This window comes from Camelina sativa, chromosome 20, assembly GCF_030686135.1.
Source record: "Camelina sativa cultivar CO46 ecotype springtype chromosome 20, ASM3068613v1".
In the NCBI taxonomy this organism is placed as follows: Eukaryota; Viridiplantae; Streptophyta; class Magnoliopsida; order Brassicales; family Brassicaceae; genus Camelina; species Camelina sativa.
The window spans coordinates 26587969-26660057 of NC_141899.1; the positions used below are offsets into that span (position 1 = coordinate 26587969).

Here is a 72089-nt window from a genome sequence, read left to right on the forward strand (position 1 = left end):
TGGTGTTAATTTGTTTAGTATGTAGAATAGACTTCATTTCTGGCCAAAGTCTTGGTGGGTAATCCCTTGCTTGTTCTTCAGAAATATTCTTAGCCATCTGATAGTAAAGCATAAAATAAATCAGCCATAACATATGGCAAACGCAAGGCATATAATAACTCCGCCATAATATATAACTCAGTCGTAAAGCATAAGATAACTCAGTCCAAACTCAGCCATCCAAGACGGCGACAATCACCCGTAACTCAAAAATAAATAGGAAGACACATACCGGAACTCGAAGACGAGACGGCTTAGACGGAAACGAACAAGACTAGCGAGACAAAGAGAAAAAAGAGCAAATGAGGATATCGAGCGAGGACGGCGAGAGATGACGGCGGGAGAGTAGAAAAAGACAGATTATCGCCGGCGGAATTAGGGTTAGATTTCGCCGACGATAAGGACAGAGAATTTTTTTTTTCCGCGGTTTAAAAACCGTTCACTTTCCCTCTCATTGTAACTGTCGATGCTGGAAAGATAACTCAGCAGTCATAAACGGTATCTCAGCCAACCCTCAAATTAGAATGATTAAATAACCGACTAAACCGAACCGAACCGAAAAAATAATTTTTCCCAATTTGGTATTTTTGTATTGGTATGTTTGCCTAGTTTTCTTATATTCGGCTTATTTCGGTTATATTATGCTAATCTACCTAATTACAATATATTTTGGGTTATTTATTGTTAGATATTCATCTAACCAACCCATAACCGGAAATAACCAAAAATTAATTTCAAAATTTTAAAAAAATTTTTAAAAAATTAATTTCAAAATGGTAATCATATTAGTATATCCATATTACCACCTTAATCCAAACACATTATATCCAAAACCAAACTATTATATTAAAAACAAATAATGTTACCTCATCTAACCCTAAACCCTAAACCCTAACCCAAACCCTAACCCCTAAACAACATGTTTTGGTATGTTTGACTCATTTTGATCAGAATGTGTAAAAATCACTTTTTTGTCTATAATTATAATTTTTATTGGTTATAATAATAGTAATATTCATTTTGCCATTCTAAATTTTAATTTTGAGTTATAATAACCTTATTTTACAAATATCTCATAACTCAGCCGTTTAAGTCAATAACCCAGCCACTACTTAGTCAAATTACTGGCCCCTTCTTTAATAATAAATAAAAATACATAATAAATTTGAATTTATTTTTAATAATAAATCGTTTAAAATATTTTTATTAAGCGTATGGATGATAACAAGAAACATAATTATTGTTTGCGTCTCCCCAACAACCCTTTTTGCATTCCCAAGCGGGTATATAATAAATTAATAAGGTGGCTGTCGGATAACTCAGCCGTAACACCATTATTATGGCCGTTGCATAAGTCAGCCATAACAAAGTTGTTAATTTAACTGACTATCCTAAGTCAGTCGTGTAAAGAACACAACTCAGCCTTCAAGTATATTACTGTCAAACGACGTTGTTCGATATATTGTTTTAGTATAAATTAAGGGATTTGTTGTGATTTATTGCTTCAGTAATCGAGATCGAGTCAAGATGATGGCAAATAGAGATATCTACGGCGGCAACTCCAGGGCTGATGAGAAAACTGCTTCTGAAGCACTAGCTGAGGTAGATCTCTGGACTATCTGAAATCTCAAAGCATTATCTTAATATTGTGGTGCGTTCCAATCGGGTGTAATTGCGGTGCGGTGCTTCTCGTTGCCACTTCTAATGATCCTACCACGAGAGGAGAACGTTATTTCAGTTGTCCGTATGACATCACAGATGTAAAGATTTTTGTACTCTTATTTTTGAGTTTTGTGTTCTGTTTCTGACTTTTTTTTTAGTCTAATATGAATTATGTACTATTTGTAAGGGTCCCGGTCAAGGCTGCGGTTTCAGGAAGTGGTGGACTGATGCAGTGCGCGAAGAGTTTAGGGTTATTCAGGAGGAGAAGAATGAGATGAAGCAGGACTTGGATGCATCCAAGAAGCGCATCGAGATTCAAGAAAAAATGATCTTGTATTTGGAAAAGAAATATGACGCGCGGGAGAAGAAGTTTGAGAGCTTGAACAAGTATCTGTGAGATTAGTCAAGCTCCTTTGTTTTTTTTTTTTTTGGAATTGATATGAACTTTCTATGTTGTGGTGTTTTATCAATCTATTTTAATAACTCAGTCATGATTAATTATAACTCAGCCGTCATAAACGATATCTCAGCCAACCCTCAAATTAGAATGACTAAATAACCGACTAAACCGAACCGACCGATAAAATAAAATTTCCAATTTGATATTTTTGAATTGGTATGTTTAATTAACTAAACCGAACTGACCGATAAAATAAAACCCCTTCGACGACTCAGGGTCCTAGATGAGAAAAAGAAAAAACCGTCCGAATTCAAAGTCCGGAACGGTCGGGGTTTCACCATCACCGTCTGGGTTGGTCCTGCAGACGAAGTGGAGGCCGTGAACCTGATAGATCGTCTGCTAGCGGTTCCTCCACCGTTACCTTGTCAAGTTCGGTTCGCCAGAACTGACGAGCTTGCCTTAGGGTCTCCAGTCTCTCCCTCGGAACTTCGACGCCTCTTGACGCCAAGTCTTATAAAAAGGAACACGGGCCCTCGACCAAGTGCCTCTCACGGAAAATTGGGCCGGCCGACTCCAGGAAATTGGCGTACCGCCTTAATCTCTCTATGGAAGCCCGGTAGGACTAGATATCCACAGTAAACGGGTGCGCGGTATCTTCGAGAGGTTGATAGTCGGCCTTAAAAAGGACAGGCACCTCCATACTCGCCACCAGCTCTTGGCACGCTGCATGCGCGGTGAGCAGCCCGGTCATACGCCACTTCTCCAAGAAGAAACCTTTGGCGATTATTTTGTTCAGGACCCGAATAGTCCCGTCCAAACGATAAAGCCGACAGACTTTGGCCAATCTACAGCGTCTCGCCATAAGGTGAGCCCCCAGCCTATAGCGGCGAGCTCAATACCTTCGGAGTTCCTGACATACGAGGCTCCCTTCTGCACCCGTCATATCGACATGCGGAACAGGTGCGCAAACGCGGAACGTTTCCACGCCCTCTTGGGCGGAGGGATTATTCGACGTTTCAGTTCGGCTGGAACCGCTCGCCAAAGCGGCTATCCTTTCCCGAGCCCGTCTCAGCCATGCAGATTGAGTAGTCACCATCTCTTTTTCTCTATATCTTGGAAAGTTGTGGAGGTTGGAATATTTCAATCTCTCAGGCTCTCAAACCTATTTATACGGGATTATGGGAAGTAACCACCGCTGAATCCACCAATCAGAGTGCAGCTGAGATGTTCGCTGCGTCCCGAGAATCTCGCTGATTAATTATAACTCAGCCGTCAGTAGACGATATCTTAGCCAACCCTCAAATTAGAATGACTAAATAACCGACTAAACCGAACCGACCGATAAAATAAATTTTCCAATTTGATATTTTTGAATTGGTATGTTTGGTTTATTTCGGATATATTCGGCTTAATTTCGGTTATATTAGGCTAATCTACTTAATTACAATATATTTTGGGTTATTTATTGTTAGATATTAAAATAACCGACCCATAACCGGAAATAACCAATTTTTTTTTTGATTTTTTGATTTTTTAAAAAATATTCAAATGGTAATAATATTATTATATCCATATTACCACCTTAAACCATACACATTAAAACACATTAGAACCAAATCCAAAAATCAAATAATCTGAACCCTACATCTCAAACCCTAAACCCCAACCCTAACCCTAACCCTAACCCTAACCATAACCCCTAAATGTCATGTGTTGTATGTTTTACACATCCTTGGTGAGAATGTGTAAAAATCAATCTTTCTCTATAATTATTACTTTTTATTGGTTATAATAATTGTAATATTTATAATTCAATTTTACATTTAAATGTTGAGTTATAATAATGTAAATTTACGAATATTTTATAAGTCAGCCGTGTAAGTCAATAACTCAGCCATCACTTAGTCACTTTGTCGGAATTTTAAGATTTTTTATTCGAATTTTGAGTTCAATTTTTTAATTATTTTGTATAATATATTGTGAGAAAGCTAACTTTATAAATTGATTACGCGTGTGGATCTGAGCAGGCACAGAATTATTGTTTGGGGTTCCCCAACAACACTTTTAGTAATATCGAGGCACGGCAAGAAAGACTAAACGAAGCCGTACCAAATACATAACTCAGCCATAACTCACTCATCCGTACGAAGTAGATAACTCAGCCGTTCGAAATATATAACTCAGCCATAACATATATGTTTATTTAATATTTAATTATAACTCAGCCGTGTGAAGTACATAACTCAGCCGTAACATTGAAAAGATACTAAACAAAGGAATTTCTTATCCAAGTACAATTCCTACCAAAAGAAATCATAATTTTTCCAATATCCAATTACAATTCCTACCAAAAGAAATCCAAATTTTTCCAATATCCAAGTACAATTCCTACCAAAAGAAATCCAAATGTTTTTTTACATATCCAAGTACAAGTCCTACCTACCAAAAGAAATACAAATGTTTTTTACGTGAACTGATTTATAAAATCAGGTGACTCATCGTAGATTTCTGCTGCCATTTTAACACGTATACCCTGGATGTTTTGATCACAGATTCCATCGAAAGACACACCAAGCGCTAGACATTCTATAAACTTTAAAGCGTACACGCCACAGTCACCAATCTGTACGTTTTGCGGGACCTTGGAGACTGTCCTCCTCCTGAAGGTAAACTGTTTGAAAGTAGGTTTAAAAATTTCGTGAGGAACGTTCGCGTTCATCATTGCTGGAATCATCCGCGTAAACGCCTTACAAGCATTCAGCATTATAAGCTCACTGTCATTGGTTACTTGTCCCACGATGCTATCATAGCAATCAATATGCCTTCTGTTGAGATCCACGTGCAGCGCCACCCAGTGATCGCCTCCAGTTTGTGGAGCAATATACAGGTGATCCACATCTTCTATCCACTTCAAATTAGTTTGTTCATCTGATGGAATCAAACCTTTAACTAATTCTTCATAACAATTGCCAGTAATTGTAAAAAACTTGGGTCCGGACTTGAACATCGGATAATGACGGTGAACTATTTCACTGGTGAACCACGGGTCTATAAACACAATGCGTTTGTTGTGGAATGGGAAGGGATCTTGTTTGTACCTACACCTAAGAACTCTCATAAACGCGCCCAAGTGCTGTACAACAGAAAACTGAGTAGTAAACGACAACGCAGCCATAATGTAATATAAGCCAGACAATGACAACAATAACTAAGACATTACGATAAACTTACTTCATCAGTAAGCCACCCATATTTACCATATTCTTCTGGCCTCACTGGCCAGTCCTTTCGTTCGGTGATTAGCACCCTATAGAATTCAATTTCCATTCCGCCTTTGCCTAACGGGATATTCCTAACAAACAAATAAACACAAGTTAATATAATGTTAACAAGATGTTATTAACTTGTTAAGCAAAAGGGTCTAAAGGGTCATACTCGGCTTTCTTTAGGTACTCCAAAAGTTTCTGCAACTTGACCGGATCAACAGGTGCCAAAGGATCATATATTCCAGGTCCAGGTGAACAGTTCTTCCTCATGCACGTCAGTCCGTTGTCTCCAATATTAGGGAAAATCCAGCTTGGATGATCTTGTTGTGTATTCAATGCACTCCCATCCGCTGACAGCTTAACACTCTCCAGCCTTAAAGCTTTAATTCTATCAAGCCTAATCTTTTCCTCCTCATCATCCTCAGATTCAGGTTCAAGTGAGTTGGCTTCAGCAAAATACTCGTTTGTAATATCTTCTGCACCAGCTTCTGCACCAGCTTCTGAACCAGCTTCTCCAGGTAGTACAAATTTCAACGGCTTAACACCAGCAGCAACAACAGCAGCAGTAGGATTTTTAGGTGCCCTACCTCTACCTCTACCTCTACCTCTACCTTTACCTCTACCTCTACCTCCACCTCTACCTCCAGCCGCAGCTACTTCTTTGGCCTGCTTTGCCGCAGCTACTTCTTTGGGCTTCTTTAACGCAGCTACTTCTTTGGCCTTCTCTGCCGCCTCTAACTCTTTGGCCTTCTCTGCCGCCTCTAACTCTTTAACATTTCTCCTCGTGGAAGGCCGTGTTTTCGTATCAGGTGGTCTCTTAGTAGCTGGAGACTTCTTAGCATCTGGAGAAGTCAAATAGTTCTTTTCCTGTATATTAAAATTATAATAACTCAGCCTAAACATTCTGAAAAATCAGCCATAAAACAAAGATAAATCATACATTATGATAACTCAGCCTAAACATTCTAAAAAATCAGCCATAAAACAAAGATAAATCAGACATTACCTTCTCTGCCGCCTCTAACTCTTTGGCCTTCTCTGACGCCTCTAACTCTTTGGCATTTCTCCTCGTGGAAGGCCCTGTTTTCGTATCAGCTGGTTTCTTAGCAGCTGGAGACTTCTTAACATCTGGAGACTTCTTAGGAGAAGTCAAAGAGTTCTTTTCCTGTTTATCATAGTGAAGACAATTAAAATTATAATAACTCAGCCTAACCATTCTGAAAAATCAGCCATAAAACAAATATAAATCAGACATTACCGGAACTTTTGGTGGATCTTTTGATGTCTGAAGTTCCTGTCCATGTCCCAGGTTATTTAGTTTCTGTCCCAAAATTAAAGTCTGGTCACTCGTGCTCTTTGGAAGCACGAGCTCTTTCATCTGTTTGAGGTCCGTCACAAAAGATCCAAGCCTGGTTTCAATCCTTTCATCCATCTTCTTCTCCAGATTCGCCGATACATTTTCAATGTTCCTATCAATGGTGTCAAACCTTGTGTATAACTTAGAGATCAATTCGTAGATAGTACTAACCGACTCATCTTCGATAGTTCTAACCGACCCATCTTCCCAAACATCTTCCTCCTCACTTACCTTTTTTCCTTTCTTCTTCCTCCCCTGTGCAACTCCTTCACTAGTTTCCTGACTGTTGGAAACTTTCATCTTCTGGACTTTCCGCTTCTTTGCGGGAGGAGATTCAGACTCAACAACTGCTTCAGCTTTCTTTTTCTTTTTCTTCTTATCACTCCCCTTAACATCCCAAAAACCTTTAACAAACGTATTCATATGTATGTCTTCGATCATGCGATCGATTGCTGGGTTGTCTTCTTGTTCTGGCCACGAATGAAATAGCTCGCAGCCATTTTCCTTCATAATCATATTAATCACACGCAGCTGTAACATAAGAGATTATGAAACCCATCAGTAAGTTTTAACTCAGTCATTACTAATGAAAGCAAAAATCAGTCATTACTAAAACATAACTCAGCCAACACTAAAGCATAAATCAGCCATTACTAAAACATAACTCAGCCGTTACTAAACAATAACTCAGCCATAACTAAATCATAACTCATCCATTACTAAACAATCACTCAACCAGATATAAACCTTACCTCACCAAGCGCTTTGATCTCTTCAGCTATTGCGGTTTCCAGCGATGAACGTGTACGGTTTCCACCCTATTGAAGCATCGGTATGCCACCATCTTCAGCTGATGCATTCCCAAACCGTTCTCCAAAGCATTTGTTGGACTCATACGCCCAAACCTGTAACACGGGTGTAAACCCACTGAGGGTGTACGACTTTCCCGTATGGTACAACATCTTTATGGAATCAACAAGAGCTTCAAATGCTGACCGACCCCACGGATACGTCTTCATTGCTTCATCATCAAAAACTCTTTTGGCACTTTCATATGGAATTCTAGAGTTATGATGCAAACCATAAAGTACAATGTGTTGAAGAAGCAACAGCCCCAACCATTTACGATGATCAAGGTTAACCCATCCCCGGCACACTCTTAATGCTTCCCTGAGTTCAAGTAGCGTTGGACCTGGCCCACCAGGCACTTTCAAAAGTCTGAAGAAATCTTTGTGTTCCTCTTCAAGTTCAAACCATTCAGTAGGCATTGGGTCTATGTTTAACCCCGTCAGATAATGAAACTCATTCAACCCAAACCTGATAGGTTGACCGCCGACCACAAACCAAATCTTCTTCTTATGTACCCTTAACTGGTTACATAGTAGGAAATGAACAACCTTACCAGACCAGACGAATTGGCTATCAACTAGCTTAGAGATTATTCCAATAAGTACTTTCTTCGTTTCTTCCCACGCATCCAGTCCTATTGATTCCCTAATATGAGGGAATTCTTTCATCCTGAAATTTGTGATTATATCTCTAGACTCTATTTTAGCGTATAGTCTTGGGGGGTAATCCCTTGCTTGTTCTTCAGAAGAAATAATCACCATCGACATCTGTTATAGTTCATAAGCAAATCATAAAATAAATCAGCCATAACATAAAACAAACTCATACACAAAGCATAACATAACTCAGCCACAAACACATAACTCAGATCTAAAGCACACAATATCTCAGTCACAACTCATCCGTCCGCAAAATAAAACAAACAGTAAATCAGCCATCAAATCGAATAAATCTAACAAATCAGCCACAAACCCTAAAATAACTGAGCCGCAACGTAAAAAAAAAACTAAACCAGCCATCGAATCGAATAGATCTAACAAATCAGCCGTCATTAACAACGGCGACTCCAGCCGTAAATCATCGAAAAAACCCACATTCAGCCGAAAAACTCAAAACTAAACAGTCGACACATACCGGATAGATGAAGACGAAGAAGACGAAGAGAAAGAGAGAGCGACGACGAAGAAAGAGAGTGCGACGACGAAGATAGAGAGAACGAGTAAAGACGGTGAGAGATAACAGCGAGAGATGACGGCGGGAGATTGACGGCAAGAGAGTAGACAACAACAGAGTATCGCCAGCGACAAGAGACGACGAGAGTTTCGATATTTTTTTTTTCTGCGGTTTCTGAACAGTTAAAACCTATTCACTTTCCCTCTCTTTGATATAAACAAGAAAACAAAACTGTGGATCTAAAAAAAAACTGCGATCTAAAAAAAAATTGCTTAATGACTGTTAAATCATATCTGATGTGTATTTTAATTTGCTAATGTGTATTTTTTTTTTTTTTTTTTTTACTCAAATTCGAGAAATAAAATCCAAGTGGTAAATTGTAATTACACCCAGGGCACTAAACATTCTAGTAATTTTCAAAAGATTTATAGATCTAAACCAACTTTTGGATAACATTTGAGTAATTCTTTCTACATTATATAGTAGAAAGAACCATATATAGAAGATAGAATTGTTTAAGAACTCCATACAAGGGCATTCTCTAGAATCAAAAGCAATAAAAATACAAAGATAGATAGTGATATCGATACTAGGGACTTGAGAGCTATGAACCAATTGCTAGCTAGAATTTTGGACCCTGTGAGATCAAGGAGTAACAATGCATCTTCCACGGGCATTGCCATGGATAAGAAGATGACCACTGTCTTGAAATGAAGACGAAACGGCATTGAAAATGACAAAGCTGAGGATCTCAGCGAAATGAGAGTGCCTACATTAGGTAGAGCTTTGCCAAGGATTCGAGCATGGTTGAGAGTGCTCTGTTTTTCAGTAGATAGCAAGGTTAATTCGGTTCTAGGGTTAGATAAGATTTGCTTGAAGAGGTTGCGGTAACCATCACTCCATGGAGTTGAGGTTATAATGCCAATATTCTTCAAGGTTTTAGGAGGGAACTTCATAAAGTTGATGTTTTGCAAAGTATAAGGCTCGGTACACAGGGGAGGTGACAAAAAGAGGTTGTTGGAACATCGGTAACCACCGATCCATAGGGACGGGATCATAATGCCGAGTTCCTTCAAGCTATCGTCTTTGAGAGTAATATCCCTAAATGATTCTAATAACCGAGTTTTCAGATAACTCTTAAAACAACCTAGTAATATTGGTGACTTAAGATCCAAATGAAGTCTTCGAACAAATGAAACCATTAAGTTACACAACAATTGACTAGCATGGGGAAGAGATGAGTTCACATACCTCATAATAGTGTTTGTTAATTTGATGTTTTTTACCGACTTTAAAATATTTATGTTAAGAAAAATTAAATAGTAGTAGAGTTCATATAGTAGTTTTAGGTACAATTCAAAGTTGTATCTATAAAACAGAAACAAGGATGAATTAGCCATTTTCCCTAATTTTCCCTTATAATACTATTTGTATGTATGGGTCTTTAATTTCTACTTATGAACATGTGATCACATATATATATATGTGTATATATATAGTATATTTAGTTACCAGAATACCAAATAAATAAATGTTTGGAAGTACATTTGTTTATATTTTTAGTTTAAGAGTTGGTAAATTTGCTTATGTTTTAGATTTGAGTTTTTTGGCTTTGTTTTTCATATCTTCTGTTTTTTCAATTAGGACCTATATTCCAAAAAATACTCTTTTTCTGCAGACTATAACTCCAGAGATATTTGTATCATCTGCCAGCTTAAGTTTTTCTTTTTTGGGCTTTGTATTTCACCCTTAGTACTATATAGGAAAAAAGATAGTCAGCTACCTCAAGTATCACGGAATGCATGGCCACACATGCGAACTATGGTAAAGGACATCCAATTACACGACCTATATGTAATACATGGCCACATGTCTGAAATATATGACATTATGTGCGGAACACCATACACATCAAATCTCGACAAAACGGACGATTTGCATCGGTGTTGACTCATAGTTGACTCATCGGAACCATTTTAAAACCCGATCGGACTTACTGACCAGAACCCGAGAACCTGACCCGGTTGAGTTTTTGGGTAGATGTTATTGGACCGACTTAAAGGAGAAGTCGAGAGAGCTCACAGCCAATCTCACAAAAATTGACCTCCTTTGCCCTTAATGAAAATTGCCCTTTAAAAATTTTCGAACAAGCTTTTCTCACCTATTTAGGTTGCTGAAACGCACCACATTCATCCTCATACTTAAGATTACTAATTTGCCATTAATGAGATTCAAAATTGGACCTTTTTACCCTTTTCTAAGTTTTTAAATAAAAATAAATAAATAAATGAAAATTAAAAAAAATATAAAAACGAAAATTGATTTACAAAATCGGGAATCTAATATATTTATATGCAATATCTCTCTTTCGAAAAATGGAAGATAAATATTAAAATATATTATGAATATTCGTTTAAAGAAAATTACTGTTTTTTGAAATATTAAAATGGTAAAGATAATTATGACGGTTTTCCTTCTAAGCTATATATATATAGAGGCTCAGCCAAAACAGTAGAAGTTGGATTCATTAAGCTAAACATATATAGTTTTGAGTGTATATATATATATTTTTTATATTGTCCTGTTTCTAATGAATCAATATTTTTTTGATTTTTTGTTTATGTTGATGTAGTATCGATATGTTTTTGGTGTTTGCATAAATTAAATTTTATGCTGCTCTAATTTTTTTTTGTTATGTTGAAATATATCGAAAAATTTACTGATTTTGTGTTGTTTGATTGTGTTTTAGGTCTACCTGTGACTAATCCTGGATGCTTTTTTTGTAGATCAAAAACAAGATTGGACAAAGAAATCGATGAGGCAAGCAAAAAAAATCAAATCGGTGAACTACAAATCTTTTATCATTCCAAAACAAGAAAAAACCCTAATCTATTATCATGTTCTCAAAATTATATAGATTTTTTTTTTTTCTCAAAATAATATTTGTATTATAATTTTGGTGCTTTATTTGATTGCACCGGATTTTGATTTTTAGTTTCTTATGTAGTGGTTGTTTGTTTATATCACATAATTATTGTTGTTGCTTTTTCTTTCTATTAAGGTGCTAATGATTTTGTGATTTAGTTTTCAATAACCTTTGATTCGATTATAGAAGTTTACCTTGGGATTTTGGAACTACAAATCATGGTGGTTTTTGAAGTGTTTGAGAAGATGTCTACATACAAAGAGAAGAAAACATCGGAACTCGATGATGGAGAGATAAAACTAAATTAAAAAGGTATCATTTGGTTTAATTTTTTTGTTCCTTATGTTCTTTTTTCCCTTTTTCCTTTTTGGAATTTTATTTGGATTCAAAATTCACAAGTACTCTAGTATTTGAGGTGCATGGTTGATAGGACTATATTTTTGATATTGAACTGATATTTGAATCTTTCAGACGAAAAATCCTAATTTTTAATTTTTTTATCAGTTAGCTTTCTCTCTTTCAATAAGGTTTTCCTGAACCCTAACAATCCATCTTCGAGCCGATTTGTGACTCACATGTGATGGTAAAAAGTACGCTATTAAACAGTTATCTATTACGCTTGCAACTCCTTTTTCAATTATCTAACCAACCCTTTCCATCAATCGACTTTTAATAAAGATGCTTATGTTGTGACTCCGCCTTCGATCTCTAGACTTCACCAACCCCCTCCATCGTTCCTTAGCTTCTCTCAAGGTCAGTTCTTCAAGTCTCTTATCCTAATTCAGTTGCACATTCTCTCATATAATAATCTCTCAGTGGTGTCCCTTTTTCCTCAGCCGCACACAGATGACCTCCACATAGAGGTGGCCTCAAATCTCCAAAGCATGACTCATCCTGTCTTCTGGCTCTAATCTCCGCCTGTTACTTTGTTGACCAATATAGTCCTTGCTTCCTGGCTGCCTGTTCAGAGCCCCATCTACTCAAGGCCAAGGAATAGCTGAAAGAGTTTTTAATTGCAACCAAGAAATAAACTTCAGAACCGAATCAAAGTCGCTTCTGAAGGGAAAGTCGCTTTTATTTTCTTCTTCTTCTTTTCGGGAGAGCCGAAAACGCAAGACATCTCAAGTCGGCCATCAAGGAAGATAATGAACATTGGACATCCTCTTTGAAAACTGCAGGTGGTGATGGACTATGTTGAAGTAGTTCAACGCTTTCTCCATCTCGCCTCCTTCTACTCAAGCTTCCCTTAGTCTTTTTCCTTTCTTATGACTAATCCATCCCAAACAGTCGCTATCTTCGTCATTTTAGCTCGATTTATTGCTGGGATGTGCATTTATAAGGATCCAAATCTCGCTCGATTTATTAAGATTCAAAATTTTCATAGATATTAATGGTGTTTAATTAGGATCCAGTCCCGTCTCATTAATATTATTGACCCGTACAAAACTATAAATAATTTAATTTCACAAGTATATAAAAAAATTATTTTTAAAAGTATCTCAAGTTATGTACAAATTTATCAAAAATAAAGTAGGTAGACATTATGCCTTTGCACCCTAAGCATGTGTTTAAAGCCGACACCTGTATGTGTGGAATAATCACGTCACTAAAGCATGCAAATTTGGATATTACAAGAAAGATATACATCTAAAATAAGTATTAAAATATATCTGAACCTAACAAAATTATTTTCATAAACCTTTAATAATATTCCGTATACATCTAGAGGAAATGAAAAATTTGATAAGGATGAAGATAAATATATATTAAAAAATATAGAAGGTTAAATGGATAATGATGAAAATAAGTGTTGTTACGTTATTAACATAAAGATGGAGATAAAATGAGTGTTATTTTAGGCTGATTTTTTTTTGTTTCAAAATAAGTGTCATTTTAGATTTTCAATGTAATATTAAACATAAATTTCCAACTTTAACCTCATATTCATTGAAGAATATCAAGAGTCAATGTCAATTTTAAGGATATAAATGATATTTTAATATATTTTCTTAATTTGTGTGTAAAGTATCAAAATGACATTTATTATGAAACGGAGGAAGTATAAGTTATTAGTATTCATATCCGTCAACTACTAAAAATGTGTTGTGAAAGTGGTTCGTTTAGCTAAACATATTGTTTTGAGAGTATAATACTGATTATATTATTTTATTTTATACGTATATACACAAATATTATAAGAAAGCTGACTTTCTATATTCATTATATTATTTGGTTAAAATAATATAATCTTTGTGTCTAATATATTATTTACCCCTCTTGAATAATTTTGTCCCATCGGTACGTTCATGTTCTTGATTTTATGAGCTTTTCATCGTCTTTTTTTTTCAGTGTTCTTTGATTGGTTTTCTGCTGATTTGTGTGGATCTGTTTGATTTTTGTTTACAGATTATTAACGATCGTGAGACTGGAAGATAAGGGGAATCGGATTCGTCACCTTCAAGGACGAGAAATCCATGAGAGATGCTATTGAAGAGATGAACGGGAAAGAGCTTAATGGCCGTACCATCATTGTGAATGAGGCTCAATCCAGAGGAAGCGGCGGTGGTAGAGGAGGCCGTGGTGGCGGCAGTGGTGGTTACCGTAGCGGTGGTGGTTACGAGAGATGTAGCGGTGGTTACGGATCTGGTGGAGGCGGCAGTGGCCGAGGTGGATACGGTGGTTGCCGTGAAGGCAGTAACGGTTACGGAGGAGGTGATGGTGGCTACGGAGGAAGCGGTGATGGTGGCAAAGGCTGGTAATTGAAGATATTGTGGTTTGGTGCTGCTCAGTATTTGGTTTAGATTTGGTTTGTTGGTTTATAATTGAGTTTCCAGAGTCACAACGTTTAAGTCATGACGTTTTGGTTTGTGACGTTTCATCCAAGAGTCACAAGTTCTAAGAGACACAAATCATTATGATGTAATGTCTGTTTGTTTTCTATATAAAACAGTTTTGTTGTTGATGTATGTAACAAGTTTTAGTTGATCGAAGTTTATATTTGTTCTTATCTTATAAAATAGACAAAGGTCTCTTAGTCTGTTTTGTTATTCTCTTCTCTCAAAATTATAACATGGTATCAGAGCTTATGTTGGTCTTGGAGCCTGTCCAAGCAAAACAAAAATAGAAGAATTCCGCTGCACGAAGAAGAAAATGATGGAGACAACAAACCAAGGGTGAGAAGAAGAAGAAAAGAAGATCGAAATAGGAAAAGATGGTGGTGACAAGAGAGAGTACTATTTCACAAACGTTCACAAACAACACCATTATTTTCACAAGTAGTACGTGAAGCTCCAAAGGGATGAAGGAGATAGAAAATCTTCTCAAGAAGGCAATGGATACCATATATGTGGAGATGAAATTGTGAATGGAGAGTTCTAAAACTTTGTTCAACAATGTCTTGGTATGTCACAAGGATGCAAAGAAGAAATCACTCGATGAAGTTGAGAATCAGAAGATTTCTTCAACGGAACCGGATGGAGAAGCCACTGTTTAAAGAAACAGATTATGACGAATTAGCAAAAAGTGGTGTTGAGTTTGAAAGAAAGACGTCAACATGGAGAAGCTGCCTGTTGGATGAACAGAGCAAGACCACTCAGCAGAGAAGACGTGATGGTGTTCAAAGAGTGATACCAAACAATAAAGGAGGATGCTTACCTCAGAAAAAAAAATGGAGCACTTTATGCTGATCAAAAGGAGACACCAAACACTAAAGGAGGATGCTTACTTCAGAGAAAAATGGAGCATTTTATGGTGATCAATGGAAGATACCAAGCACAAGCACAAAATGAGGATAATTACCTCAGAGAAAAATGGAGCATAAACCGGTTGATAAGATAACCGAAGAAGATATGAAAACGTTTGACGCACGAGACGTCACAGATACGTGAATGTGATGGTGATCAAAGAAAGTCATCAAGAAAGAAAGGAGCTGCTTACGTAAGAGAGAAAAGGGAGAAGCAGCCAGTTGCTAAAGGCAATAAGAAAAGAGTTCACTTAGAGAAAAAGGAGTGGAAGAAGGTTGCAAGATCAGCCGATGAAGATCACGGAAAACACGTGACGAAACTCACATGGTGAAAGTTTGAATGATACTTGGAAAAGGTTTGCAGGTACCAAATAAAAAGTGAAAAAAAAAAAACCAAGGGTTCAAATGTGAGAAGTCGTCTATTTGTACCGAAACAGAAGAAGGCTTCTTAGCAAAAAAGGTGTGATGTTTTTGAGAAAGAAAGTCACACGGTGCAACAGCCTGTTTGAAAGAAAAAGAGTCAGCTCTAACCAGAGGGAGAAGAAAAATCATTAATTACCTGGAAACAGAGAAGTTCATTAAGCACAACAAGGTTTAAAGAACGTTAAAGCAAGATTGGAGTTAGCGGGAAACTCAATTAAGGGGGAGTGTTGGTTGATAATTGAGTTTCAGAGTCGCAACGTTTAAGTCGTGACGTTTTGGTTTGTGACGTTTCATCCAAGAGTCACAAGTTCTAAGAGACACAACTCATTATGATGTAGTGTCTGTTTGTTTTCTATCTAAAACAGATTTGTTGTTGATGTATGTAACAATTCAGTTGATCGAAGTTTAAATTTGTTCTTATCTTCTAAAAGAGAAAAAGATCTTTTACTCTGTTTTGTTATTCTCTTCTCTCAAAATTATAACATGGTTTTGTGTCACCCCTTTGGCTTGGTTTAAGAAGTCGTCTTTGTCTAGAACGAAATGTTAATTTGCGTGTTGTTCACTAAAATTATAAGTTTCCCCCTAAACCAGACTTGACGTTTTTCTTTTCCGATCAAAAATAATTTACTTGGTTGACTTATAATTAAGTTGACCGTATAGCATATCATCTTCATACCCATGTTTCGTAAATATTTTTAAAAATCAGTAATAAGTAAAGTACGTAACCAAACTAAAATATGGAACTATCAACCAATCAAGCTTTATATAATTGATCAGAAAACGTTGGCTAAGTTGCACGATTTCAACCCTACACATTATATACTTTTCTACATTTCCAAAGTGGAAAGCGATGATTAATTACATCCCAAGGAAATTTTCAAATGTCTCTATTAACAAATGTGTGGAGGCTTATCGAACATTGTTAACTCAAATGTCCAGTTGGGAAGAAAGCAGATCAGAAAATTGTAGAACTATCGAGGCCTTTGGTTGCCAAATTTCATATTAACTCAAGAAGCCGAAATATTCATATCCCATTTAAATTTTTTTAAAAATAGAAAATAAATATTAGAATATATTGTTTCGAGAACAGTTTCTATTTTTGAAAATATTAAATTTCTATAGATAATTATGAAAGTTTGATTTCGATAGAAGGAAATAAAAAATCTCAAGAGGATATACTACAAATATCTATTTAAGTTGAAGATATGGCACAATTTTCTATAACCCTGAAAAAATCTCATTAGGTTGCTACAAGTCTCCGGTAAAAAACAATGTTTTTTCGGCAAGATACTCCATCACTAAAAGGATGAGCAAAGACTCTAAATAAGATAGAAGATCCTGACGATTATAATTAGTAGGAGGATCAAAGAAAACAAATTAGAATAAAACTATTGAAAATAAACATGAATTATTTTTTAAAAAACAAAATTGAAAATCAAATATTCATATCCCATTTACCATTTTAAAAAAATGAAAAATAAATACTATAATCTATTATAAATATTTGTTTCGAGAAAATTTCTATTTTTAAAATTGTTATCAATATAGAGGCGCTCCGTCACAACATTCGATTCTAATGAATCGGATTTACTATCATGTGATTTTGATTGCTTATCTATGGTGAGATGCTATTGATATGCTTTACTGTTTTTATGAATTGAATTTCTAACTGTAGTTATAATTTTAAAATATTAATATTTTTTAAGCTGATTTTAGCATGAATTTTAACCTATTTTTATTGCAGTCATACCCCAATATAATGTCCACGAATGGTAAGTTATCAGATGCTAACCTACAAATATTTTAAATTATTTTTGTTAATTACATTTGGTCACGAATGCTCGCGGGTAACTCCCCTAACTATATTACTTTATGTTTATATTAGAATACTTATTTACATTTTTATTATTGAAGATTAAATCATAGTGTCTTTTTTGGTCAATTCTTTTCCATTTACATTTTTGTTGGAATTCTTTTTACTCTTATAATTAATTTAATTTTTGGTTTGTTAAATTAGTTGAACTATTTTGTGAAAATATATTACCCCCAAAAACGTATAAAAGAATTTAATTAGTAATGTATTTTACCACAAAAACAAAAATTAGATAACAATTATTTTTATAAAGTTTTTGCCTGAACAAGTGTGCGGGAAATTCCCTAGTTTATTTTATATTCTTTGCTAAATTTTATTTTATTTTAAAAACTCTAAACTCGCACATCGGGCGGGTCATAATCTAGTAAAAATATAAAAGACATTAGGCCATATTTAGAAATTTCAAAATTTAGATGTTTTGTAAATTAACTAAAATAAATAAGTAAATACTTACATAGTATTCAAAATATATAATATTTTACTAGTCTCTTTATATGAACAAATGGTAAGTTCTCAATGCACAAGACACCATCACACATCACACTAGGGATCGAGTCCCTCTTCCTACGAATGTAGAGATTTGGCTAATGGGCCGGCCTGTTGTGGCCCAATGTTTGACAAAAAATATATATATATTATAGCCACAAAAAAATTTGAAAGAAACTAACAATAACTATCATAATAGTATCATCTTGGGAAATTCTCATAAATACCACTAAAATGAGTTTTTTCAAAAATACCACTTTTTCCTCCAAAAATACCACTAAAATGTATTTTTATTAAAAAAATACCACAAAACTGAACTTAATTTATTATAATAAAAGCTTATCCCTAAATCTTAAACACTAAACCCTAGTCCCTAAAAACTATACCCTAAATCTAAAATTTTCAACCCAAACCTAAAAAAGGAAATTCTACCCAATGAAAAATCAATTTTTTGTGTTTATTGTATTTTGGAAAATAAAACTTTTGTGGTATTTTTGAAAAAATAAAAATTAAATGTGAGATTTTGGAAAGAAAAAACAGAAATTATGGCATTTTGAGGAATTTCTGTATCATTTATGCATATAGTAAAATAATATTTTTATGCTTATAATCGATCCAAATATGTGTATTTTTTTGTATGAATCTGATTTCGTTGGATCCATGAATTTACTCTTTGGATCTGGATTCACAATTTCACATACCTCCTTGTCTTAGAGCAAACTAGATTTGCTCTTAAATATTTTGGCCATCTAGAAATAGTACCAAGACTCTACTAATTAAATAATTATCAAGAAAAATTATTTCTTCTTTTATAGCACTTGAAGTATCGAACAGAGGATGTTGTGCAACAGGATTACTAGAAGTACTTTTTCTTTTGTGCAACTAAATCAATCGTTATACATGCAAAAATTTATTTTCGTATATTTTCTGGGACAATTACCATTCAACAAAAAAAGCTTACCAATTTATGGTTGATAAGTTGTTAGGAAAATACATTACGCAGCTAGTCTAATTCTAGGTATGTTTACAATATACCGAGTAAATAAAGTGCTTTACACAACTACACTACGTAAAAAACTTAAGAAACATTTGTGATACAAAAAAAATTAAGAATAATATTAGCAAATACCACACTACAATTATGGATAGAAATGACTAAAATAGCATAAAAATAGAAAAATACCAATGCGTTCATTGTGGAGTGAAAATACATAATTACCCTCTTTTGTTTTGATGTTAGATTAGAAAGAGTGAATGATTCATGAGATTTTTTAAAATAACATGTAACAGTTATATTTCATATGTTATATTGAACTAAATAACATGTAATATATAAAAATAGCGTGTTACATAAAAATATTTTAATGTTATATTGAACTAAATAACGTTTATTATATAAAAATAACATGTTATATAAAACAGTAGCATGTTAAAAAGAGAAATTAACTAAAATTGCATGTAATTCGAAGAAATAACATGTTTCAAAAAATAATAGCATAAGTTCCAACGTGAGTGGAAATGTGAGAAGAAAGAGAGTAAGAGAGAAAGAAAGAGAGAAAAAAATGACAAATGTTTCAACGTTAGTGAATATGAGGGAAGAGAACAGAGATAAAAAGTAATAGAGAGAGCAGAAAGAGAGAGAGGGTGCATGAGGGGAGAGAAAGTGCATGAGAGGAGAGAGAGTTTTCTATTTATGTAAAAAAAATGACAAGATATTTAATAAAAGGGAGATTGGCACTATCGCACACTTTTAAAAGAAACTTAAGCAATTGACACGCTTTTGGTCTATAAAGCACTTTTGTTCTGTGAGAAGACACACATACCCCTTAACTAGAGCTTTCCATTGTAATCAGATAGTGAAGAGACATCGTTTTTGTTTTAGAGGAGTTAAAGAAAATTTTTGCCTTTTGACTGATTAAGTTTTTTGACCATGAAGTAAAAAGTGGTTTATCAGCTTTCGTCACTTTGGAAAACCTAGATCCGCCGCCGTCGATTTTTTGGGAAAGCCTTCCCATGGAGTCTGCAATTATATCTACCGGTCTCTCTTGTTCTTTCCGTTTTCTGTGCTTCGTCAGAGGTCGTGCATCTCTTTCGATGACATGTAATCACCATATAACTAGGTTTTTCAAACCTCCATCAATTGAAAAACCGTCGTCACCAACCAAAACTATTGTAGAAACGGCGGAGAAGAGTAACTCGGAGTGGGATATTCTTCTTCCCCCACGTTTATTTGCCACCGACCGCTACCCAAATGCGAGGCTAAACATCTACTCAAAACCCGACACTCTCAATGTAATAAGAGATGTGGTGAAAGGGACATCTGAAATGGAAAGGATTTTGGATTCACCATTGGGATTTTTATTCAATTTACGGGTTAGCGAGTGTCCCATATCTTGCAAGTTACTTCACGCTCTACAATGTAGACAGGTAATATCGAAATAAAAGTATGAGATGTGGATAGTGTTCGGTGGACAGCCACTTAGGTTTTCATTGGTTAAGTTTGGTGCTGTGACTTGTTTGGATTGTCGTGAGTTCCCTAAAGAATACGAACCCGATTACGACCCTATTCCTGAACGTAGGGATACATTTTTCTGGGATGAGTTGATTGGCGAAGATCGGAAACTAACATTGGCGGATGTTAGTAAAGTCCTCGAAGACCCATTACTCAATGATGGGATGAAGAAACTTCAGCTTGCACTGCTTCTAATTGTTGATGGTGTCCTAATAGCCAAAACCCAGACACATCGTCTAACTTTCAAGTATGTGGAGATGCTTGAAGACGTAGATGCATTCCTCGCTTTTCCTTGGGGGCGAAAATCTTTCTTGAAGACTAGGCCTGGGCATTCGGGTACTCGTTCGGGTTCGGATCGGTTTCAGGTTTTCGGATTTAGATGTATAGGACCCGTTCGGGTATTTCTAGAATTCGGGTTCGGATCGGGTTTGGTTCGGGTATTTCGGGTTCGGATTCGGAGTACCCAAAGTTCACAAAACTCAAAATTTTAGTATCTAATTTAGTCTAAATTATTCAATAATACGCAGTATATCGGAAAATTTAGAGTATTTTTAACCCAAGTTTACTAATAAACAGTTTAAATACTTCAAATTATCGAAAATATCTAAAAATCTGAATATTTTGGACACTTTTATTATTAAAATTATAAATATTACTAATATATTACTACTAAATATTAATAATATGGATATATTCGGATACCCCTTCGGATTTCGGTTCAGATCGGGTTCGGGTTCGGGTTTTTGGATTTAGAGATTTAGAACCCGTTTGGGTATTTTACAATTTCGGATACGGGTTCGGATCGGGTTTTTTTGATTGGGTTCGGATCGGATCTTCGGATCCGGGTATTTTGCCCAGGCCTATTGAAGACAATAGCGTCGATGAGGCCAGATAATAGGTTGCAAATCACACATGTTAACAAGGAAGTGAGAGTTCAGGGTAAATGCAAGGACGCTCTTTCAACATTCACCGAGAAATTGCAGCAGAAGACTATTTGTTTGTCCGGTTTTCCCTTGTCACTACAGTTACTTGCGTATGACAACATATCGGGGCTTCTGGAGAAGATATCTGGTGCTAATGACACGAGGACCATATTGGAATGGGATTCATTATTGTTTGCCAAAAACAACCTTAATTTGAGAGACATTCATGTGACGGAAAGAGCTGACAAATGTAATTGTCTTGATTTGTCTAGTTTTTTTTTTTTTTTGACAATGATTTGTCTAGTTTTTTTGAAACCGTGATTAGTTAATTTCTAATAAGTGACCACATGGATAGTAGAATGACTAACCTATTGGTAGTTATTCCGTATCGTGTTGTTGATCCACCCGAATATGGCTGGAGAGAGTGGGATGATGAAGTTAAAGATAGGAAGATAATATATATGGTGTCGCAGATAGAGAGAGGTCACATTGTCTGTCGCCGAGGATCTAAGTCGCAAAGACTTGGCTTTAAACGAGGGAGTTTGAAAATAAACAAACGTCCTACAATGGTGGCTGACGTTGAAGTTAATGCGGTATCTGAACTTAAGTGTTGGTTTGAGGAGCAATTAGTTGATCTTAGGTCTGAATATGAATTGAAGTTCAAAAAGTTAGAGGGGCAGAACAAGAAAATTGAATGGAGATTAAAAGCGCTTAGAAAGAGAAGATTGTTGAAAAGTAAATTTCGACAAGTATCTCGGATCAATAGGAAAAGTTTTAAGTGACTCCAGACAAAAGCAAAGTGAAAGTGTTTCTGCTAGCGAGGATATCTCATTGAAGGGGATACAACTTGAAGGCGTTGGTGTTGATAATGTGGCTTATTTAACGTCGCCAATAAAAGATGGGGCAGAGGATGTTATCACTGCTGAGGTTGACCCAAGTGGGGAGGGTATTATGGAAGGTGGTCACAATTGACGTTAATATGTTGCTGATTTTCCGGCTGGGGTTAGTAACTATTTTTTATACTTTGTAATATCTGATTTAATTAGCTTTTAAACTTCTTGTTTATTTCATTTTGTTAGAATGAATGTCAGGAAAAGCTTGACGGAAAAGCTTGACGGAAAAGTTTCTCCTGTATTAACGGTAAAGGGAATTGAGGTTTGGAAATAGTTATCCCAATTTTTTTTTTTTGGATTAGACGGACCGTAATGTCTCTTACATAATTTAGTGTCAAAGCAGAGTGGAAGTCATTTGCAAAAGTGTTCGGCATCGAAGGTGGATGTGAATGATGAGATTGATTTCCGAGACATTGAGAATGAGGTTAGAGACACTTTTTAATTTTTTTTTGTCGTATGTTTTCATATGCATAAATCAACTAGGTAGATAGATGACCTAGATCTGTAATCGCAGGTTGAGAGCCATTGTGACTTTACAAATAGCAACTGTGGAGCAGAGACACGTGTAGAATACAGTGACGGTGAGAAGAAAGAAGAGTTTCAGGTGGGCTACATAGGATTTTTCCTTTAAATTGTTACATTGCTTGAATGCTTAATTTTTTTTTGATTAATTTTATGGCTCTTATGGATTGAACAGGGAGACATGGTTCGTGTTGATATGAAGGATGTCTTAAGGACTCCTTCGCCAGAAAGGGTAAGTGGTTTGTATAAATTTCAAACTTTATTCAAATTCCAATCGATGTATATTTATCCATCTGGTTGAAATACTTACATACAGATAGAGTCAAGTAGCATGAAGAGGTTTTGTCCAGTTGACAATCCAATATATGACACTGAAAGCAAACCTATAAACACGGTAATCATAGAAACCATTATAGGAATATTTTGGTAGTTGGAAAAACTCAAAAACATTGTACTAACTATATTATATGACGAAGGACTCGCATGGAGCCTCCTATTCAGCTGAAGTAAATGTCATCTATGATACAAAGATGAAAGACATTGCTGATGACGATGAGGTTAAACATGGATGAGGGCCGATGCAATTTCTTAATTAATAGCTGTTTGTTAGAAAGCTCAATGTTTTAAATTTGGAGGATGTTTCTTGTAGGAGAAAGCAAAGGAGGATGGATCTGGTGCACAATCTATATTGGCAGAGGGGCGTAATCAAGTTAATACCTTCCTGAGTTCATTATTTGTTCATAACAATGACACACCACAACCTGAGAACATACAACGTATCACGGTCAGTGAGTCGGCACCGACTGTGTATAGTAAGGTAAATTAGTAGTTTGTAAGAAATTGGTTTAAATTGCTCTTATAATTCTGTTTTTACAGGACGAATGTGGGAGGATTCCATTGGATGAAAGTTGTTTAGAACAGGTCTTTTAGTCATTTGGTAATATAGTAGATTGTGATAGTAAGAGCAATACTTCTAGAATTGTTTCCATGTTACTGAACACATGGATACGATTTCATGGTTAGGGAAAAAGGACATCAGACAATGATGGAGAAACTGGCGAAGAGAAGGTGATAAACAATTGTTAATATCCTTATGTGGTCATTTAATTATGGTTGTCCACATGGATATGAGAGTAAGTGATAAGTGCTAGCATTGTATTCATTATACTGAACACATGGATATGAATTTGTGGACAGGAACAAAGGGCGTCAGACAATGAACCAGAAAATGGTCAAGATAAGGTGAAAAAAAATTCAAGAAACTTGTAATTTTATTGATTTATCCTTATGTTTGCATATAGTTAGTTATGTTTGTCCGCATGTATAGGATATTAGGATGACTAGGTCAAGTATTGTATTTATTATACAGAACACATGGATACGATTTTGTTAGGATGACTAGTTCAAGTATTGTATTTATTATACTGAACACATGGATATGATTTTGTGGACAGGGATAAAGGAAGTCAGACGTTGAACAAGAAATTTGTGCAGATAAGGTTTGTGAACATGGATATGTGAGTAAGTCGACAAGTTCTAGCATTTAATTCATTATACTGAACACATGGATATGATTTCTTGGACATGAACATATGTATTTATTATACTGAACACATGTATTTATTATACTGAACACATGGATGAGCTAATCTTGTTATATAATGTTATTGTAGGGAGGAAAAAATGAGCAAGTTCCATTGACAAATCTTGAGCCAGGTGAAGACACATCCAGCGATGAAGCGGAGGTAATAATTGTTTAGCTATTCGGTAAATGGTTATATGTAGCAGATGATGTAGACTACCAAATGATAAATAATCTGCCAGGACCGAGAAGTTGTACCTTCTAATATTTTAGATATAAGGGATTCTTCTCCTCCACAGGAGCGAAAGCGTGCTATTCTGACCGAAGCGGAACAAAACCTTGTTGCTGAGTTAATGAAGAAGCCCCCTTACTCTCCTTCTAATGGACATGATTTATTACCTCATCTAGACACAATGTTGTTTAAATGCTTTGAGAAAACGTTGAAAGAAGCACCTAACACGTAAATTATGCTTTGCCTTGAATTGTTTTTATGATTTTGTAATAGATACTATTGAATGTCGTTTACTAATAAGATTATGCCTTGCAGTGAACACCTCATTGACAAGAAAAATTTAGTTGAACTTGGTGAACCACATAAATGGGTGTCTACATTGGTAAATCTTGTTGTACTTATATATTTTTTTTAAACTAATGGTTAGGATTTATTTACAGTTTCTTTAAATGTCTTTAAGAGCATATTGAGGTCTTAGTGTCTTTCTTAAGACAAAGACATAGATATGTCCTCGAGCAGGAGCGTTCGACGTTTGCTTCTCCTTGGCTTGGGAACTACCTACTGCGGAAGTACAAAGCTTTTTCTATTGCAAAGAACAAGATGAGAGTGCAATGGAAAGGATTGTTGGACCGGTATTTTCCTGGCAGTCCTTCAGACTGGTTTGAGCATATTGACACTATATTTATGCCAATGATTTGTAAAAACAAGCATTGGGTTGAACTTGCCATTAACCTACAAATTCGTGCATGTACATCCTTGATCCAAATGTGGATTTGATCGGTAAGAGAAAAGTGGAGCAGCACATCGCTCCTATTGTGAAGATGTTACAGTACATAATTCATAAATTTTGCAAGCCACCAATGTCACAACATAATGGAGTTGAGAAGTTCAAATGGGTAAGATATGAAGGCATTTATGTCAACAAGCATTACAGTGATTGTGGTCTGGTAGCAATGAAGTTGCTTGAGTTGTTGGCGAACGACAATGGACCTGAACAAATGGCGACCATCACAGACGACATTGTTGATGAATTCTGGGCTCAAAATGCAATGGACATCTACACTGAATTAGTTGCCCCTATCTACATATCACAGGACGAGTAGGTGGAATTTGGATTCGGTCTGGTCTGTTTAGTTAAATGTAAAATAGTTGTATCGTTTGTTTAGAGACAGTTAACTTGTGTGCTGTTATTTTTATGTGTAACTCCTAACATTTGATGAGAAATATTTATGTGAGTAACCGTTATCGTTATTGTAAGGCGTAACATATTTAGACAGTAACATGGACATCACATTTATACAATGTGGATAAAGGTTTTGTGGACAGAGCTTATAGGTTATTAGTTGGTTATCACAATGTTTGTGGAGAGGTGTTAAAGTATGCTATTGACGCATTTATTGGACAACCACTTTGGTATTTTGTACAAAATGTGTGTGGACAAGGGTTTGCGTTGGCTGTCCACAAAGTATATGACACAATCTATTTTATCAATAATTTGACACTAAATTTATTTAATTTATTGATGAATATACTTCTAATGTAATTGGATAAAATAGAAGCACTTCTAGCTTTGGGTATAACATTGACCAGGTGGATAAAGAAAACATCTTAATTAGGATTTCATTGTTCATAGGTGAGAATGGACAAAGAGAACATTATATTTTGAAACGCGACCATGTGGATATTGAAGAATTAATATTGTTTAATTGAAGATTATTTTAGTAGTTGATAAGTGCGGACTGATGTCCTTACAATGAAACTTTAGAACGGAGTACAACATGGAAAAGAAAATCTTATTCCTCTCAATATTATGTGAATTACCGATTGTGTTTTTTTAAGGGAATTGTTGTTGACATGTGGCAGGGTGGTGTGACGGTCTGTAACATCCGTGAACCGGAATCTCGGTTTGGGATGTGCATCGATCAATGCAGTAGGAGCATCGGTCGATGCTGGCTCAATTCTGTGCGTTCTGACTTAAGTCAAACGCTGCGTTTTGGGGTTAAGGAAAACCCTTAGATGCGAGTTTTGTCTCATTCGTGGTTGTGTGGCCGTTTTTGAGAAATAGAAAGAGAGAAAAAGCTTTGTGAGAGTTCTTGAGCGTTTTTGGGAGATTCTTGGAGGTTGGTGACGTTTCTTGGTGAGATCTGTAGCTGGGATCGTTGTAGGAGCTTCCTAGAGGCTCGTTTTTGCTTGCTAGAGGTTCAGATTCTTCTGTGGCAAAGGTAAGTGCATGACCATGGCTTATCTAAGCTAGAGGATTCTTTAATCTGCTTGTCGTGTGATGTTAGGCTTGTTAGTTCGTTGCTATGGACGTTAGGAAGCTTTCTTGTGGCTTGGGATCGAGTTTTGTGGTTGTAGGAACGGAGATCCGGCGAGAAGCTTCGAGGAAATCACGGTGCTCGACGTTGCGTCGATCGACGCATATCTTGCGTCGATCGATGCAAGTGCGAGGACGGCGCGTAAAACTCTAGGGTTTTCGTGTTACGTCGAGCATGCGTCGGTCGATGCAGAGAGGGTATCGGTCGATGCAAGTTACACTTGCATCGATCGATGCAGCTTCTGTGTCGATCGATGCTTCCCCATTTGGCATCGATCGATGCATGTGTGGCGTCGGTCGATGCTGAGTCCTGGTTTGTTATTTGTCGTTTGTTGATTGTTGTGTATTGGTTATTGATACTCTATTGCTTGTGTGTATAGCCCAGTAGATGGGAGGATTGCCTTACTGAGTGTTTATAAAATACTCATGCATTGCAATATGTGTTTGTGGTGCAGGTAAAGGCAAAGTGTGATCGTGGAATCAAGGCAATGAAGAGGAGGATGTTCTAGGGACTCGATTTGATCTTGTCTAGCTTGCTAGGTTGCTAGAGTTGAGTTATTAGAACATTGCTAGGCTGCTGGTTCTATGATTTCTGCTATTTGATTATTGGATATTGTTGATGTTATGATTATTGGTTATTATTGGATTATTATTTGGATATTGTTTGGTATTGGTTATTCTGCTGTTGGTTGTGATTGTGGTTAGGTGGCTAGTGGATATGGGACCACTAGTTGTAGTTTATTTATTATATCATATTATTATTTATTATTTATTATTTTTTTTAAAAAAGTCGGTTGTTTCACGGTCTTCTGCATATTGGGCATGTAGGTCTACCCACTCTCCACTGCCTCGTAGGTGGGTTTAATACATGCTGACCCATGTGGCTATCTTGGATTGGCAGATTGACCTCTGTGTGGAAGCCATAAGCTGGGCCCCATCTTCCTGCCTTATAGTATTAATGGAGCAAGAATTCAAACGCCAACCCTTTATTAAGCTCAGCCCACATAGCGTATGGGTTTTGTTTGGCAAGGCATTTCTGGTAGAAAGCACTATAGGTTGAGTGTGGCATGGTCCACCAGATGAAATGCTCTGATTTGTCTAGACAAACTGTAGAGAGGGTTTCGTTTAAGAGGACTGCATCTTTGTAGTCACTGTCAGCTCTTATCAAAATTTTCAAAGTGTCTACCCCATCTTTAGCAGCACAGCTTACAATTTTTGCATGTAAGTGTGGAGGGATGTAAATTTCTTTGGTGGTCGTATCCTGCATAAAAATTATAAAATTTACAGAAACTATTAGTAAAAATGATATGAAAATAAACGTAAGTTGATGTTACCTCTATATGAAACATAATTATTGTCGTCTTAAAATAAGTTGGTTGATGTAGATGTGGAAGAGTAAGGCGAGAGGATGGAAAACTAAGGTAAGGCTAAAAAATGGACAGTACGATAACTTGGTTGATGTAGATGTGGAAGAGTAAGGCGTAAAATAATTTATTAATTAAAAAGCAATGTACGTCCGTTGATGGCGGGATCTTTCCCGCTTGTTTTTTGAAAATGGATGAAAACTATAATACAGAAACATTGTACATAGGGGGGATGGGTAGTAGGTGACAACTTTGCATTGATGGGTTCCTTTCAGTAGTAGGGGAAGGCTACATCTGTAGGGGAAGGCCACATCTGTATTGTCAATTATTGTGTGTTAGTGGTGAAAAACCGTAGGAAAAATGTTGAAGTGGCAGCGGATGTAAGGCTATTGTAGAGAGAGTAACCCTAATTGTTATTGTAAGGGTCGTTTACATATTTAGAAACTATCATGGACAAGAAATTTTACAGAATGTGGATATAGCATTTGTGGACAGAGCACATAGTTGTTGTTATGGATTGTCAATGTGTCTGCACAGGTGATATAATATGTTCTCCACGAATTCAGTAGACAACAACTGGGTTACGTTGTCCATAATATGTGCGGACAGAGGATATATTATGTTGTCCACAAAGTATATGTCCCTGTCCATGTGCACATAGACCAGTCCATGTGAACATAGACCATCAGAACATTAAATGCTAACAAAGTATAAACGTATTTCAACTATCAAAACACTAAATTTGTTAACCCTAAACAATGAATTGTGAACACAAAAATCTGAACGCGAAACTAGAAAAGTAAAATGTAACCCCTAAACCCTAAACATTAAACGATAGTACACTAAATCCTGACCCCTAAACCTAAAACACTAAACTCTTAACAAAAGAATAGAAAAACCTTACCCCTAAACCCTAAACGCCAAAACAAAAACCGGAAAATACTTATTCGGAAATCCCTAACCATAAACACTAAATACTTAGCACATTAAGAGGAGACCCTGAAGAGTAAAATGTAAACCCTTAACCAGAGACCCTAAAACTTAAACCATAAACCGTAAACCAAACTTATTCAGAAATCATTAACCATTTATCGTAACCCTAAACCCTAAACACTAAACCCTAAACCCTAAACACTAAACCCTAAACCCTAAACCCTAAACCCTAAACAGTAAACCCTAAAACGTAAACCATAAACCGTAAACAAAACTTATTTACAAATCATTAACCATTTACCGTAACCCTAAAACATAAACCCCTAACCCTAAACCCTAAACCCTAGAAATTTAACCCTAAACCCTAAACTGTAAACCCTAAAGGATTAAACAGTTTTCCCTTGACAATGAAATTAAAACCCTTAGACGTACACATGAAGACTAAACCCCAATTCATGAAACTAGAATCATTAACCCTAACACAAGTAACCTTAAACGGCAAGAGGGAAAACAAAGTATAGACATCCCAAGTAGGGTAATTTCCTATTTGTATGTTGTAAACTTTGGTTAGAGTATGTTATCATTGGTTGGTAATTTTGTAGTTTACACCTATTTGGAGTGTATTTGAAATCTAATAAGAGAATCATTAAAGCGTTTAATATCTGAACAATGGATGCTATCCACATGGTTTCGGATATGTATGTATTTCATGGATGTGTCCACGTGGATAACATATTAATAATGTCGAAGGAAGTTATTATTTACGGATAATTTGGGAGTTATGGTTTGTAGATGGAGTCTTTATAAACCTAGTTTGTAGGTTATAGAACATAGCTGAAAATGGTACCGACATACAAAATCGTTTATGAGAACTGCTCTCATGGTAACTGCTCTCACGGTCGTATACTACCACAAAGACATTTCCCTCGGCCGCACAGTGCTCGGACACGTATGAGTGACCGCCAACCAGCTGAGGACCCTATCACCAAACATCTTGTTCGGCTGAATTTAGAGGTTGGGATTTTTGGTTTATAAAATTTTTTAATGTGTCTGTTATGTTATAGATCTGAGAGATTAAGTGAATTACTTGTTTTCGCTTTTACGGATTCCTACACCTAAAGATCTTTACATCCCAGCACCAATTCTGGCAAAAATTGTGAGTTTCAAGCTCAAGATGGCATAGAGCATTTGAGGAACTGGCTTCTCACCGTCCCTGAAGGTAGGGTAGCCGTTCACTTGTTGGAAACTCTATCTTCGGTGAGGATGGATCGTAATTCCGATTTTGTGAGTTGGTCAAGACCTTCGTCTGTGTACTATGACTTTTTTGGTTGGTGTTCATTCGCGAAGAATCCTTATGCTTTGTATGCCAAAAGCTTATTCCTAGCTTTTCAATGCTGTGAATTGAAAGAGGCTATTGCATTGGTGAGTACCATTAAAAATGTGTACCCAGTTGCTGAGTTGTTGTGGATAATATTGAAGAGCTGCGAAGGGACATTGGGTATGGATTTTTACTGGAACTACAAGAAGAAGTCTCGTTTTGGTGATGTTGATAGGCTGGCTGACTCTCTAATGTACCACATCTACACCATTGGGCCTAAGAGATGGGGGACCTATTATGAGACTTGGCACTTTGAAGATGTGCCAATGTGCTGTTTTGAACACGAGATGCTGCAGGAATTCTATGGGGAGAGATGTATCGAGTGTATCTTCTTCTACCTATCTAGAGATATAATGCTTTTGTCTTAGTATTGTAAGCAGTATTGGAATTTCGAGGTTGTCGTCTTTTTCATTTTAATTTTCTTAAACTTCTGTGCTGTAAGGAATATTTATCGACCTGTATTTTGCTAAACTATTTGCTAATATCTTGATTGCAATCCTGGAAAATTTGCTAATCTAGTATGGATTTGTGGAGGAACATCATGACAGGCACAATGTACTAGTGTGTAGAACCCTAATTTCATGATCTAAAACTTGGAAGTTTAGACGACCAGATATTGCTGTCGAGTGTTAAACGAGCAATCCACTATAAGCAGGGAAAAAGTTTGAACTGGTTAATGTCTTCACTTGACCAACGATTGTTGTCCATGTGGCTACATGGTAAGTGTTGGTGTAATTTATATATATGTATCCACTAGAGTATCTCCACATGGTTAACAAAAACGAGATTATTTTTGGATGAGGTTGATCTATTGGAGTGAGAAATATTTTCCTATTTTTTTGGTTGTTAGATTGTAGTATCCACATTGATGGGCTATGCTAGATAACTAGTCGGCATATAGATGGTACTTTGAGGTTCTGCATGTGATTAGAATGTGTAATCTTGTGATAATTTTTGGCTGTCCACTATTAGGTATCTATATGGATTGTACTATGCGGGATATGTAATAATATAAAGAAGGCAAAAGAGATATATAGTGGAACGTTTCATAACTCATACCATTTACATTAACCGCATGAAGTAAGCCATATGGATATGACAAAAAAAATATCTAAAGTGATCCTAATATTTCCGGAGTCACTCATCCAACACTTACCTGGAAGGGACCAAAAATTTCTACTCAACACATACCTAACTCATAGCATTTCCCGCAACATTAAAGGCAAAATATATGACAATTCAAAATGATCAAAATTAAGAGTCTAGTTAAGTAAGCCAAAAAAAATTACTTGTAGCCCTCAAAACCTAACATTCTTCACCAAAGAAGCAACACCATCAAATGGGATTGCTACACCTACTCCTATTGTGTCATGTCTTCTTGCATCTTGAACACCTATTAACTATCACAGTGACAGATGAAGATTTCTGAAAAAAAAATAGATGAAGCAGGTGAAAAAAAAATAGATTTCTACAAATTAATACATGATCACTCGCATGAGAAACAGGTGAATAAATAGATGAAGCTTAGCCCATTCTTACCGGATATTCACCAACATATGGATTTCTACTCTTGGTGGCCTACCAAATGGCCGGCTGGCCTTTGGTGTGATTATGTCCCTCCTAACAATTTCATCGGCCATGCCCAGATCATTGGGATTAACTTCAGGGTTGATTACTCTTGCGTAAGTAGCTGCCCATGTAGAAGTCTTATAATACTCGTCTACTAGTGTTGCTAGTGGAATACCTTGGTAGTTGGCAGCCAACATTGCATGTCCACAAGGGACCTTTACTTGATCGTATTGTTTGCAAGTGCACTTTTTCAAATCGAGAAGGACATGATGCTTCCTGTTGAACACCCCCACAATTTCATAACTCCAACTTGAAACAGTTGCAACCTTGCTTCTGTTAACTAGTGACATATACTTTGTCATTTGTCTATCAACCTTCGGAGTTACCAACTCTTTGTGTTTAGCAGACTTTTTTCTCCATGCATTGAACCACCGTGTTAACATATCCCTAATAAACTTAAGCAACTCCACTATTGGTGACGCCCTAACCTTCCATAGTGCTTTGTTCAACGTTTCAGCTATGTTGCTAGTCATAAGATTGTAACGGTCTCCCTGAAAATATGCGTGTGACCAATGAGCAGCACCGATACTGTCAAGCCATTTAGCACAGTCGATGTTTTTGCCTCTAATATGTACATACATTGTCCGAAAGAGCCAATTGTGAAGGCATATGCAGCATTAGTGACCAGTTTTGCAAGACCTTTGTTGTGAAATTTAGCATTGACATTCCTCGCCAAGTGGACAATACAAGCTCCATGATGAGCAAGGAGAAAACCCCTCTTTTTAGCAACGTAAATGGACTGATGCCTGTTAGAAATGATGGTCAGTGTCTTGCTGTCTGCGATTATCCGTTCAACCTTTTCAAAGAACCAAGTCCACGCATCATCATCCTCACTATCTACAACAGCAAACGCTAGAGGGAATACTTGAAAGTTACCATCTTGGCCACTTGCTGTCAACAACACTCCTTTGTACTTACCAGTTAGATGTGCCCCATCCACAAGAAGAACACGTCTCAGCTTACTAAAGCCTTGTATTGATGCACCAAATGCCAAAAACGTGTACAACAACCTTTCACTACCATCTTCCTCGATTTCTATTTTGATATTTGTTACAGTACCGGGATTTGCGAGCTTCAAAAGATGCAAATATTCAGCCAGATTATAATATGATTCTTCATCACAGCCAAACAAATCTTCTATAGCTTTTTCCCTAGCCCTCCAACACTTACTGTATGATGCTGACACCTTTAGGTCCTCAAGGACCAATTGCTGCAGGTCCATTGGTAATGGGGCTTTAGATGGATCGCTTAATTTTGCTTTGAAGACAGCAGCAAAAGCTCGAGATGTTGTCTTCTTCATGTAATTTCTCCTTGTTTCAACTGGGCATGTGTGTTCCAAACATGCTTTACATATCTCATAGTATCCATTTCTCAGTTCTTTAGCCATAATCCTCCATTCGCATCTCTCACCAGACCAATTAAGAACAAAGTAGTCTCGCTTCTTATGGGTTTGTTTAAAATGGAACATATTCTTAACTGCATATATGGCTAAACCTATCTGGCAATCTTCTTTATTGGTGAATACCTTGCCCTTGTATATGCCTTTATCATTGTCATCAATGTGAAGATCAGAAATCTCATCCCTCTCATATTCTAGGAATAACAAACTACTCATCATCAACATCCTCTAACCTCGGTTTCGGTTAAGTTGGAATCTCTTCCTGTCCACCATTATGTGTCCACGAGGTTACGGTACTTTGGATAGGTTGAATGACTGCTGGGTCACCACTCAAACCAAAAACTTCACCATTATCCTTACCAAATTTCTTATCTTTTAATGATATCCCACCGTTGACGACAACCCTATGGTCAAAATATTAATTTGTGGTACACATAATTTCTACAAGATTTGCACGACCAAAATGATCTCCCACAAAGTTTCCCCAAAATTCTTTATCATAACCTGTAGGAGTAAGAATCTCCTGAGTTGGTCCTTCTTCTTCTTCTGCGTCCTCTTCTTCTTCAGAACTATGACCTCAGTCTTCAACATTACCGTCCTGGCGAACAACATTACAACCTCGTTCCCAATACTTTGACTCTATTTCAGCCACCTCAGCCAATAACGCTGGATCAACCTGGGTGGTAGGTATTATGGGGATTGTTGATTTGGAACCAACAGTTGCTTCCATTGCAACATCAACATCAATTAAAGGGTTATTGGTACAAAAACTACACTTCCCACACTTACCGTTACCGAAACTACAACCAGAAGAACTTCCGTCAGACACACGCTTCCCACTCTTACCATTACAAACTCCAATCTTAAAATTTTTCTCCATTTCAGAAAGACCAGCGACGACCACATCATCCAGTTGGCTTCCAAGAGTGGCATCAATTAATGGTGCCAACTCATCATCGCTTGTTCCAAAACTACATCCAGGCGAATTAATGGAGAGCAGAATGCCACGACCGGAAACATCAGAATCTCTATCCCCTGTATTTAACTCATCTGTGTTTGTACCTCTATTTCTAGACTCTTTGAAGTTGACAAACATATTTAAATGACGGTTCTCCCAAAACAATTGCTTAAAGTAGTCTAAGCCAACATCGGTAGTAACCAGTACTGGAGGAGTTCTCTCACCTGTCGTGAAAAGCATGCTGTTAGGAGGACAAAAGCTGTAACAAACCTTCTTCTTGACAACGCCGAATTCGAGTATTACGGCATCCTCAAGTTCAGCTAACGTAATAGTTTCGGAGAGGGGAACAACCCTCGAAACGAGAAACTTATCCACCTCAAACCTCCAAAAGCCATCCACAGAAGAAGCCCACTCACTGCATAGGAAAATACAATGTCCAACCTGCAACCAAAAACTGTGTTTGGTTTATAAATCACAGAATTGCAATCCACAGAAAAGAAACAAAACCAATAATGCAATCCACGGAAAACAACCAAAAAACATAAAACAAGAAAAAATACCATGGCTGCCATGTTCGGCTGACAAAAACTATATTCTTTCCTGTCTCCCTTATCCACACAAAAGGAAACTTTTATGTATGGCTGCCAACATCTTATTTGAGGAACTAGACACGTGTAAATCATACAGCTGTAGGATCAATTATTTTTAGTTACAATTGGAAGGAGGAGATTCTTTTGCTGAAACAATTGTAGTTAGAAAGTAGACTTTGATTAAAAGTAGCTGAGGGGTAAAATTGTATAGAAATGAAGTGGACAGTGTAAAAGTGAGGCAAAAAGTGTCTTGTGGACAAAAAGTGTGCTATTGGATAATTAAATGTATGAAAAGTGTGTTAGGATGCAAAATTTCCTTAAAAAAATAACATATAATATATGAAATGGGTATAAATGTAACTGTATTTAGAAAGAGAAAGTACCCTCTGATAGTTCCTTAATTCTTTTTGGTTTTAGTGGTATCTAGTCCATATTCCCTTTTTCTTTTGTATTAGTGATTTAACTTGTTCGTTTAAAATGATTTATCAGAAAACTTCTAAATCATAAACCAACAAAAGTTTTTTTTTCTTTTCGAAGAGCCATCAAAACTTTATATGATACCAGCATGTCTGATAATAATCCTTTTCTTTTGGAATCTCCATTTCATGTGTTTCCTTCCACACTCTGGTCTTATTCTCTCCAGTTCAAAATAATATCATATCGTTTATTATTAGTCAACATGTTGAAAACTTTGTTATTATTAGCTTTTCATATGAATTAAATGACCCATGGAAAATTCGAAATTTATGTTTCTAGATTAATAGCACAAGAATGTCTCCAAAATAACCCATGTTTTAAAACGCGGCCACCGAAGCGCCGGTTAATTGTTTGGCGGAGGTGTTTCGTCGAGATTTTATCAAATCCGAATTAAAATCGGAAAAACGGAAAAAATTCAATTTTTTTGCTCAAAATAGGAAGATAGATGTTGGATCTAACATATTAGTTATTAAAAACAGTTGAATTGGAGATAAAATCGATGAAAAACACGTTATCAAATTACGGCGGCCATAAACTAGGGTTGGAGCTTCGCAAAGATAATGTGGAAAAAATGATAAAGAAATTACTATTTTGCCCTTATTAATAAAATGATGAAAAAGAGACGAAATGGAGCTTCAAAAGATGAACCTGGGACAGGCAGCATTCTACACGGATAATTCACCATCTGGGCTATGTCAAAGTTCAATATTTGTTATCCAAACGAAGTACATAACTACTAAATGTTATAATATTTGTATTAAATAATAAAAATACTTTAAAACTAGTTCACGATTAATCCTCATATAATCTCCGATTAATCGATTAATCGTTAGGCGTACATCCACCGCCCGACTAGCGCCTAGCAATTTTTAAAACATGGAAAATAACTAGTTTATGCTCTTTAGCAAAATAAAATAACTAGTTTATGATCCAATAAAACGAAAGTGCCAAAAAAAGTTATGGTGTCACCAAATGTAATTTGACTAAACAAAATACAAAAAAAAAACGCACGAGAAGAAGAAGATGAAAAAGGCATCCACTAAACATTTGCATTTGTGGACAACAAAGTCAATGACATACCGTTTGAGACACCGTGGCTTCTGCTTTTCTTCAATCAAAATAACCAATCATGTGTTTTTTGTTTCTTTGCTTCGACAGTATTTGGGAGGTTGTTTTTATATAATTCAAAACATACTTATTAGTTGTTTGACTGTGTCTAAAGGCAGACTTGGTTGTTTAGAGTTGTAATATCAAATGTCAAAATCCATAAACTTTAGATTCGTTAATCTTCACGTTGACAGAAAAACCTCAAGCCCCACACATTTATTAAAGAGAAAGACATACTTATTAGTAGTTTGAATATGTTTAAAAGCAAACTTGGTTGTTTAGAGTTTTTCACGTAGATAAAAATATCTCACGTACCACCACACATAAATTATTTCTCTAGTCAAGTTATTTTCTATGTTTTGGACTGTCATTTGCTGGAATCTAAATTATCAATTGCTTCAACTCTACTCCACTGCAACCAAATCGTGTCTACTTGGTTGTTTAGAGCTTTCAATATTAAATGGCAAAACTCGTTAAAAAATTCGTTAATATCTATCTACTTACTCAATAACTCTCTCGTACCACACATATTATTTGTTGTATTGAACTTTGTTTCCTTTGTTTTGTTGTGTCATTTTCAGGAATCTTAATTATTAAATCTTAGAATCAACTCCACCACAACCAAAACGAGTCTTGTCTCCATGACCTAATTTGCTTAACAACCTTATCATCTCACTAACAACTCCATCTCCCAAAAATCTAAATTCCTTTAACTATGCCTATAAAATGTTCACCATATTTCAACACATAAGCAACCCAACATATTCTCTAATACATTTGGCAAGAAATATTTTGATAAATTTGTTTTCGAAAATAATTCAGAAATGAATGCACATTTCCTCAATCTCCTTCTCATTGTCGTCTTAGTGGTTTCTTTAGACGTCCAAGCACTCAGTCCTCACTACTACGACCATTCATGTCCACAAGCTGACCACATTGTCACCAATGCAGTCAAGAAAGCCATGTCAAACGACAAAACAGTTCCTGCTGCGCTCTTGAGGATGCATTTCCACGACTGTTTCGTCAGAGTACTAACTACTTACACACCACATATTCTTGTTATCTTTCAATATTATATGTGTTTTATACTCTAAATAACGTTGTTGGTGAATATTTTTTGTCAATAAAGGGATGTGATGGGTCAGTTCTATTAGACTCCAAGGGGAAGAACAAAGCAGAGAAAGATGGACCTCCTAACATCTCACTCCATGCGTTTTATGTGATTGACAATGCAAAGAAGGCATTAGAAGAGCAATGTGCCGGTATCGTCTCTTGTGCCGACATTCTTTCACTCGCTGCAAGAGACGCTGTCGCTCTTGTAAGTCTCTCTCCATCTCATATTCCAGATATATTACTATCTTTCTATGATGATTATAATGATCCACTTAAAATATTCATTGTGGATGTTGTTAATAGTCAGGAGGGCCTACATGGGAAGTGCCGAAAGGGAGAAAAGATGGAAGAATATCAAAGGCAATAGAAACAAGACAACTACCAGCTCCTACTTTCAACATCTCTCAACTACGTCAAAATTTTGGCCAAAGAGGCCTCTCTATGCATGATCTTGTTGTTCTCTCTGGTATTCTACATTCTCTCCTTCACCTAAAATACATTTACAAAGATATCTTATAATCTTGTTAGTTGGTATAAAGGTATCCATAAAGATGTAACATAAACTATATGAAACAAAGAATAGTTTAATTCCTTAAAATAAGTGCATGGAATACTGATTAATTTCTAACTAAAGTCCAAATATAGTTGAATGTAAAGTGGTATAAATTGGGAATGTTGAATGAAATTGCAGGGGGACATACGCTAGGTTTCGCCCACTGCTCATCGTTCCAGAATAGGCTCCACAACTTCAACACACAAAAGGAGGTTGATCCAACACTAAACCCATCGTTCGCATCAAGGTTAGAGGGAGTATGTCCAGCCCACAACACGGTGAAGAATGCTGGAGCGACCATGGATGCAACCGTATCATCATTCGACAATATATACTACAAGATGCTTATGCAAGGCAAGTCACTATTCTCATCCGACGAAGCACTTCTCGCGGTGCCCTCTACTAAGAAACTAGTGGCAAAGTACGCGAGTTCCAACGAAGAGTTCGAGAGGGCTTTTGTGAAATCCATGATCAAGATGAGTAGTATCAGTGGGAATGGTAATGAGGTCAGACTTGACTGCAGAAGGGCTCGCTAGAATCTCAATCTACGCCTCCAACAGCAAGTTATTATTACATTTATGTTTCTTTTTCTTGTATCGCAATCATCTATCATGTTCTTATGTGTGCTTGTATAGGCATTTATTTACAATAATCTTATCACTTGTTTTCCAATCGGTTCTTATTACTAGCACGTTGCTCCCTATCTAAAATGACTAAAAATTTAACAGAAGATAATATTCTCCTTTGGGCAACAACTTCCATATGTTTGGTAGTTAAGTATTCAATTTAATTAACATTCATAGCATAATATCCGACCCAATGTCATAGCTGGACCAACACAGAGAAGAGAATAGATATATATAGTCAAAGTCATAAGATAAGACAGGGAGACACAATGGGTCGAGGATGAGACAGTAACCAGGTCTTCATCTGTATTCATTCAAACGCCCACTGATTCTCACGACGAACCTCTTCTTCTTCCTCTGGCGTGAAGTCGTTCTTAATGTTGAACGTCTTGCGGATTTCATCTGGGGTTTTCCCTTTAATCATATCAGCTACTGTCTGGCAGGTCAAGTCCAACAACCCCTTGATATTTAGGTAGTTAGCAGCCTGAAATGAGTCAGAATGAAACCAACTTAAGATGTTTCCAGCTTTCAGAATAAAAATGGAACTTCTTTCATGGTTTAAGTAAATCAAAACATATTGGGTGCACATAAAGAGAGTAATGAAAACGATTCCTATGAAAACAGAACACAACATACCATGTTAGCAGCCTACAAGGTGTTACCAGAAAAACAAATTTAGATTCAAGTTTTCTCATCAGCTGCTTGAAATTTTCAGAACAACGATGGAATTCAAGCAAATCCCAAAACAAATCAATATTATCCAATGTTTAAGACAGTACAAAGAACATGAGCTTGAATGAAAGAATATATGCCATTGTTGGACACTATGCTTCAATGCTAATTTGATAAGATATGTAAAACTTTATGGTTCAAGCAAATTATATATACTGAACTGTGTGCACACAAATAGAACAATGACAACAGTTTCCAAAGAACATCAGGATCATCCATTGTCTAAGAGTTGCCATGTTTGACTTAATTTGATCAGATATGCAAAGAACTCATAAGTGGTCTTTAACAAAACTCTTGAAATTTTCTCTATCAGACAGAGATAGGGTTAACCAGATAAGATACTGAAAACAGTATTCTACTCAGACTGAAATTGGTAAATTAATTTAAATAAAACCTAAAAGTTCTGTATCCCCAAGAGCCCTGAAAATACACCTCAAAACCGTTACAGATATGAAATTTGGAAAATATCTAACAAAACCTGGATTTGCGTCTCCTACGAACCATGAAACCAAACTTCAAATCTGAAAATTGAGATTTCAAAACCCTTAAGAAAACCAGAAAATAGAAATCGATCTTTAACAAAACCTTAAAAAATAGTTGTCTTCAGCAAAACTCTTGAAACTTTCTTTAACGAGACGAAAGAGTTAACCAGATATGATACTGAAAACAGTAATCTACTAAATCTGATATTGGTAATTAATCTAAACAACAAAACCTAAACTGTTAGGTTTTGTAGCTCAAATGGACAATTAAGGTCTCAAAAACCGTTTCAGATCTAAAAATTTGGAAAATATCTAACAAAATCAAGACTGGAGTCTCCTACAAACCAAATTAGTTTCCCACAAACCCTAAAATTACACCTCAAATCAGAAATGGAAATTTCAAAACCTAAGCAAATCAGGCCTTAACGTAATCTCTACCACGAACACTACAAATTAGATCTCAATCAGAAACCCCAGATCTTGAAACCCTAGAAATGAAAAAAAAAAAAAAAAAAAAAAATCAACCACCACCGAGTAAAAACAAATAAATCGAAGACAAACCAGGATGAGATCGAAGAGAGTGCCCTGGTCAACTTTTATAAACTCAGAATCCCAAGTCTTCAGATCCTCATCACTAGAACCAGACGCGACGGTAGTAGTAGCAGCAGTAGAAACGGCGGTTTCGGATTTGGCAGCAGCTTCGACATGCTTTTTGCAGTACTCAATCACCTTGGAAAGGATCTTGCTGGTGACATTTGGGAGAGGGATACCGTTATCAGCACAGTCATCTTCAATCATATGCTTGATGGTTTGTGACTCTAGCGCCACCGCTTCGTCAATTTCGAAGTTTTCGCCATCGGAGCTCTTTAGAGTGATTTTCCTCACCGTCGACATTGGTTTCGGATTTTTAGTGACGACACGGAGTTTGACGAGGAGGAGATTTGTGGAGACGGAGGAGATTGATGAGAAAAGATATTGCACGGAGTTAAATTAGTATTGATTGTTTTTTTTTTTTTCATTTTTAATAAAGCCGGTTCAGACATTTAATCGGTTAGATTTAACTCAATGAATTGAACTAAACCGTAATCGACTGGTCAGAACTCAGAATATCTAGAAATAGCAGACTTTACACACTAAGCTAAATGTAAAATTATCCATTCCAACAATCCAATTTATTTAATTTATCAGTTAAACAAATTTAATTAATCCTGTCAGTCGCGCAATTTATGCTTGTTTCTCATGCATTATACATTGTTATTCTATACATTTGATATTGTATAAATTTTAATTTTTTGAAATTATATTAATCATGAAAATTATGGTTTACACAATGCTAAAATATATAAATGAACCAGCGGTCAAAAAAAAAAAAAATGAACCGAAAAAACCTACAATGGTTTGTAACTCCGTAGTATTCGTTACTACAATCATTTACTCATATAATTGACTTAACTCAACTATATGCTATGTTTTTTTCTCCTATTATTATTGGATATATATTAGTGTAGTGTTATTTTGTGGTGTATTTTTGATAGTTTACAAATTTAATTATCTAAGTTTATATAGTTTGTGTTGTTGTTACGTTATTATTTGTTTGTTTCCTTTTGTAAATTACCTATTCTTTTTTTATAACAAGTCCACGTATGTCAAAGTAAAAGACATATTTTTAATTTAGTTTGGTTTTGTGTTATTATTTTAATATTATATTTATGTTAAACTGTATACAACATTTCTAAGGATTATGTTAATTGTCAAAGTTACTTTAAAAGTTATATATGATTTAGTTTTTTTAAATTAAAACATTTGGGGGGGGGGGGGGGGGTTTCGATCTTAAACATTGTTTAATTTGTCATTGATACTATTATATGTAAATCTTGAGAGGCAAGGAACCTTTGTTATCACAAGCCAAAAAACACTGCAATCATCACTGTGAAAATGAATCACATAGTAAATGCATAAGCAATAAGATAGACATATGATAATTTTTGTTTGATAATATGTAACTAATTTACTCTAGTTTATGTATGCTTCAGAAAGAGAGTTTATCCTCCAATCACGCTTGAAAGATTACTCTAGTTTGGTTCATATCCCTTATATGTATAAGTTTTCTCACAAAAACAAAAAAAAATACTGACATGTTGCGCTCACAAAGCTCGAGAAATGTTTTATTTATTTGTCCTCAATTTCTAATAGTATTTATATTTACATACCACTGTATATATTTTTTTAAATGACATCCAAAATTTAATTCTTTTATTTTTTATAGAATCTTGTGTCCTTTAATTGTTGTGATACACAGGTTAATTTGGATTCTTTTACTGTTTTTCTTGGACACTATTGTAATTGGGCTGAGCCCATAACAGAAATGAGTGGAGAAAAATTATTATTGGACAAAAATATTGAGCTGTATTAATCCTTATAATTTGATTGGCTTACTGTTTTAACTGATGTGTCAACTCCTACTTCAACTAAAAAGCTGAGGTGTCAACACTGGAGAGAAACACATTCAGTTTTTATTGTATTGATTCAACAGTTGAAGTAATGCAATGGTATGTTGAAAAAAAAAAAGAGATGAGGTGGAGACAACTGAGTTGAAAATATTTAACTCTGTTGAAATGTTGGATTATGATCGCCACATGTCATCTTTTGAATGGTATATTTTTAATTATAGGATAATATTTAGATAAATAAATGTGTTGTATTTCTATTGGATGGTGAGATTTCATATATTTTTTACCCAACCCAATTATTTGAGATAAAAAAAAATTATTTTAATATTTTTATACCAAAATTCATCATTTTTCACTCTCTATAAATAGAGATTTGTTTCATTTAATTTGGAAACACAAAAAGACTCATCATTTGCTATCAACTTTCATAAACTCTTGTTTATTGTTTTACCCGTCTTTTTGTTTTTAAATAGATCCTAATAATAACTCTTTTAGCTACCAAAATTATTCTAATTATCCTTCTAACTACCCAAATCCCAACAATTATCAGTTTCAAAATCAATCTCCCAACCATCCCCAGCATATACCAAACTATAAATATTCACCAAATTTCTTCATGCCGTCGGCTGTTCCAAACTATCGTCCATGTCATTGATTGATGATGTCATACTATTCTCAAACACCCTCTTATTCTTCTTCTCCAATGGGTAATGAAACTAATACGAATGTGGGAGGAGCTGAATTTTCTAAATTTTCTACACAAACGGCTCTTGGTGGTATGAGCGGTGTTCATGAAGCCATTCCAATGAAGATGATTCAACTTCTGCTTGTCAGAGAACCTCCAAATGGACCATTATGAAAAATTTGGTGGTACTAAATAGGTGGATTAAATATGGAACAGATAGCATCATTGGCAGAAACTAAAAAGGTGATTCATATTGGGGTAAAATTGTTGAGTACGAAATCACTACAACTACATCAGCAAAAGCTGGGGAAAATGGGGTTGGCGCTTACGATAACGCTAAACGTATGCAACAAAACAGGTGGTCGGAGGATGATGTATTGGCAAACGCGCATGAATTTTTATTCAAGTGCTGGTAATTAAAATTTCAAATCAATAAAAGAGTGGCTCGCAATTCGTGATCAACGACATTATGATAGTCAAGTAGGAAAAAATACTGGTTCTGGAAGCAGTGGATCTAAGAGATCCCACAACACTGATGCTAGTGACTCCAATTATGTAGGATCTGGTGTTCGTCCAATGGAGAGAGAGATGCTGCTAAGAAAAAGGCTAAAAATAAGGTAAGGGTGCAGCCTTGGAAGTGGTCAACAAAGAATGGAACGAATTCAAACAATTAAAGACGCAAGAACTGGATCAATTGAACAACATAGCCATGTTTCAAAAAAGAGACAAACCAATTGATTAAGGAAAAGATGTTGGCTAAGAAGGTGAAGATGTATTTCAAACTAACTGGAAAAGAGCATCTCAACGACAAGGGCAAAGAGCTGTTGCAGAAGTTGAGCCACGATTTATTTAAAATTTAATTATTGTCAAGTGGCTATTTGTGTTTTGTCACTTTATGTTTTAATAATGTGTGTGTTGTCACTTTCTCCTTTAGTAATAGGTGTTTGTCACTTACTTTTTAATAATGTTTGCTTGTCATTTTCTCTTTTAATAATTTGTGTTGTCTCGTTATACTTTACTAATTTGTTTTTGTCACTTTGATGTTCATATATTTTACCATGTTTTCCCTTAATATATTCACATCTTTTGTTATCCATTTTGACCAATATTGCTTAGCTTTAGGACTAATCATGCATTAGAGTTTAGTTTCATTGCATTTGCATCTTTTCATGCATAATCAGGTGATTTTGGAGCTTAAGGAGCATGGAAGCAATGCTGAGGAGAAGTGAAGCAAACATGAAGGGAAAGCAAGAGAGTTAAGGCTGAAGAACCAAGATCCGGAGTCCAGCTCGACCGCACACTTGACCAGACACTCGACCGTGTGCAGAGAGGTACTCGACCGAGTGGAAGCTGCACGAGAGAAGCCAACTCGACTGGTCACTCGACCGAGCACATGGTCGAGTTGGCCGAGTGATGTTCATATATTTTACCTTGTTTTCCCTTAGTTTATTCACATCTTTTGCATCTTTTGCTATCCATTTAGGCCATTATTGCGTAGCTTTAGCACTAATCATGCATTATAGTTTAGATGCATTGCATTTGCATCCTTTCATGCATATTCAGGTGATTTTGGAGCTTAAGAAGGTTGGAAGCAATGCTGAGGAGAAGTGAAGCAACCATGAAGGAAAAGCAAGAGAGTTAAGGCTGAAACAACAAGGTCCAGAGTCCAACTCGACCGCACACTCGACCAGACACTCGACCGTGTGCTGAGGAGGACTCGACCGAGTGGAGAATGCACGAGAGAAGCCAGCTCGACCTGCCACTCGACCGAGCACAGGTCGAGTTGACCGAGCCGTTGACTATTTTGTCTTTTAGTATTTTTAGGGCTTCCACCCCCTCTCCTATATAAAGCCTTGTACCTGCAGCCACCAAAAGAGTCCAGCTTTTAGATATTCTCTAAACCTAGTTTTTACCCTTTTTGGGAATTATTCTTTTTGCACTTTTTATTTTCCTTAGATTTTGTACTTGTTTGAGAGAGAGAAAAGACTAGATTCTTGTATTTTGTTGGATTCATAACTTTCAAGATATAAAGATTTCGAGTTTTATTTCTTCATCAATATTGTGGATCTCTGTGTTATCTTTCATTTGATGCAAGTCTCAATATTTTCTGGGTTTATGATTTTTGTGTTCATCATGTGTTCTTGTGAGTAGTTCTTTAGGATCTTGAGGATGGGTTAGGCTGAATTGATCTTGTGGTTTGTGTGATTTGGTCAAGCTTGATTGTTGTAGATCTCTTCTAGGCTAGATGTTTTTAATGCTGATCCTGAACTGAGAGGTTAGGGTTTGATTTCAAGCATCTTAGCATCACACCAATGTTTAAGGAGCATAGATAAGGCTAGATCTAGAGCTTACCATTAGGCTTGCTAAGAGATTAGAGGTCTTGTTTGGTTTGAAATGTATTGCTTAATGCCTGCTTGTGTAGATTCTTTACTGTGTGAGAACAAGTCTAGAATTGCATAGGTTTGATTGTTTCTTGCCATGAGAGTGGAAGAAACTTGTCTTAGATTTATATGTCTAGAGATTAGCTCAAAGTTTGCTTGAGATTTGTTGACCAAGTTAGATAACCACAATGATTAGTTCAGCCCATGAATCCCTCCTCAAGGCCTTCTTTGTTTATTGATTTTTAAGTCTTAATCCTGTTGCTTGCTTGTTGTTTGATTCGAATTTGCATTGCTCTGTTTTTATTGTGTTGCTCTGTTTCCCTGATTTAACCAGCTCGACCCTGCACTCGACCGACACTCGGTCGAGTGCTTGCTCGAGTTCATCCTCATAACTCTTGTTTATGATTTGTGATTGTTCTGTTTCATTCCTATTTGCATTTCTGTTTCATCTACTCATTGTCCTGTTCATTATTGTCTTGCATTAATTCATCATAGTAGTTTCTATTTCTGTTCTAGCTTCATATAGTCATAACCATTCTGTTCCATTCACATTCAGTTCTTAGTTCTTGTAGTTTTACTTTCTGCATCTTTACATTTTCATCTTAGGATTGTAATGACAAACAATCTTTGCATTTGGCTTAACTTAGATTCATATACATATCTTAATTGTTCACAAATACTCATTTAGGATTGATACCTCTTATACTACAACAGCATAAGGGGAATTGAAACACCCATCCATCTATCCATTCACATCTCACCATTGCATACATTCATCATAATTCATCATTCACCACACCAAAAAGATCTTGTTTCAATTTGGCGTCGTTGCCCATTTGAGTGTGTTTTTGTGACATTTAGGATCCATATTAATCTAAGATTAAGTTCGTTTATACACTTAAATCTTCTGTTGCTGGGTTGAAGTTCCATTTCAGGTACCACTCGACCACCACTCGACCGAGCAGTGATCGAGCACTTGATCGAGTCAGACGCCGTGTACATTTGGACACAATTTCCCAGTCGACTTGACAACCTAGACGAGCCTAAGCTCAATTGTGAACCTGTTCGAGTCTGTACTCGCGTTTGTTGATGCACACAAGGTCTAAGGGGAAAGACAATCTTCAAAGGCCTATTGACAACATCCATAGGAAGCAAAAGGGTTTGGGAAATCAAAGAAGAAGGGTAGTTCAAGTTCAGCAAGAGGATCCAGTGATCATGGAGCAACAAGCTAACCATGAGCAGAGACCTAGGTACATTGGTGCTGGAGATGCACCCAACACCCACAACCAAAGGGCTGGTATTGTGCCTCCAACAGTGCCAAACAACAACTTTGAGATCAAGAGTGGATTGATCTCCATGATTCAAGCTAACAAGTTCCATGAGTTGCCAATGAAGGATCCACTAGATCACCTTGATGAGTTTGACAGAATCTGTGGTCTAACAAAGATCAATGGAGTGAGTGAAGATGGATTCAAGTTGAGGCTCTTCCCATTCTCACTTGGAGATAAGGCACACATTTGGGAGAAGACTCTTCCTACTGGAGCAATAACCACATGGAATGCTTGCAAGAAGGCTTTCTTGGCCAAGTTCTTCTCAAATGCAAGGACTGCTAGGTTGAGAAATGAAATTTCTGGGTTTGCTCAAAGAAACAATGAAAGCTTTTGTGAAGCATGGGAGAGGTTCAAAGGATTTCAGACTCAATGTCCTCATCATGGTTTCAGCAATGAGTCACTCTTGAGTACATTATATAGAGGAGTGCTTCCCAAGATAAGGATGCTTCTTGACACAGCTTCTAATGGAAACTTCCTCAACAAGAATGTGGAAGAAGGCTGGGAATTAGTTGAGAATCTTGCTCAGTCAGATGGCAACTATAATGAGGACTATGACAGAACCATAAGGTCATCATCAACTGATCAAGAGGACAAGTACAAGAAGGACTTGAAGATGGTCAATGAGAAGCTTGACAAGATCCTTCTTAGCCAACAAAAGTCTCTTCACTTCATTGGTGAAGAAGAGGTTCCAGTTCAAGAGGGGGAGACTGAGTTTGCTGAGTTGTGCTACATGCAAAACCATGGAGGATTCAAGGGCTACAACCAAGGGGGTTTCAAGAACAACAATCTCTCTTATAGGAGTACCAATGTGGCTAATCCTCAAGACCAAGTCTATCCACCTCAACAGCCTCAACAGCAACAAAACTATGTCCCCAAACAACAACATCAAGTGTTCCAGCCTCAGTTGTGTCCCCCACCAGGGTTTCAGACTAACCAAGGCCAAGAACAAGACTTAAGAGCAATGATGCAACATTGTTGATTGGGCAAGAACAAGGAAATATTGAGGAATCCAAGCAGTTTGCTGAGTTGAATCAAAGGCTCACATCACAATACAATGATCTGAATATGAAGTTTGAGGGTCTTAATTAAAGAGTGAAGTGTATGAAAAGTAACATAGCCTCTACTTCAGCTCCAAAACCCAACCAACTCCCTGGAAAAGCTGTTCAAAATCCAAGGGAGTTCACAGCCAAAGCCATTCAAATTCAGGAGGAAGAAGTCACTGAGGACAGTGAAGTCCATGTTTGGGGGAATTCATTAGTTACTGAAGCCCCAAGTGACGTTTGTGCAAAGCAATAGGAGCTCGCAAGCGAACTCGACCAGGAACTCGAGCAGCCACTCGACCGAGTGCATGCTCGAGTGGTCAATCGAGCTGGAGACTCCGAAGCTGTCAAACCTGCTAAATACATTCCTCCTGCCTACAAGCCTCCACTACCATTCCCTGGGCGTTTCAAAGCACAGAAAATTAAGGAGCTTAGGGAAATTATTGAGAGAAAAGAAATGTTGGCTAAGCAACTAGAGGAAGAAAGGGTTTTGAAGGAAGAATCTTTGGTTGAGAAAAAGGAATAAGTGTCAGCCATACAAGAGGTCATCATAGCTTACCAAGAAGAGGAGAGAGGACCCGCCTTGGAACAATATGAACCATATCCTCTCTATAGGGATTTTTTGCTTGATTTGTCAAAGAAGAAGGCTCATGCTCAAGATGAGAAGGATCTTGAGAACCTTGGAGGAGTGATCATCCCAATTAAGCTTAAGGATCCAGGACCATTCTATCTGCCTTGCACAATCAGTTACCTCCAGTACAATCAATGCCTTTGTGATGTAGGAGCTTCAACTAGTGTGATGCCATACTCCATAGCTCAAAAGCTTGGGAGAACTGATTTCAAATCCACCAACCTCCATGTTTGCCTAGCTGATGGGACAAACAGAGAAGTAGTTGGTAGGTTGGAGAATGTCGCACTCAAGATAGGGAAGGCAAGGGTTCACACAGATTTTGTGGTATTGGAGATGGACAAAGAACCTGAAGATCCTATCATCCTTGGAAGGCTATTCTTAGCCACTGTGGGAGCAGTTATTGATGTCAAGGAAGGTCTTGTGACCTTGAACATTGCTGAAGATGTAGTTATGAAGTTCAACATCTATAATCCAACCAACCTTCCTACCATTGATGACCAGCCTTTTACTATCAAGGACAAAGGTGGTCAAGGAGGCTTAAGTGATAAGGTAATTCCAAATGCTGAGCTCCCACTTCAAGAGGATTCTGTGGAAAAGCTTGAGAGGTCAGTTCAAGAGCTGTCTAGTATGGTTGAGGATCTCCAAGTTAAGCTGAACAAGAGGTCTTTGAGGAAAGCAAGACCAAGGCTCAAAATCAAGAAGAAGTAAGGTTTGTGTGCTAAGGGTGAGGTGATCAAGGATCAACTTCACAGTGACCAAGAGGTTCCAGGGAGGATTTCATCACCTCCTTGGTATCTAAACCAAGTCTAAGAAAGAAACCAAAGTCAAGCTTAGTGACTTTAAACAAGCTCACTAGGGAGGAAGTCCCTAAGGTATCCTTTGTAAATATGGTTTAATTTCTTAGTAGTTTTGATGTGTTTTCTTTTATGTTTGTGTTAGACAGGCTTTTTAGTGAGAATGGAGTTAGGAATGGAGAGATTTGGACTTAGGCAAGGAGATTCGCAGGCCCACTCGACCATCCCACAAGGGGTACTCGACCGAGCTGGAGAAGGAGTGAGGCCCATTCAATTCCCATTCTTCTAGAATGATCGAGTGGAGGGAGAAAAGGAAGAAAAATTTTGAATTTTCAAACTTGGGTCAAGGAGCTCGACCACGTGCTGGTCGAGTGTGGGGTCGAGTGGCAGCCAAAAGTAGGTCAAAGATTCCTAATTCAAATTTGAATGGTATGGACGCTCCACCCTTGTCTCCTTGTCCCCTTAGCTTCTTTATATAGACCTTGCACGATCCTATACCTCTCACACTCTCTCATTTGCTCAAAACAACTAAATTCAAGTTTTAAAATCTCTCTCAAAGTTCATCTTTTGCTCAAGCTTTGTTCTTTCAAGTTTTTGGGTCACTAACCTATAAACTTTGAGCTTTGAGTCTATTCCTTTCAGTTCCTTTTGAAAATGTCTTCTAAGATCACCAGGAAGTCTCAACAAACCGCTGCAAGCTCCATGGAACGTCCTTATGCCAGCCTTGAATCAAGAGGTGAAGCTGGGAGAGCCACTCGACGCACCACTCGATCAACCACTCGACCGAGTGGCGGTTCGAGCAGCCAGTCGAGCCAGGTGCCGTGTCCAAGAGCCAGTTGAGGAAGATCCTGAGAGGACTGAAAGTGAGGAGGAAAGAGAGCCAACTCTCAATGAGTTCATAAGGAGACACAAGGCAAAAGGCAAGAGGCCATCTGTTGAAGTTGAACAAGAGGAGAGTGATGAGAGTGAGGAAGAAAGTGAAGAAGAAGAGTTGATGGATGATGGAGAGGCTGAGTCTTGTGGACTGTCAAAGAAGCAGCTTTATGATGCTTTCATGAGGATGGATTTCTTGGGAACTAGGTATCCACACAAGGAGACCATGGAGAAGCTTGCCATTGATGAGGATGTGGAATATCTCTTTGAGAAGAGCAATCTCACCAAGTTTATGGGGCTTTGCATGGAGGGCTACAAAGAGGAGAGTTGTGAGTTCCTTGCCACTGTCAAGCTGACCACATATGCAAGGATGGATGCTGAGTTGGGAGCTGGTCATATTGCTTTCACAATCAAGGGGAAGAGGTATGATCTCTCAATGAAGAAGATAGCCAATGTGTTTGGTTTTGAGGTTGGGAGCAATAGGAGTTTGATGGTTCCAAGAGAAGAGTTGTATGCTGTGTGGGAAACCATTGGGGACAACAAGCTCTACTCATCCTCCAACTCCAAGAGCTCAAGGATAAGGAGCCCAGTTGAAACAAGTATTTCTTATGTGTGTGGGTGAATGATGGTGGATGTATGCAAAGATGATATATGAATGGAATGATGGATGGGTGTTTCAATTCCCCTTATGCTATTGCAGTACAAGAGGTATCAATCCTAAATGAGTGTTTGTGAACAGATAAGATGTGCATATGAATCTAAGTTAAGATAAATGTAATGATTGTTTGTCACTAACAATCCTAAGATGGAAATGTAAAGATGCAGAAAGTAAACTACAAGAACCAAGAACTAAATGCAAATGAAACTAAATGATTGAAACTGTAATGAAGCAAGAACAGAAACCGAAACTACTACTAATGAACTAATGCAAGACAATTAATGAACTGAAAGCTAAATGTATGCAACTGGAATGAAACAGGAATGAAACAAGACAAGCACAAATCATAAACCAGAGTTCTGGGGATGAACTCGAGCAAGCACTCGACCGAGTGTAGGTCGAGTGGGAGGTCGAGCTAGTTGAATCCGGAAAACAGAGCAACACAACAAAAACAGAGCAACACTAAAACCAAACAAACAACAAGCAAGCTACAAGATTAAGACTTAGAAATCAATAAACAAAGAAGGTTCCTGAGGATGGATTCATGGGAAGAACTAATCATTGTGGTCATCGAACTTGGTCAACAAATCTCAAGCAAACTTTGAGCTAACCTCTAGACATATAAATCTAAGACAAGTTTCTCCCACTCTCATGGTCAAGAAACAATCAAACCTATGCAATTCTAGACTTGTTCTCACACAGTAAAGAATCTACACAAGCAGGCATTAAGCAATACATCTCAAACCAAACAAGACCTCTAATCTCTTAGCAAGCCTAATGGTAAGCTCTAGATCTAGCCTTATCTATGCTCCTTAAACATTGGTGTGATGCTAAGGAGCTTGAAATCAGATCCTAACCTCTCAGTTCAAGATCAGCCTTAAGAACATCTAGCCTAGAAGAGATCTACAACAATCAAGCTTGACCAAATCACATAAACCACAAGATGAATCCTTCCTAACCCATCCTCAAGATCCTAAGAAGACTACTCACAACAAGACATGATGAAACAAATCAAAAACCCAGAAAATATTGAAACTTGCATTATTAGAAAGATAAAACTGAGATCTTTAATATTAATCAAAGGATGAAACTCAAATTCTCAATATTAAGAAAGTTATTGAACCAACAATATTGAAGAATCTAAGAGTTTTCTTAAAGAAGTACAAAATCTAATAAAATGCAAAAGGAATAATGCTAAAAAAGGTAAAAACTAGGTTTTTGGGAATATCTAAAAGTCTGGACGCTTTGGTGGCTGCAGGTACAAGGTCTTATATAGTGGGGAAGTGGAAGCCCTAAAAATAGAAAAAGTCAAAGCGGTCAACGGCTCGGTCAACTCGACCTGTGCTCGGTCGAGCTAGGGGTCGAGCTGGCTTCTCACGTGCAATCTCCACTCGGTTGAGTCCTCCTCAGCACACGGTCGAGTGTCTGGTCGAGTGTGCGGTCGAGTTGGACTCTGGACCTTGGTTCTTCAGCCTTAACTCCCTTGTTTCCTCCTCAAGATTGCTTCACATCTCTTCTCCATTGCTTCCATGCTCCTTGAGCTCCAAAATCACCTGTTTATGCATGAAAAGATGCAAATGCAATGCAACTAAACCCTAATGCATGATTAGTGCTAAGGCTACACAATAATGGCCTAAATGGATAGAAAAAGATGCAAAAGATGTGAATAAACTAAGGGAAAACAAGGTAAAATATATGAACATCAACACCCCCAAACTTAGTCTTTGCTTGCCCTCAAGTAAATAATCAAAGACATAAGAAGGTGAGTGAGGTTTGAAAGTGGGATCTCAGCTCCTTAAGCTTGCAAATAGACCATCTAGAATCAATGTCCAAGTTACTAATACTATGATGCAAGTTGAATGAGCTGGAATTTAAAGACTTTAGACAAGCATATCACAACCTTTATTGATTTGAGTCTAAGACATCCACATGCATTCAAATCAACCATTTCCTTTAACATTCATTAAACAAGAACATGAATCAACTCTATGCAATGCTTAAACTCATTTGGCTTGGAGATAAAGGTTTTGAGACAATGATGGTCTCTTTTTAGAGTGGGGCTTATCAATATCAAGGTTCTCTCATGAAAATGGATTGAGCTTTAGAAGAATGCTAAAGGTAAGAACACCTAAACTCATACAAGAATAAAACCTTGTCTACCCAAAGGTACCCAAAGTGTTTATCCTAGCAATCTAAACCCTTATGATCCTAGTGCTACCCTTTGCTTCTTCTTTTCTCTTTAACCCTTTTCTCTTTTGGTTTTCAAGTCTTAGGAGATGTTTCTTATTTGATCTTTCTAGTGGAATGGGGGATTCTTTCTTATTGCTATGGTTCTCTTTTCTTCTTATTCTTAAGACATAAAAGCATTTTGCTAAACTTTTCTTTTCTTTCTTTTCTTTTTCTTAACTAGAACCATCTTAATCAACACTTTACTTCCCATCTTTTCACTAGACTTTACTTAAACACAATCTCTTCTTAAAGACTCTACCCTTTTTCTTTCTCTTTTTTTCTCTTTTCTTTTCAAAACAGCCAAGTCCCAAACCCAACAAGTGAACTACCTAGTCCTATCTAGTTTGAAAAATGCAAACTAGAACTACACAAGGTCTTACTCTTGTCAGTTCAAACCTAACACTTTCTACCAAGCTCAATCCCAAAAATAGGCCTCACACACTCAAGAACAAACAAGGCTTGAAAGAAGGTTTGGTTTAGGGGTAGGAGAATTGATCTTAATCATTTAATCAGCTACTTGGATCAACAAGAGTGGTAAAAAGGAGAAAGATGATCCAAGTATGTATATGGTATCCATGAGTTTAAAGCAATGCACATATTGATAATTAAAAGTCAATATTAGGTTCTTATAAAATAGGAAATGGTTTCAAATCACAACATGCTTCAATTTAGATCAAATGCAATGCAAGAATTCAAGCTTGGTTCAATCTTATGCTTCCTACTACTCAACTAGCATCAAAGTACTAATAACTTGGGCATTGATCCTAGTCTAGTGAATAGGCTAGCTAACAAGGAAATACTCATCATAGATCCCTAATGCAAATATTATACAATTCTACATGAAACATGCTAAACAAGATCCTAATATGCAATGCAAACTACATGAACACTCTTTTTTATGAAGATTTTTTTCAAAAATTTTCAAACTTTTATGGTTTTTCTATGCCTTAGATGCTAATGCAAGTGCTAACATGATGATGATAAAAATTTGAAATAAGAACACAAAACACAACATCAAATGCTATCTCAAACCCTCCCCCAAACTTAAATCACACAGTCCCTTGTGTGAAAAAGTTGTGAGAGGATTCAAGATTTAAACACAACACAAAAGACAATATGAAATGCAATGGTATAAACAATGGTAAGGTGATAGTGGTACCTTAGGGATTGTGGAAGAAGTTGTCCACATCCATCTGCATGTTATCATAGGAGTAGTTGGGGTCAGGCTGGTGGCTTGGAGAAGGACTTTGGGGCAGCTCGACAATGCCAATCGACCTTGACTCGGTCGAGTACGTGTCCGAGTGGGTGGGTCGAGCTAGACTGCGAGTGTCCAAATGATGGGCTTGCTGCTGGCAGAACTGCTGGTAGAGAGCTGGATCCATGTAGTATTGAGGTGGGATGGGAGGGTATAATGGATAACCTGGATAAGCAGCTGGAGGTGGTAAGCCATAGGGTGATCTGGGAAGGTGCTCGGCCGAGTGCATCGGAGGTGCTCGGTCGAGTGGGTGCTCGAGTGACCCGGTCGAGTGCCTCGAAAACTGATGTTCGCGGGTACTTGAGCTCCTCTTCCTTAGATTTGGCTCATACATTGAAGCCCTAGCTGGCTTCACAGGATTCGCAACCCTTGAAAGTGCTCTAGTTGAGCTACTTCTCCTCAAAGGGCTTGAATGTTGGCTAGGAGATGAGTTTCCACTCTTCAGCTCAGCAATCTCCTTCTTCAAGCCTTTGATAGAACAAGCCATGTTGGTCACCTTCTTCTTCAGCTTATCAAATCTCTTTCCATGCCACTTACCCCATTTTTGCAAAAGAGTTAACCTCTTGGCATTCTCCCTCACTCCTCTACTATCTCTTGGGTTGGGCTCATAATCTTCAAAGTAGAACTGCTCCTCTCCATCAGCTACTTGTGCATTCCCAGCTTCCTCAACTCTATGTTGAATCACTCCATCAAACCAATGCTCCTCAGCTGGCCAAAAATCAATGTTGGCTCCTTCTTGAATGGTGGTGAGCTCTTGGTTAGGCAATATGAATTGCTTTTTTCCAAGTGTTGGAAGCTCAAAGTTGAATATGTGGTTCCCTTGATGCTTCTCCTTGGCTAGGATGAGAGTAGAAGTGAGGTAGCTTGAGTCAATCCATCTTGGTGAGACACTTTCTCCTCTAAGTTGAACTCTAGCAGCTTGTAGGATTGGAGTGATGATGCCTCCAATGGTAAGTGCTCCTCTTGACCCTTTGGTCTCCAACTTCCCTACCCAACTTCTCAATTGGGTCATGTGGTCAATGAGCACCATTCCTAGGTCAGTCTCCACTGTGCTCCCAAGAATGATGGTACCATTCCTTGCTTGAAAGATCACTCCATTAAGAGCCAAGTCAATCATCTTTAGCTCCCCCTCATTGATGTTCCCAGTTTCCTTCCTTGCAAAGAATGTATTTGCAAGAGCTTTGTGGAAGTACCTTAGGACTGGGCTTCTTATCCTAGAGCTCTTGGAGTTGGAGGATGAGTAGTACTTGTTATCTCCAATGGTTTCCCACACAGCATACAACTCATCTCTTGGAACCATCAAACTCCTATTGCTCCCAACCTCAAAACCAAACACATTTGCTACCTCTTTCATTGAAAGCTCATGCTTCTTCCCTTTGATAATGAAAGAGATGTGACCAGCTCCATGTTCAGCAGTGTTCCTTGCATAGGTGTGCAGCTTGACAGTAGCTAGGAACTCACAGCTTTCCTCCTTGTAGCCTTCCATGCACAGCCCCATGAACTTGGTGAGATTGCTCTTCTCAAAGAGGTATTCCACATCCTCATCAATGGCAAGCTTCTCCATGGTCTCCTTGTGAGGATACCTAGTTCCCAAGAACTCCATCCTCATGAATGCATCATAAATCTGCCTCTTTGACAGCCCACAAGACTCAGCTTCTCCATCATCCATCAATTCTTCTTCTTCACTCTCCTCCTCACTTTCACTTTCAATCTCTTCTTGCTCAACTTCAACAGCTGGCCTCTTCCCTTTGGCCTTGTGTTTCCTCATAAACTCATTGAGAGTAGGCTCTCTTTCCTCCTCACTCTCAGTCCTTTCAGGATCTTCCTTAACAGAGTCTCTCCTTGGATGCGGCATCTGGCTCGACCGACTGCTCGACCCGGCACTCGGTCGAGTGGTCGATCGAGTGGTCCATCGAGTGACTCTCCCAGCTTCTCCTCTTGATTCAAGGTCAGCATCACGACGTTCCATGGAGCTTGCAGCGGTTCGGTGAGACTTCTTGGTGATCTTGGAAGACATTTTCAAAAGAAACATTCAAATTTGAATTGGGAATCTTTGACTTGCTTTTGACTGTAGCTCGACCCCACACTCGACCAACACGTGGTCGAGCTCCTTGACCAATTTTGAATTTTCAAAATTTTTCTCCTTGTTCTTCCCTCCACTCGATCGTCCTAACGGTTTGAAGATGAAGTGGGCTTTAATTCATACCCAGCTCGGCCGAGTACCTCTCGTGGACTGGTCGAGTGGGCCTGCGAGTCTTCTTCTCCAAGTCCACATCTCTCCTTAACCAACTACATTCTCACCTAAAGCCTGTCCAACAAAAACATAAAAGAAAACACATCAAAACTACTAAGAATTTAAACCATATTTACAAAGGATACCTTAGGGACTTTCTCCCTAGTGAGCTTGTTTAAAGTCACTAAGCTTGACTTTGGTTTCTTTCTTAACTTTGGTTTAGATACCAAGGAGGTGATGAAATCCTCCCTGGAACCTCTTGGTCACTGTGAAGTGGATCCTTGATCACCTCACCCTTAGCACTCAAACCATATTTCTTCTTAAATTTTGAGCCTAGGTCTTGCTTTCCTCAAAGACCTCTTGTTCAGTTTGACCTTGAGATCCTCAACCATACTAGACAGCTCTTGAACTGACCTCTTAAGCTCCTCAACAGAATACTCTTGAAGTGGGAGCTCAGCCTTAGGGTCTCCTTCATCTTTGAAAACCTCATGATCAACTTTCTCCTTGATAGTGAAGGGTTGATCATCAATGGTAGGCAGGTTGGTTGGGTTATAGATGTTGAACTTCATGACTGTATCCTCAGCAATGTTCAAGGTCACAAGACCTTCTCTAACATCTATTACTGCTCCAACAGTGGCTAAAAATGGCCTCCCTAACAAGATTGGATCTTCAGGCTCCTTGTCCATCTCTATGACCACAAAATCAGTATGAACCCTTGCCTTCCCTATCTTGAGTGGGACATTCTCCAACCTTCCAACTACCTCTCTATTTGTCCCATCAGCTAGGCACACATGGAGTTTAGTGGATTTGAAATCAGTTCTCCCAAGCTTTTGAGCTAAGGAGTATGGCATCACACTTGTTGAAGCTCCCAAATCACAAAGGCATTGATTATAGTGGAGGTAACTGATTGTGCAAGGCAAGTAGAATGGCCATGGGTCCTTAAGCTTAAGTGGGATGATCACTCATCCAAGGTTCTCAAGATCCTTCTCATCTTGAGCTTGAGCCTTCTTTACTGATAAATCAAGCAAAAAATCTCTATAGAGAGAGTATGGTTTATACAGTTCCAAAGCAGGTCCTCTCTCCTCTTCTTGGTAGGCAATGATGATCTCTTGAATAGCCATCACTTCTTCCTTTTTCTCAACCAAAGCTTCTTCCCTTAAAACCCTTTCTTCCTCATGTTGCTTAGCCAACATCTCCTTTTTCTCAATGATTTCCCTTAACTCCTTGATCCTCTGTGCTTTGAAACGCCCAGGGAATGGCAGTGGGGGCTTGTAAGCAGGAGGAATGTACTTAGCAGGCTTGACAGCTTCGGAGTCCCCAGCTCGATCAACCACTCGAGCATGCACTCGGTCGAGTGGCTGCTCGAGCTCCTGGTCGAGTTCTCCTGCGAGTTCCTGTTGCTTTGCACAGATGTCACTTGGGGCTTCAGTAACTAATGAATTCCCCCAAACTTGGACTTCACTGTCCTCAGTGACTTCTTCCTCGTGAAATTGAATGGCTTTGGCTGAGAACTCCCTTGGATTTTGAACAGCTTTTCCAGGGAGTTGGTTGGGTTTTGGAGCTGAAGTAGATGCTATGTTACCCTCCATATACTTCACTCTTTAATTAAGACCCTCAAACTTCATATTCAGATCATTGTACTGTGATGTTAACCTTTGGTTCAACTCAGCAAACTGCTTGGCTTCCTCAATCTTCCCTTGTGATTGCCCAATCAACAATTGTTGCATCATAGCTCTTAAGTCTTGTCCTTGGCCTTGGTTAGTCTGAAACCCTGGTGGAGGACACAACTGAGGCTGAAACACTTGGTGTTGTTGTTTGGGGATGTAGGTTTGTTGTTGTTGAGGCTGTTGAGGTGGATAGACTTGGTCTTGAGGATTAGCCACATTGGTACTCCTATAAAAGAGGTTGTTGTTCTTGAAACCTCCTTGGTTGTAGCCTTTGAATCCTCCTTGATTCTGCATGTAGCACAACTCAGCAAATTCAGTCTCCCCCTCTTGAACTTGTGCTTCTTCTTCACCAATGAAATGAATAGACTTGGACTGGCTAAGAAGGATCTTGTCAAGCTTCTCATTGACCATCTTCAAGTCCTTCTTATACTTGTCCTCTTGATCAGTGGAGGAGCTCCTTATGGTCCTATCATAGTCCTCATTATAGTTGCCATCTGATTGAGCAAGATTCTCAACTAATTCCCAGCCTTCTTCCACATTCTTGTTGAGGAAGTTGCCATTAGAAGTTGTGTCAAGCAACATCCTTATCTTTGGAAGCACTCCTCTATACAAGGTACTCAATAGTGACTCATTGCTGAAACCATGATGAGGACATTGAGTCTGATATCCTTTGAATCTCTCCCATGCCTCACAAAAGGTCTCATTACTCCTTTGAGCAAATCCAGAGATGTCATTCCTCAGCCTTGCTGTCCTAGCATTGGAGAAGAATTTGGCTAAGAAAGCCTTCTTGCATGCATCCCAAGTAGTGATTGCACCAGTGGGGAGAGTCTTTTCCCATAAATGAGCCTTGTCCCCAAGTGAGAAAGGGAAAAACCTCAGCTTAAAACCATCCTCACTTACACCATTGATCCTTGTTAGGCTGCATATTCTATCAAACTCATCAAGGTGATCTAGGGGATCCTCCATTGGCAATCCATGAAATTTGTTGGCTTGAATCATGGAGATTAAGCCACTCTTGATCTCAAAGTTGTTGTTGGCAACAGTTGGAGGCACAATTCCAGCCCTTTGGTTGTGAGTGTTAGGTGCATCTCCAGCACCAATGTTCCTTGGTCTCTGAACCTGATCCTGATGATCCATTGCTACTATAACCTCTTGTTGTTCCTGAACAACTCTCCTTTGCTTAGTTCCCAAACCCTTTGTCACCTTGTGGATGTTGTCAATGTGCTTGAGAAGATGGTCCTTTCCTTTAGACCTTGTGTGCATCAACTAACACAAACGATTTTTCCCAGGTACGCGACTGAGCACAGGCTCTTGTTGGTGATCAAGTCGACTGGAAACTGATGGTTATAGAGATCCGGCGTCTGGCTCGAGCAGGTGCTCGATCACTACTCGGTCGAGTGGTGGTCGAGTTGATGGTCGAGTAGTACCTGAAATGGAACTTCAACCCAGAAACAGAAGATTCAAGTGTATAAACGAACTTAATCTTAGACTAATATGGATCCTAAATGTCACAAAAACACACTCAAATGGGCAACGGCGCCAAATTGAAACAGGTATTTATTATGTGTGGTGAATGATGGTGGATGTATGCAATGATGATATATGAATGGGATGGGTGTTTCAATTCCCCTTATGCTATTGCAGTACAAGAGGTATCAATCCTAAATGAGTGTTTGTGAACAGATAAGATGTGCATATGAATCTAAGTTAAGACAAATGTAATGATTGTTTGTCACTAACAATCCTAAGATGGAAATGTAAAGATGCTGAAAGTAAACTACAAGAACCAAGAACTAAATGCAAATGAAACTAAATGATTGAAACTGTAATGAAGCAAGAACAGAAACAGAAACTACTACTAATGAACTAATGCAAGACAATTAATGAACTGAAAGCTAAATGTATGCAACTGGAATGAAACAGGAATGAAACAAGACAAGCACAAATCATAAATCAGAGTTCTGGGGATGAACTCGAGCAAGCACTCGACCGAGTGTAGGTCGAGTGGGAGGTCGAGCTAGTTGAATCCGGAAAACAGAGCAACACAACAAAAACAGAGCAACACTAAAACCAAACAAACAACAAGCAAGCTACAAGATTAAGACTTAGAAATCAATAAACAAAGAAGGTTTCCTGAGGATGGATTCATGGGAAGAACTAATCATTGTGGTATCTAACTTGGTCAACAAATCTCAAGCAAACTTTGAGCTAACCTCTAGACATATAAATCTAAGACAAGTTTCTCCCACTCTCATGGTCAAGAAACAATCAAACCTATGCAATTCTAGACTTGTTCTCACACAGTAAAGAATCTACACAAGCAGGCATTAAGCAATACATCTCAAACCAAACAAGACCTCTAATCTCTTAGCAAGCCTAATGGTAAGCTCTAGATCTAGCCTTATCTATGCTCCTTAAACATTGGTGTGATGCTAAGGAGCTTGAAATCAGATCCTAACCTCTCAGTTCAAGATCAGCCTTAAGAACATCTAGCCTAGAAGAGATCTACAACAATCAAGCTTGACCAAATCACATAAACCACAAGATGAATCCTTCCTAACCCATCCTCAAGATCCTAAGAAGACTACTCACAACAAGACATGATGAAACAAATCAAAAACCCAGAAAATATTGAAACTTGCATTATTAGAAAGATAAAACTGAGATCTTTAATATTAATCAAAGGATGAAACTCAAATTCTCAATATTAAGAAAGTTATTGAACCAACAATATTGAAGAATCTAAGAGTTTTCTTAAAGAAGTACAAAATCTAATAAAATGCAAAAGGAATAATGCTAAAAAAGGTAAAAACTAGGTTTTTGGGAATATCTAAAAGTCTGGACGCTTTGGTGGCTGCAGGTACAAGGTCTTATATAGTGGGGAAGTGGAAGCCCTAAAAATAGAAAAAGTCAAAGCGGTCAACGGCTCGGTCAACTCGACCTGTGCTCGGTCGAGCTAGGGGTCGAGCTGGCTTCTCACGTGCAATCTCCACTCGGTCGAGTCCTCCTCAGCACACGGTCGAGTGTCTGGTCGAGTGTGCGGTCGAGTTGGACTATGGACCTTGGTTCTTCAGCCTTAACTCCCTTGTTTCCTCCTCAAGATTGCTTCACATCTCTTCTCCATTGCTTCCATGCTCCTTGAGCTCCAAAATCACCTGTTTATGCATGAAAAGATGCAAATGCAATGCAACTAAACCCTAATGCATGATTAGTGCTAAAGCTACACAATAATGGCCTAAATGGATAGAAAAAGATGCAAAAGATGTGAATAAACTAAGGGAAAACAAGGTAAAATATATGAACATCACCAGTCCTAAGGTACTACCACAAAGCTCTTGCCAACACTTTATTTGCAAGGAAGGAAACTGGGAACATCAATGAGGGAGAGCTAAAGATGATTGACTTGGCTCTTAATGGAGTAATCTTTCAAGCAAGGAATGGTACAATCATTCTTGGGAGCACAGTGGAGACTGATCTAGGAATGGTGCTCATTGACCACATGATTCAATTGAGAAGTTGGGTAGGAAAATTGGAAAAAAAAGGGTCAAGAGGAGCACTTACCATTGGAGGCATCATTACTCCAATCCTTCAAGCTGCTAAGGTTCCACTTAGAGGAGAAAGGGTCTCACCAAGATGGATTGACTCAAGCTACCTCACCTCTACCCTCATCTTAGCCAAGGAGATGCATCAAGGAAATCACATTTTCAATTTTGAGCTTCCAACACTTGGGAAGAAGCAACTCATCTTGCCTAACCAAGAGCTCACCACCATTCAAGAAGGAGCCAACATTGACTTTTGGCCAGCTGAGGAGCATTGGTTTGATGGGATAGTTCAACCTAGAGTTGAAGAAGTTAGGAATGCACAAATGGCTGATGGGGAGGAGCAATTCTACTTTGAAGATTATGAGCCCAACCCAAGAGATAGTAGAGGAGTGAGGGAGAATAGCAAGAGGTTGACACTTTTGCAAAGATGGGGCAAGTGGAATGGGAAGAGGTTTGATAAACTTAAGAAGAAGGTGGGCAACATGGCTAAGTCCATCAAGGGCTTAAAGAAGGAAATTGTTGAGCTAAAGAGTGGAAACTCATCTCCAAGTCATTCAAGCCCTTTGAGAAGAAGTAGCTCAACTAGAGCACTTTCAAGAGTTGCAAACCCTTTGGAACCAGCTAGGGTTTCGATGTATGAGCCAAATCAGAGGAAGAGGAGCTCAAGTACCCGAGAACATCAGTCTTCGAGGCACTCGATCGGGTCACTCGAGCGCCCACTCGACCGAGCACACCCGACGTACTCGACCGAGCACCTTCCCAGATCACCCTATGGTTTCCCACCTCCAGCTGCTTATCCAGGTTATCCAAGTTACCCTTCCATCCCACCTCAATACTACATGGATCCAGCTCTCTACCGGCAGTTTTGCCAGCAGCAAGGTCAACATTTTGACACTCGCGGTCCAGCTCGACCCCCCCACTCGGACACGCACTCGACCGAGTCGCGGTCGATGGCCATCGTCGAGCTGCCCCAAAGTCCATCTCCAAGTCACCAACAAGGCCCCAACTACTCCTATGACAGCATGCAGATGGATGTGGACAACTTTTTCCACAATCCCTAAGGTACCATCATCACCTTCACTTGTAAATATCATTGCATTTCATAGTTGTGTTTTGTTTTTAATCTTAAATTCTCTTACAAATTTGTTTCACACGGAGGACTGTGTGATTTAAGTTTGGGGGAGGGTTTGAGATAGCATTTGATGTTGTTTTTTTTGTTCTTATTTCAAATTTTTAGCATCTTCATATTAGTATCTGCATAGCATCTAAGGCATAGAAAAACCCTAAAAATTTGAAAAATTTTGAAAAAATCATTATAAAAAAAAGAGTGTTCATGTAGTTTGCATTGAATATTAGGATCTTGTTTAGCATGTTTCATGTAGGATTGTATAATATTTGCATTAGGGATCTATGATGAGTATTTCCTTGTTAGCTTGCTTAATTCACTAGACTAGGATCAATGCCCAAGTTAATAGTACTTTGATGCTAGTTGAGTGGTTAGAAGCATAAGATTGAACCAAGCCTTGAATTCTTGCATTGCATTTGGTCTAAACTGAAGCATGCTGTGATTTGATGCCATTTCCTACTTATAAGAACCTAATATTGACTTATAATTATCAATGTGTGCATTGCTTTAAACTCATGGATACCATATACATATTTGGATCATCTTTCTCCTTTTTACCACTCTTGTTGATCCAAGTAGCTGATTTCCTCATTAAGAATCAGTTCCCCTACCCTTAACCAACTCTTCTTTCAAGCCATGTTTATTCTTGTGTGTGTGAGGCCTATTTTTGGGATTGAGCTTGGTAGAAAGTGTTAGGTTTGAACTGACAAGAGTAAGACCTTGTGTAGTTCTAGTTTCCATTTTTTAAACTAGATAGGAATAGGTGGTTCACTTGTTGGGTTTGGGACTTGGCTTTAAGAGGAGATTGTATTTAAACAAAGTCTAGTGAAAGGATGGGAAGTAAAGTATTGTTGAAAATGGTTCTAGCTTAAGAAAGAAAAAAAAAAAAAAAAGGAAAGTCTAGCAAAAAGCTTATATGTCTGAAAAATAAGAAGAAAAGAGAACCATAGCAAATAAGTAAGAATCCCCCATCCCACTAGATAGATCAAATAAGAAACCTCTCCTAAGACTTGAAAACCAAAAAGAGAAAAGGGTGAAAAAGAAAAGAAGAAGTAAAGGGTAGCACTAGGATCATTTGGGTTTAGATTGCTAGGATAAACTCTTTGGGTACCTTTGGGTAGACAAGGTTTTGTTCTTGTATGTGTCTAAGTGTTCTTACCTTTAGCATTCTTCTAAAGCTCAATCCATTTTCATGAGAGAACCTTGATATTGACAAGCCCCACTCTAAAAAGAGACCATCATTGTCTCAAAACCTTTATCTCCAAGCCAAATGAGTTTAAGCATTGCATAGAATTGATTCATGTTCTTGATTAATGAATGTTAAAGGAAATGGTTGATTTGAATGCATGTGGACATCTAAGGCTCAAATCAGTAAAGGTTGTGATATGCTTGTCTAAAGTCTTTAAGTACAGCTCATTCAACTTGCATCATAGTATTAGTAACTTGGACATTGATTCTAGATGGTCTATTTGCAAGCTTTAGGAGCTGAGATCCCACTTTCAAACTTCACTTACCTTCTTATGTCTTGATTATTTGCTTGAGGGCAAGCAAAGAATAAGTTTGGGGGTGTTGATGTTCATATATTTTACCTTGTTTTCCTTAGTTTATTCACATCTTTTGCATCTTTTGCTATCCATTTAGGCCATTATTGTGTAGCTTTAGCACTAATCATGCATTATAGTTTAGATGCATTGCATTTGCATCCTTTCATGCATATTCAGGTGATTTTGGAGCTTAAGAAGCTTGGAAGCAATGTTGAGGAGAAGTGAAGCAACCATGACGGAAAAGCAAGAGAGTTAAGGCTGAAACAACAAGGTCCAGAGTCCAACTCGACCGCACACTCGACCAGACACTCGACCGTGTGCTGAGGAGGACTCGACCGAGTGGAGAATGCACGAGAGAAGCCAGCTCGACCTGCCACTCGACCGAGCACAGGTCGAGTTGACCGAGCCGTTGACTATTTTGTCTTATAGTATTTTTAGGGCTTCCACCCCCTCTCCTATATAAAGCCTTGTACCTGCAGCCACCAAAAGAGTCCAGCTTTTAGATATTCTCTAAACCTAGTTTTTACCCTTTTTGGGAATTATTCTTTTTGCACTTTTTATTTTCCATAGATTTTGTACTTGTTTGAGAGAGAGAAAAGACTAGATTCTTGTATTTTGTTGGTTTCATAACTTTCAAGATATAAAGATTTCGAGTTTCAATTCTTCATCAATATTGTGGATCTCTGTGTTATCTTTCATTTGATGCAAGTTTCAATATTTTCTGGGTTTATGATTTTTGTGTTCATCATGTGTTCTTGTGAGTAGTTCTTTAGGATCTTGAGGATGGGTTAGGCTGGATTGATCTTGTGGTTTGTGTGATTTGGTCAAGCTTGATTGTTGTAGATCTCTTCTAGGCTAGATGTTTTTAATGTTGATCCTGAACTGAGAGGTTAGGGTTTGATTTCAAGCATCTTAGCATCACACCAATGTTTAAGGAGCATAGATAAGGCTAGATCTAGAGCTTACCATTAGGCTTGCTAAGAGATTAGAGGTCTTGTTTGGTTTGAGATGTATTGCTTAATGCCTGCTTGTGTAGATTCTTTACTGTGTGAGAACAAGTCTAGAATTGCATAGGTTTGATTGTTTCTTGCCATGAGAGTGGAAGAAACTTGTCTTAGATTTATATGTCTAGAGATTAGCTCAAAGGTTGCTTGAGATTTGTTGACCAAGTTAGATAACCACAATGATTAGTTCAGCCCATGAATCCCTCCTCAAGGCCTTCTTTGTTTATTGATTTTTAAGTCTTAATCCTGTTGCTTGCTTGTTGTTTGATTCGTATTTGCATTGCTCTGTTTTTATTGTGTTGCTCTGTTTCCCGGATTTAACCAGCTCGACCCTGCACTCGACCTACACTCGGTCGAGTGCTTGCTCGAGTTCATCCCCAGAACTCTTGTTTATGATTTGTGATTGTTCTGTTTCATTCCTATTTGCATTTCTGTTTCATCTACTCATTGTCCTGTTCATTATTGTCTTGCATTAGTTCATTATAGTAGTTTCTATTTCTGTTCTAGCTTCATATAGTCATAACCATTCTGTTCCATTCACATTCAGTTCTTAGTTCTTGTAGTTTTACTTTCTGCATCTTTACATTTTCATCTTAGGATTGTAGTGACAAACAATCTTTGCATTTGGCTTAACTTAGATTCATATACATATCTTAATTGTTCACAACCACTCATTTTGGATTGATACCTCTTATACTGCAACAGCATAAGGGGAATTGAAACACCCATCCATCTATCCATTCACATCTCACCATTGCATATATTCATCATCATTCATCATTCACCACACCAAAAAGATCTTGTTTCACCGAGCCGCCTAGCTATTTTGTCTTTTAGCATTTTTAGGGTTCCACTACTTTTTCTATTTAAAGGCCTTGTACCCTGCAGCCACCAAGGGTCCAACTTTTTAGAATAGTCAAAAACCTAGTTTTTACCCTTTTGGGAATTATTCCTTTTGCACTTTTATTTTTAGATCTTGTACTTCTCTTTGAGAGAAAAACTCTAGATTCTTCAATATTGTTGGTTTCATAACTTTCAGAATATTAAGAATTCGAGTTTCATTTCTTCTTCAATATTGTAGATCTCTGTTTTATCTTTCTACTGATGCAAGTTTCAGTATTTTCTGTGTTTATGATTTTGATGTTCATCATGTGTTCTTGTGAGTAGTAGCTTAGGATCTTGAGGATGGGTTAGGCTGGGCTGTGTTTGAGGTTTGTTTGCTTTGGTCAAGCTTGATTGTGGTAGAATCTCTTCTAGGCTAGATGTTCTTAATGCTAATCCTGAACTGAGAGGTTAGGGTTTGATTTCAAGCATCTTAGCATCACACCAATGTTTAAGGAGCATAGATAAGGCTAGATCTAGAGCTTACCATTAGGCTTGCTAAGAGAATAGAGGTCTTGTTTGGTATGAGATATATTGCTTAATGCCTGCTTGTGTAGATTCTTTTCTTTGTGAAAACAAGTCTAGAGATGCATAGGTTTGATTGTTTCTTGCCATGAGAGTGGATTAAGCTTGTCTTAGAAACATATGTCTAGAGATTAGCTCAAAGTTTGCTTGAGATTTGTTGGCCAAAGTTAGATGACCTCATTCATTAGTCCAGCCCATGAATCCCTCCTCAAGGCCTTCCTTGTTTATTGATTTTTAAGTCTAAATCCTGCTGTTTGATTGTAGTTTGATTCGTTCTTGTGTTGCTTTGTTTTTCTTGCATTGCTCTGTTTCACGGATTTGTCCAGCTCGACCCTGCACTCGATCTACACTCGATCGAGTGCTTGCTCGAGTTCATCCCCATAACTCTTGTTTATGATTTGTAGTTTTCCTGTCTTATCTCATGTTTCATTCTAGTTGCATTTCTGTTGCATTTACTTAGTGTCCTGTTCATTACTTGTTTTGCATTAGTTCATTAGTATAGCTTCTATTTCTGTTCTAGCTTCATATTAGTCATAATCATTTTGTTCCATTTACATTTAGCATCTAGTTCTAGTAGCTTTACTTTCTGAACTTTACATTTCATCAATAGGACTGTTAGTGACAAACATCATTTACATTTTGCTTGACTTAGACATATGTGCATATCTTGATTGTTCACAAACTCTCAGATTGGATTGACACCTCTTATACTGCAACTGCATAAGGGGAATTGAAACACCCTGCCATCTATTCATATCATATCTCACCATCACTTACATTCATCATCCATACCACAAACATTTATGTTTCACACTTTCTTTCTTTAATAATTTGTATTGTCACATTATGTTTTTGTAACATCCGCAAACCAAATTGTTGGTTTTAGGGATGAATGTCGATCGACACCAAGGGTAGTGTTGATCGACACCAACAATTTCTAGTTCGACCAGATTGTTTTAAATCGTCGAATTAGGGCGGTTTGGTTATAGTGGAATCCCAAACCAGGGTATATAAGTGAGAAGTTGATGTTCATATATTTTACCCTGTTTTCCCTTAGTATATTCACATCTTTTGCATCTTTTGCTATCCATTTTAACCATTATTGCATAGCTTTAGGACTATTCATGCATTAGAGTATAGTTGAATTGCATTTGCATCCTTTCATGCATAAACAGGTGATTTTGGAGCTTAAGGAGCATGGAAGCAATGCTTAGGAGAAGTGAAGCAAACAAAGAGGAGAAAGCAAGAGAGTTAAGGCTGAAGAAACAAGGTCCGGAGTCCCACTCGACAGCCCACTCGACCAGACACTCGACCGTGTGCGGAGAGGGACTCGACCGAGTGGAAGGAGCAGAAAGAAACCCAACTCGACCGGTCACTCGACCGAGCACCGAGTCGAGTTGGCCGAGCCGCCTATCTATTTTGTCTTTTAGTATTTTTAGGGCTTCCACTACTTTTTCTATATAAGGGCTTGTACCCTGCAGCCACCAAGGAGTCCAACTTTTTAGATAGTCAGAAAACCTAGTTTTTACCCTTTTGGGAATTATTCCTTTTGCACTTTTATTTTCTTAGATCTTGTACCTTCTTTTGAAGGAGAAAACACTAGATTCTTCAATTTTGTTGGCTTCATAACTTTCAAAATATTGAGAATTCGAGTTTGATTCCTTCTCCAATATTGTAGATCTTTGCTTTATCTTTCTATTGATGCAAGTTTCGGTATTTTCTGGGTTTATGACTTTGTTGTTCATCATGTGTTCTTGTGAGTAGTTGCTTAGGATCTTGAGGATGGGTTAGGCTGGATTGTGTTTGTAGTTTGTTTGATTTAGTTAAGCTTGATTGTAGTAGATCTCTTCTAGGCTAGATGTTCTTAATGCTGATCCTATAACTGAGAGGGTAGGGTTTGATTTCAAGCCTCTTAGCATCACACCAATGTCTAAGGAGCATAGATAAGGCTAGATCTAGAGTTTATCATTAGGCTTGCTAAGAGATTAGAGGTCTTGTTTGGTATTTGACATATTGCTTAATGCTTGCTTGTGTAGATTCTTTACTTTGTGAGAACAAGTCTAGAAATATATGAGTTTGATTGTTTTTTGCCATGAGAGTGGATTAAACATGTTCTTAGAAATTATTGTCTAGAGATTAGCTCAAGTTGTTTGACATTTGTTGACCAAGTTAGATAACCACACTCATTAGTCCAGCCCATGAATCCCTCCTCAAGGCCTTCCTTGTTTATTGATTTCTCAGTTTAAATCCTGTTGTTTCATCTGTTGTTTGATTTACTTTTGTATGGCTCTGTTTTGTTTGCATTGCTCTGTTTTACGTTTTTTTCCAGCTCGACCCTACACTCGATCTACACTCGATCGAGTGCTTGCTCTAGTTCATCCCCAAAACTTTTGTTTATGATTCACGTTTGTCCTGTCTCATTTCCTGTCTTACTTTAGTTGCATTTCTGTAGCATTTACTTAGCATCCTGTTCATTACTTGTCTTGCATTAGCTTATTACGTGCACTACTATAGTTTCCATTTCTGTTCTAGCTTCATAATAGTCATAATCATTCTGTTCCATTTACATTTAGCATCTAGTTCTACTAGTTTTTACATTCTGCATTTTACATTCAGCATTAGGTTGTTAGTGACAAATATCCTTCATACTTGGCTTGACTTAGACATATATGCACATCCTGATTGCTTGCAACACTCAGATTGGATTGACACCTCTTATACTGCAACTGCATCAGGGGAATTGAAACACCCTGCACTCCATTTGTTTATCATATCATCACATCATTCCATTTCATCATCCGCCAGACAAAAATATGTGTTTCAATTTGGCACCGTCGAAGATTAAGTTCGTTTATCCACTTGTGAAGTTACTGACCTCGAATCTTCATTTGCTTGGCTGTCTTGAGTTTCAGGTACCAGCTCGACCACCCACTCGACCACCACTCGACCGAGTAGTGATCGAGCACTTGATCGAGTCAGAAGCCGGATACATATAGACACCACTTCCCAGTCGACTTGACCACCCACTCGAGCCTGCGCTCGATCGTGTACTTGTTCGAGTCTGAACTCGAGTTTGTTGATGCACACAAGGTCAAAAGGCAAAGACAATCTTCAAAGGCCTATTGACAACATCCACAGGCTACAAAAGGGTTTGAGACATAAGCAAAGAAGAGTAGTTCAAGAACAGCAAGAGGAGCAAGTCATCATGGAGCAACAAGATCAAGTTCCAAGACCTAGGAACATTGGTGCTGGAGATGCACCCAACACCCACAACCAAAGAGCTGGTATTGTGCCTCCTACTGTTGCAAACAACAATTATGAGATCAAGAGTGGATTGATCTCCATGATTCAAGCCAACAAGTTCCATGGGTTGCCAATGGAGGACCCCCTAGATCACCTTGATGAGTTTGATAGGATATGTGGTCTCACAAAGACCAATGGAGTGAGTGAGGTTGGCTTCAAGCTTAGGCTATTCCCATTTTCCATTGGAGACAAAGCTCATCTTTAGGAGAAGACTCTTCCTACTGGAGCAATAACCACATGGGATACTTGCAAGAAGGCTTTCTTGGCCAAGTCTTCTCCAATGCTAGGACTGCTAGATTGTGGAATGAAATTTCTGGGTTTGCTCAAAGGAATAATGAGAGCTTTTGTGAAGCTTGGGAGAGGTTTAAAGTATTCCAGACTCAGTGTCCTCACCATGGCTTCAACAATGAGTCCCTACTAAGCACTTTGAATAGAGGAGTACTTCCCAAGATCAGAATGCTTCTTGACACAGCTTCTAATGGCAACTTCCTCAACAAGAATGTGGAAGAAGGATGAGAATTAGTTGAGAATCTTGCTCAGTCAGATGGCAATTACAATGAGGACTATGACAGAACCATAAGGTCCACCTCCACTGACCAAGAGGACAAGTACAAGAAGGATTTGAAGATGGTCAATGAGAAACTTGACAAGATCCTCCTTAGCCAACAAAAGTCCATTCACTTCATTGGTGAAGAATAGGTTCAAGTTCAAGAGGGGGAGTGGGAATTTGCTGAACTCTGTTATATGCAAAACCAAGGTGGATTCAAATGCTACAACGAAGGAGGAGGGTTCAAGAACAACAACCTCTCCTATAGAAGCACCAATCTAGCCAATCAACAAGACCAAGTCTATCCACCTCCTCAGCCTCAACAGCAAAACAACTATGTCCCCAGCAACAACATCAAGTGTTCTAGCCCCAATTGTGTCCCCCACCAGGGTTTCAGACTAACCAAGGCCAGGAACAAGACTTAAGAGCAATGATGCAACAATTGTTGATTGGGCAAACAAATGGAAAGATTGAGGCAACAAACAGATTTGCCGAGCTGAATAAGAGGATGGAAGATATTTACTGTGAACTTCATGTCAAGTCTGACACATTGACTTCCAGGGTTACCACTATGGAGAGTCAGCTAGCTTCTACCCAACAGCAAGACAACAACAAGGGTAAAGCTATTATGCACTCTATCGAGTTTGCTAATGCTATCAATCTCGGCACTGGAAGGGTTCTACCAACAAGACATGGAGCATTACCAGACACTGAGGACAGTATCGATCAAGTTGGGGAGGATTTTCAACAAGAAAAGACTCAGAACGAAAACGCTGTCAAACTCGACGTACCACTCGACCACACACTCGACCGAGTGAGTGATCGAGTACCCGATTGAGCAGTTTCTCAGGAGAAAATCAAGCCAGCTACC

General features: G+C 37.8%; 4 protein-coding genes, 3 non-coding genes and 1 pseudogene across 8 annotated transcripts; 4 read left to right on the plus strand and 4 right to left on the minus strand.

Annotated features, from left to right (window-relative positions):
- Positions 1–13782: 13782 nt before the first annotated feature.
- On the plus strand, positions 13783–14719 carry LOC104771331 (uncharacterized). Its single transcript, XM_010495847.3, has 2 exons — positions 13783–13970; positions 14079–14719. Exon 2 carries the CDS (start codon positions 14147–14149, stop codon positions 14429–14431), a length of 285 nt encoding a protein of 94 aa, XP_010494149.1. The 5' UTR covers positions 13783–13970; positions 14079–14146; the 3' UTR covers positions 14432–14719.
- A 17668-nt stretch (positions 14720–32387) lies between these two features.
- LOC104772711 (uncharacterized) lies at positions 32388–34105 on the minus strand. The gene is made up of 2 exons (XM_087503959.1): positions 33057–34105; positions 32388–33009 (listed from the first exon to the last, which is right to left on the minus strand). Exons 1-2 carry the CDS (start codon positions 34103–34105, stop codon positions 32388–32390), a joined length of 1671 nt encoding a protein of 556 aa, XP_087360085.1.
- A 3321-nt stretch (positions 34106–37426) lies between these two features.
- On the plus strand, positions 37427–39350 carry LOC104771332 (peroxidase 64). The gene is made up of 4 exons (XM_010495848.3): positions 37427–38040; positions 38142–38330; positions 38429–38591; positions 38817–39350. The coding sequence occupies exons 1-4, from the start codon at positions 37837–37839 to the stop codon at positions 39212–39214; spliced, it is 954 nt and encodes a 317-aa protein (XP_010494150.1). The 5' UTR covers positions 37427–37836; the 3' UTR covers positions 39215–39350.
- A 48-nt stretch (positions 39351–39398) lies between these two features.
- LOC104771334 (SKP1-like protein 1B) lies at positions 39399–41606 on the minus strand. 2 transcript variants are annotated; one of them, XM_010495849.2, is made up of 2 exons: positions 41080–41606; positions 39399–39788 (listed from the first exon to the last, which is right to left on the minus strand). In XM_010495849.2, the coding sequence occupies exons 1-2, from the start codon at positions 41410–41412 to the stop codon at positions 39615–39617; spliced, it is 507 nt and encodes a 168-aa protein (XP_010494151.1). In that variant the 5' UTR covers positions 41413–41606; the 3' UTR covers positions 39399–39614. The 2 variants fall into 2 exon arrangements, with proteins under 2 accessions (XP_010494151.1, XP_087361158.1); XM_087505032.1 differs by having other exon boundaries at positions 39720–39952; positions 41080–41512.
- A 1537-nt stretch (positions 41607–43143) lies between these two features.
- On the plus strand, positions 43144–44513 carry LOC147919413 (uncharacterized; annotated as a pseudogene).
- Positions 44514–47645: 3132 nt separating this feature from the next.
- Positions 47646–47752, minus strand: LOC147919414 (small nucleolar RNA R71). The gene has a single exon (XR_015594365.1). It is a non-coding gene; the product is annotated as a small nucleolar RNA R71 (small nucleolar RNA).
- An 11630-nt stretch (positions 47753–59382) lies between these two features.
- On the plus strand, positions 59383–59489 carry LOC147919415 (small nucleolar RNA R71). Its single transcript, XR_015594362.1, has one exon. It is a non-coding gene; the product is annotated as a small nucleolar RNA R71 (small nucleolar RNA).
- An 11476-nt stretch (positions 59490–70965) lies between these two features.
- On the minus strand, positions 70966–71072 carry LOC147919416 (small nucleolar RNA R71). Its single transcript, XR_015594274.1, has one exon. It is a non-coding gene; the product is annotated as a small nucleolar RNA R71 (small nucleolar RNA).
- Between the last annotated feature and the right edge of the window lie 1017 nt (positions 71073–72089).

Excerpts from the sequence above, each read along its gene's own strand:
- LOC104771331 (XM_010495847.3), top strand. The coding sequence starts at position 14,147 with ATGAGAGATGCTATTGAAGAGATGAACGGGAAAGAGCTTAATGGCCGT.
- LOC104772711 (XM_087503959.1), bottom strand. The coding sequence starts at position 34,105 with ATGTTGATGATGAGTAGTTTGTTATTCCTAGAATATGAGAGGGATGAG. Across the intron at positions 33,010-33,056 it reads GGCTCTTTCGGACAATGTAT|TATCGGTGCTGCTCATTGGT; the intron begins GTACATATTAGA and ends ATGGCTTGACAG.
- LOC104771332 (XM_010495848.3), top strand. The coding sequence starts at position 37,837 with ATGAATGCACATTTCCTCAATCTCCTTCTCATTGTCGTCTTAGTGGTT. Across the intron at positions 38,041-38,141 it reads TCCACGACTGTTTCGTCAGA|GGATGTGATGGGTCAGTTCT; the intron begins GTACTAACTACT and ends TTGTCAATAAAG. Across the intron at positions 38,331-38,428 it reads CAAGAGACGCTGTCGCTCTT|TCAGGAGGGCCTACATGGGA; the intron begins GTAAGTCTCTCT and ends TGTTGTTAATAG.
- LOC104771334 (XM_010495849.2), bottom strand. The coding sequence starts at position 41,412 with ATGTCGACGGTGAGGAAAATCACTCTAAAGAGCTCCGATGGCGAAAAC. Across the intron at positions 39,789-41,079 it reads CTCTCTTCGATCTCATCCTG|GCTGCTAACTACCTAAATAT; the intron begins GTTTGTCTTCGA and ends GACTCATTTCAG.